Source organism: Lynx rufus, unplaced genomic scaffold (assembly GCF_022079265.1).
Source record: "Lynx rufus isolate CCGP_SWC_20201006 ecotype Redwood Valley unplaced genomic scaffold, mLynRuf1.p SCAF_5, whole genome shotgun sequence".
Lineage (NCBI taxonomy): Eukaryota > Metazoa > Chordata > Mammalia > Carnivora > Felidae > Lynx > Lynx rufus.
Genome location: NW_025814867.1, coordinates 99,730,194 through 99,802,282, shown reverse-complemented (window position 1 = coordinate 99,802,282; position 72,089 = coordinate 99,730,194). Strand labels below are relative to the sequence as shown.

General features: G+C 40.0%; 1 long non-coding RNA gene and 1 pseudogene across 1 annotated transcript; one reads left to right on the top strand and one right to left on the bottom strand.

The window, feature by feature from the left end:
• Window positions 1–19,250: 19,250 nt before the first annotated feature.
• LOC124526604 (histone H3.3A-like) lies at window positions 19,251–19,656 on the bottom strand (annotated as a pseudogene).
• Window positions 19,657–30,810: 11,154 nt separating this feature from the next.
• Window positions 30,811–52,027, top strand: LOC124526793 (uncharacterized). The gene is made up of 2 exons (XR_006965741.1): window positions 30,811–31,606; window positions 49,933–52,027. It is a non-coding gene; the product is annotated as an uncharacterized LOC124526793 (long non-coding RNA).
• Window positions 52,028–72,089: the final 20,062 nt, after the last annotated feature.

The window sequence follows — 72,089 nt, the reverse complement described above, 5'->3', positions numbered from 1 at the left end:
CTAAGAGACCTTCCAACTCATTTCAAAGAACTCTTCTCTCCAAAGTTTTACACAGATATTCATTGTTCAAAACAAATGAACAAACAAATATCCAGGTGACAGGAACAATGTGATCTAGTTCCTGACACCCCCAAGCCCCTTAGTAACCCCTGAAACATTTTCTGTCTCCTGGGGTTCCGTAGGGCTCAGTGTGAAAAGCCCTGTCTTCCTAATAGTGGGCAATGTAAACACTTGGCACTAACAACAGGTTCAACCAAAATGACCAGAACTGACAAAAATTTAGTAAGTTGGAAAAAAATAAAAGGCAAGCATACAGACTTTTAGAAGGATAACTACCTCTCCAGAAAATCTCTAAGTAATGATGGCCGAAGGTTGTTACATTTACCTTTGAAAGTCCAACCTGTAGTGAGTTATCCATAACCTTCCTTTTTTTTTTTTTTTTTTTGTCTTTTACCCAATTAAGCTTTTTGCATGCTGTGAAAAAAATGCAGAATTTCCTGTTAGGTACTGTGGTTTTAGTTGGTTGGTTGGTTTTATGATAATCCAAGGTCAGCTTTCCTCAAGTTCAAAGACAGCAAAACACAAGAGACCAATGAAGAAGTCATATATTTCTTGATAATCTTTTGACCCTTAAAAGGATCCAGTAGTTGGAAACGCTAATCTGACTAGTCGTAAGTAGTGTGCTTCTGGAGCGGTAGAATGAGACCTCTTCAGCAAAAATACTTGAAGGAAATGCTGTAACCTCAGGTCAGGTATAGGTGTCCATTCTCTCCCCCCACATCTGGAAGTAGAGTGTTCCTGGGAAAACTTGGCATCAGGGAAAGAAGCAATTCTCATTCCTTTATATGGAATTTTTTTTGAGCACTCCCAGATACAACAAGTAACCTTTCTTAGGCTTTTCTGATAGGTTAAGACAAAAGTTGCCAACAGAGGCACAAAATAAATCAGGATAAAGTGCAGATGCTCACAGACACAGTTCAAAGCTCTGGTGTCCTGATGTTGACATGTTGAGTTTAGTTCCCAGGATAGGAGTGTGGTGGGGTCACTGGCATGCTCAGGGTGTGCCCTGCCCCTATAGTGGCTCACTGTAACACAAACACTGAACGCGATTTTTGCTTTTCGTCTTCTTTTGTAAAAACGATAAACCTCTTTGGATTTCATTCGGTTAGCAAAACAGGTAATAGTGTAGGTCTTTCGTGAAAGCAAAGCGGCATAATGCAAATGTTTGAAAACTGGAGGATAACACATTGGAGCCTCCAGGAAATTTGCCTTGGTTAGGGTGCTTGGTACTGTGTGGGAAGCTTAGACAAATGAAGACCTTCAGGCAGAGTCCCAAGGGCCCATCCACAGTTGAAAATGGGTTCATATTTCCCTTGGGTCAGCTGTCAAGATGAGGAGCTCAGCATTAGCCTTGAGTTCGTGGAGAAGATGGGGGATGCAATTCACTCGTAAAAGTGCCAAAAGATTGAAAGGATGATGGCCTTTTGTTCTGACCTTTCTTGTCTAATTCTCTTCTCTATGTGGCAGACAGATGCCCCTTATGCCCTGGCAACCTTAGCACAGTTTGAATCCTTCCGCAGAGATTTCTCACTTTTTTTTTTTTTTAATTGGGGAAGCTTCAATATATAAGTGGGTGGATTTTTGTGTCACTGTAGACAATGTTTTTGGGTCCTGGAAGGAATGGAAAAGGTGGGTAAAAAGACACAGAATATCCTGAAGAATCTGGGAGGATACTTCTTCAATGTCTGAGACAACAGTTATGTTTGATTTCATTTTTCTCCTACTCCAAATGATCTTTTTTTCTCAAATCAGGTAAACTTGTACATCTTAGAGCAAAGCTATATAAAGTGACTTGTGAAGCAGTGACAGATAATACAGAAGTTCATGACTGCCACATGATTTCATCTAGAATGATCTCGGTGTGGTTTGCAAGATCTATATCAACTTCTAGCCATGAATTATAAATTAAACAGTCATACTTTTATGATAGCAGTTTAAAGGTAGATAACCTCAATATTTCACTTAGCTTTAAAATCATATGATTGAATATCAACTCTGACATTGATAAAGAAACCTGGAAAATGTGTCTTTAAATTGAAGCTATGAGATATTCCAGTAAGACTCTGGGACAGACAGGAGGCTTTACTTTTATTTCCCCTTTCTACATTTAGGCAAAATACAGGTCCAGAAATATTAAGTGCTATTGTAAATTCTATGACTAGATCCCAAATTTCCACGTTATTGACTCTTGACCTAGCCATTAAATCAAGTCTTCATTCTAGTGGGATTCTTTGCAGAAGAAACATTTTTCATAGTCTTTGATAGCATTCAATTTTCTGTGCCCACATAGAGAATAAAAAACCAAGTAAAATCTGACATAATCTGGGACGAAGAAAATTGAACCACCTTCCAGTATATTTGGGGATTTCCAAATCAAGTCTGTATTGTTAGCAAATTTTCTGCTACCCCCAATATTATTTTGAGGAGAAGAGATTTTAAAACATTAGCTGTTATTTTGGATTATTCTCCTTTCAATCAGAAGACCTAAAAACTTCTGGGAAAGGTGACATAGGGTGAGATAGAGAGGTATGAGATCATGATCAAATGTTCATTTTCATATGGACATCATGAAGAGTGAGAGTGGAAGTCATGAATTGCTTGATGGAACATCTCCTGTGGAAATAGAGTGCCTGTTGGGCAGTTGGTAACCTGAGAGGAAGTACACCAGGTGGAGTACAGAAGAAATCCATTGAGAGGGTGTGAAATTTGATTTCATTCTCCCAGAGCAGGGGAAAGGAGCGGGGAAGAAAAGAAGCAAGCTGAAGTTTCCTCCTCTAGAGTGAAGCAACTCAGTGATTATGCTACGAACTCTTGATATCATCATATAAAAGGGTTTATGTACCTCAGATGAAAAGTTAGCTTGGGATCAAAGACAGGTGAAAGTTTCAGGATTCTTATTGAACTTTATGCTCCCTACCTTTCATGCCGCAAAGATGGACTGGAGTCTCTAAAGCCAAGAAGATGCATTTTGCCGAAACTAACTCATCTTGGGCACGAAACCCCAAAATTATGATTTTTCTAACAGCTTTCCATAGCCATTATGAAAAATATGATAGTTACACGATGTAAGCCAAGCAGCTAGGGTTTATTCTGTTAAATTTCAATTTGTAATGCAAATAAATTTGATCAGGAGTCTTGTCATTAAATACAATATTCTTCCTATATGTTATTCAAATATCACCACTGTCTGTCTAGTTACTGCCCTGGCACAGGGTCCAGAATACTTAGGGAAAAGTCAAAAGTTTGATCAGAAGGTCAGCTGGCCTTTTTCTTCTTCTTTTTTTTTCAATGTTTATTTATTTTTGAGAGAGAGACTGAGTGCGAGTGGGAGAGGGGCAGAGAGAGAGGGAGACACAGAATCTGAAGCAGGCTTCAGGCTCTGAGCTGTCAGCACAGAGCCTGACACGGGGCTCGAACCCAGGAACCGTGAGATCATGACCTGAACCGAAGTTGGAAGCTTAACTCACTGAGCCACCCAGGCACCCCCAGCTGGCCTTTCTTTAAATTTTTTTTTTCAACGTTTTTATTTATTTTTGGGACAGAGAGAGACAGAGCATGAACGGGGGAGGGGCAGAGAGAGACGGAGACACAGAATCGGAAACAGGCTCCAGGCTCCGAGCCATCAGCCCAGAGCCTGACGCGGGGCTCGAACTCACGGACTGCGAGATCGTGACCTGGCTGAAGTCGAACGCTTAACCGACTGCGCCACCCAGGCGCCCCTGGCCTTTCTTAACTCAATGTCACAGTCAGGATGAATGAGAGCTGCTGCACCTAAAATGTTTGTAGTTTTTCCAGTCTTCTTATGGCTGCTAACTGCTACGGTCAGCATTCCCATAATCAATACCCACACTTCTAGATGGAGGTTTTGCTTATGGAGTCATTCAACAACTATCTATTGAGCAATATGCTAGGCACCGGGCCCAGTCCTGGGAATTAGGAGACAAATAAGAGAAAAGGGAACAAACATTTGAGAGCCTCACCTGCTCCACGTATTGTGCCAACCAACTTCCAGGCAAGGGGTCTTTTTATTCTAAATCAACCCTGCGATGTACACATCATTGTCCCCATATTTCCTTTAAAAATAAAAATCCAAGATTTTAAAAGTTAAAGTATTATGTGATCATTATAGAGAATATGGAAAATATGGAAAGGTACAAAGGAGAAAATTAAGAGCATTCCTAATAGCTGCCCCTGGAAATAAGTACTATTAACTTGGGGGGTCTTTTCCATATGTGTGTTAAGACCATTCTGTGCCTGAAAGACTGTAATGAGGAGAAGTGGTCTTTGCAGAGATATTGGTGGAGATTAGAAACTGGAGGCTTAGAGCTAACTTTGCTGTTGATAGGAGATTTTTGAGAGATTTGGTCTCCCCACTCCCATGCCCACCCTCTGCCCTTCAGCCATACTTTAAAACTCCTCATCTTCATTTAAACCTGAGGAAATATTCCCTCTGGCAACTCTTCTGTGACATTCCTGCCACACATTCACCCCCTAGTTAGGTCCCCTAATCTGTGCTCCTGGGGCCCTTGTGTTGCTCTATTCTAATTGTAACAAAATATTAGCTCCTACTGTCCTCATGTCCCTTTCTCCCACAGTATTGCAGGGAAGATTGAGCAGTGCCCTTCTCTTATTTATTGTTACATCTTCACTACTTACCAAAGTATCAGGCATAGAAAATGTTCTTTGGATTAACTGAATGAAAGGAAAGTTATGTTTAAAGACCCAAGATTCTATGGGAATTCTGTCAGGACCAGAGGCCATGAAAGTAGGCCAGGAGCTGTTGGTGCATGTGTTGATGGGGCAGAGGAGAGAGAGAAGGGCAGGCCACGATGAGGAGCAAGGTGACCCAGAAATTCAGTGTAGAACTTGGGGAAGAGGCTAAAGAGTGTACTGGTGGACTTAATTTACGCAATAGAGAAACTTCTGAAATGTCACTTTTTTGGGAAATGGATGCATTTTCCTGTTGGCATACACCATAAATTCCAAGTCGTGGATACACAGACACAAATCTACAATTAGCATTAAAAAAATCATATTTAAGAGGGCCCAAAGGCTTTAAAATAAAAGAATATCTGAAAATAACTCTATAATAGTCATAATCTCATACAATAGGTCAAATACATTATCAAATGTTCAGCAACAGAGAGAACCGAGAAACTTCCTGGAATCAGGAAATGTGGGAAAGGATAAATCTCTTTATTTCTGGAGAAACACTTAAGACTTTTTTTTTTTTTTTTTTTTTAAGGAATTCATTAAAAGGAGCACTCTTAGGCAAGTGTTTTCTTATGATATCATTTACTTCCTGGCTTCTTTCCAAACCAGATGAGAAGTATCAATTGAGAAGTCTAAAGTCTGCTGCTTGGAATTTTCTTGCATTCATACAGATGCAGTTGTTTTATGAGTTCTGTCCTCTCTACTGTTATTTGCTTTAGTATTCCCCAGGCTTTGTGGATTTAAGCAGCAGCAGGGCTGGCAGGGCATTAGCAATGACCTAATCCGGCTCCATCACTATGCAGTGGAGGGAAACAACAGGGCGAAGAGCCTTCCTAAGTACACACGCCAGTTGCAGGCAACTCCAGCCTAGGCCTCTGGATGCCCTGCCCTTCAGGGTCCTTAGCCTAGACCATACAGTCTAGAATGAACCGTGTTTGTATGTGTTTCGGGAAAGGAGGGTGAGGCAATGCTCAGGACTCCAGACGGACCTCTCACTTATGTGGCCATGGCCACCATCAGGCCGTGCGTCTTAAACAGTCAAAGGGAGTACAACATTGTAGCACTGTGGTGAGGGGGCTTGAAATGTTGCCCGCTATCTGCAAAAGAGCTTGTGACAGCTTGAAGGAACTCAAAATCTGGAATCACGATCCTAAGTGATTATCCTAAAAAGGAAGAAAGAAAAGTGACAGTGGAAGGGTTTAGAATAATATTAATTCCTGCTTTAAATTGAATTTACAGAACTGGATCTGCATCAGATCAGCATTTGGAACCATATATTTTCTACCTTCTTTAGAGTGCATTTTGAGAATATCAGTAATACCAGAAAAAGTTAACATCAGACGAAAAAAGGAAGACCTCCCTAAATCTCCCCACACAGGCACAACTCCCATTAAAAAAGAAAAAGATAAGATACTGAAGTCAGACTTGGAAAAAGAAACAGCTGGGTCATTGCACCACCTCGAGTCTGTCCTCTGGGATGTTGAGTCACATAATAGAACTTGTGAAGCATGCAAATGAATATAGGCCCAGCATATATGACCTACGAAGATGAGTATATGTGAAACCACCTACGGGGAGATAGCATGCGATGAACGGCAAAGAACTAAGCCAGCTCTTCCATGCTGAGTGAATTCAGAGAGCCAACTTTCATCCTTTTGTGAAGTCAAAATAGAGCTGGGACTGGGCCATGTGCCTGGCTAGCTCGCCCCTGGAGCTCGGCACCTCTGGGCTCTGGCTTCACAGAGAAAAGCAAGGAACAATATAGTCTTCATAGTCTTTTGGCCCCAGAGATCCTCAAACCCATTCCTAATCTGTCAGGGTGCTAATCTGTTTTGAACATTCAGTCTTTCTTTCCAGAAAGTCTTCCCAGAGTAGCCCAAACCTTCCACCAAACTGCCAGCGTGGCCTGACTTCTGGGTTCCTTCAGTTGGAATTCTACTGCACATACATCTGGCTGGCTGGTCTGTTTCCCCATTAATTTAGAAGCTGCTTGACAGAGATCTGACTCCTGATGTGTATATTGGTCACTGGTCTGCTGCACTTCGCTCCGTGAGTGTCCATAAAAAGATACGGCTTTATATATGATAAAAGAAGAAGCTTCCACAGCATTAGGGCTCTCTAAGCTCTCCTAAAACTACAGCTGCAATACAGACTTTGAGGTAGTGAGGACTGTGGGGAGCAAAGGGGCTACGAGGAGAAGATTATGATTTAAAGGACCCCGAGAAACTCATTTGCGTTATCTACTTTTAATCTCTTATATGATTGTCACCCATGTAAAATGAGACCTGTTTACTCTTGTTCTGAAGCCAGTTGCAGCCAAGGCATTTAAATCACATCACTCTGAGTCAAAAAGTTTTCAAAAATTCACCAGACCTTTGTTGAAATTTCCTTAAAATTCTAAAAATCCTCCGTAGACATCTTTTCTTCTTTCCAAGTTTCACAGAGACAAGGGCACCTTCTCTCAAATTTTGGCAAACAAAATCGCCCATCTACTTATATACTGAGGTATTGAAGAGCAGGTTAAACTTACAAAGGGGATTCATGTAAATTATCTCACTGTTTAGCTCAGTGAGCATGTAGTGAGCACCTGCTGTATACCAGTCACTGTTCTAAACTTTGTGAGTACACAACCCCTGCCTATCGATGATGAAAATAGCACAGCAGACAATTTAATTGTCTCATTTTATAGGAAAGAATCTACACGCAGAGATTAAGAAGGACATTTTGCTGGTAGCAGTGGTAACATCTGAACTAGTCCCAGGGCCATATAACTTTTGGATCATTACTCTCCAGGTGTCTATCCAAGAGTGTGTGTTTCACAGATTGAAAAACAGGCGCTATTAAAAAACAAAAACAACAAAATCCTTTCAGTTATACTTAATTAGAATTCCTAAACTGGCATAAAAATAATAGTTACAGCCAACTGATTTGAAGTGGTTTTCTGTATGGTATCTTTATTCCACTGAGCCTCGGACCCAGTGCTATCCAGTACAACTTTCCAAAAACATGGCAATATTCTGTGTTGTCTGCTAAGGTGGTCATTAGCCACGGGCAACCGTTGAGCCCTTGAAATCCAGCTAGTTGCTACTGAAGAAATGAGTTATTACACTGTATTATGTTGTAACGAATTTAAACTTAAATAGCCACATGAGGCTCTATAGTGTGCAAATTATGGCAACACTAAGGATAGCCAGAGAATTTTGTATCTTTCACAGGAGACTATTTCCTTTGACAGATAAAAGGGATATTCAACAGATAATTAACTTGTTTTATTATTTTGTGGGGTGAGGTAAAGTGCAGTAGAAAAAGAAACAGACAGGTAAAGACGCTGATAGGCGAAACCCAAAAGGATGCAGCCTTTCACAAGACAAAATAATTGAGTAAGATGGTGACTGCCATCTCACATGCCGATCACTGGTAGGAAAAAGATCTCTCTCTGCAAAGACAGTTCTACACTTACGGTCTTGGGAAAAAGAAGCTTGTGCTTACAGAAGCTTACAGAAGCCTATTTCTAAATGAATCGACATGGCTAATTTTATCCATTCAAGCCTACACATATTACTGAATATTAATAAACACTGTGGTCTAAAATGACTTGGTCGAATGTGCAAGGGAGAGAGTTCGTTCTTTTTTCCCCCTTAATAAGAGACACACAAACCTGAAAGTTTGAGTCTTTGACCTTACACAGAAGTGCGATTTCAGCCCTTAAAGACTCAGGTGTCTGCTCAACAGACGGCCAAACTATCTTTTTCTGTCACTGATCCTCATAATCCTCTGCCTTGCACATGTGGTAAACGAGGATTTTTCTAGTAAAAGTACACCTGCTTTTTCGTATTTATTTGGCATTTCCGCACCGTGAAGATATTCGAGCTGCTCAATGTGACCCACTTCCACGGTTAGCTCTGCTCCTGAGCTGAGGCTGCTCCAGAGACCGACCAATCCAAACATACACTTTTCTTTTACCCAGGAGAATAGTTACCATGTTACAGAATGTTTTACTCTCGCTTCAAAGAATTCTAGTTGGAGTCCAAATAAACATTTCCTTATAAAAAGAGAATGTCAGGAGAAGAAACAATGGAAAGATATATCTGAGCCTGAACACAGACTTTCAGTGAAAATTCTGTTTTTTCAATAAATTCTAAAAATTACCAGACACATTCAGAAACAGGATGCTAACACACAAAGATGACTAAAAATAAAAAGGAGAAGTATTTCAAGAAGTGACCATCGGCATGGTAAGGTCACTCCTACCCATAGCAGAACAAGAAAGTCCCTCCTATTCCAAAGTATTTTCCCCACCCATTAAGCTACCCACGGCCTTCCGTTTTCACATTTCTTTAATTTGTTATGTTTAGGGCTGCAAATTTAAACCATTATGTGGAAGGAATAGTATATTAACCATTTGTAAACATTTTTACTAGAGTGTATGTAACAATTACATAAAATAACTGATGTAATAACATTCAGGTCAGATAAGTTCCAGTGGGTAGGAGCTTGTCTTAAATTAGATTCCCCCAGAAGCATATGCTGAGACAAAGATTTACGTTATAGTAATTTATATGATATCAGATCAAAGGAATCACGGGTAGGAGAATGGGGAAGTGAAACAGGGAAAAGAGAAAAGCAATAGAGGGTGTAATAATGAGCAATTAATGACAGTAGCAACTGGGGCTTACCCCGTGGGGGACCTCCAGGATTACACAGCACATCTCAGACTTTTCTCAACCAAGGTATAAGGAGCTGGGGTATTTATTCACCAGCTGCTGTTCATCATTGCTTGAAGGATGCTCCAGGGCATGGTCTCCCCCAAGTACCTCTAATGTCCCACTTGTATGGAGCTGAATGACCTGAGTCTCAGGGGTTTGAAGAAGAAAGCTTTCAGCACATAAGAGATTGATGAGTGCTGAGGGGACATAGACTGGTTCCAGCAGTGCCTGCTGTAGCATCACTAGGATTCCCTTGGGATTTATGTTGGATTGACTCGGTCCTGTCATGAATCCTTCAAGGAAGTGATTCGTTAGAACTTCAAAAGAGAAAAGAAAAAAAAGGCAACGGGAAGGTTGATGGGGCGGGACACAGTCTCCATTGGTACAATTGGTTCCAAAGTCATGGTTGGTAATTATTACCTCCATCCTCTACCACTTGTTGATCAGTCCATCTGGTCTTAGCTGCTTGCTTGGTGTCCTAGCCTAGACCTTCAGCCTTGAGGGATCTGATCCCTAACTGCCATGCTCTTGTCAAACTAAGACTGCTTAAATTGTCTGCTCATGGTTATCACCATGTATGAAATCAATAAAAGTGCCCCAGTGAATTTCCTGGGTTCCAGGTATTTTCTTATTCACATCTTCACTATGAAATCAAAACAAACAAACAAACAAAATAACCAAATCAACAGGGGCCCCTGGGTGGCTCAGTTGGTTAAGCGCCCGGCTTATGATTTCTGCTCAGGTCATGATCTCATGGTTGAGAGACTGAGTCCTGCTTTGGGCTCTGTGGTGCTGAGCATGTAGCTGCTTGGGATTCTCTGTCTCCTTCTGTCTCTGCCTTTCCCCCACTCACACATGTTTGTGCTCTCTCTCTCTCTCTCTCTCTCAAAAATGAATACTAAAAAAATGCTTTTAATAAAACAAAGAAACAAAATAAACTAACAAACAAAAAACCATCTAAGCAAAGGGACTGGAAGAACTTCCGGATTGGTACACACATTAATGTGGTGGGAGGGTAGCATCCATGAGAGGGCACGGAAACTCCCTTTCTCCCCTCCACCCCAGCCCCAATACCTCCAACTTGCTGTTCCTGTGTTGTGTCTTTTATAACAAACCAGTAATAGTAAGTAAAGTGCTTTCCTGAGTTCTGTGAGGCATTGTAGCAAATTATTAAATGTGAGGAGGTTTATAGCCAGTTTCTCAGATATAGGTGGCAACCAGGAACTTGGGACAGGAGTCTGAAGCTAGGGTCATCTTGTGGGACTGAGCCCTTAAACCTGTGGTTTAACCCTGGGTTAGTGTCAGATACAAATTGTAGCACACACAGTTGGTATTCAAAGAGTTGGAGAACTGGTTGTTAGTGTGGAAAAAACCCACACATTTGGTGTCAGAGGTATTTACGAGTAAAAATAGCTCAGATTATATATTTTGGAAAGAAGTCCTTTAATAGAGCTGTGTGTTGCAAACATTCTATTCTATTTGGTAGCTTGCCTTTTTGCTTCCTTTTGAAGAACAAATGTTTTCAATTTTGATGATGTCCAATTTTATAAATTTTTTAAAAATGGTTTATGCTGTCTGCAGTCTATCTGAGAACTCTTTGCCCATGCCACAGTACCAAACCTTTTCTCCTACATTTCTTCCTGATGTTTTGTAATTTAAAAAATTTTTTTTTCAACGTTTATTTATTTTTGGGACAGAGAGAGACAGAGCATGAACGGGGGAGGGGCAGAGAGAGAGGGAGACACAGAATCGGAAACAGGCTCCAGGCTCTGAGCCATCAGCCCAGAGCCCGACGCGGGGCTCGAACTCACGGACCGCGAGATCGTGACCTGGCTGAAGTCAGACGCTTAACCGACTGCGCCACCCAGGCGCCCCTGTAATTTTAGATTTTATATTTAGACGTTTGGTCTATTTCAGATTTATTTTTGTATATGTTGTGAAGTCAGAATTGTTTATTAGCTTTTCTCATATAAGTATCCAACATCAACGTTTTGGACAGACTTTTTTTTTCTTATTAAGTCAACTCAGCATCTTTGTAATAAAGAATTGACTCTAGGGGAGCCTGGGTGGCTCAGTCGGTTCAGCGTCCGACTTAGGCTCAGGTCATGATCTCAGGGTTCGTGAACTTGAGCCCCGTGTCAGGCTCTGTGCTGACAGCTCGGAGCCTGGAGCCTATTTCAAATTCTGTCTGTCTTTCTGTCTCTCTCTCTCTCTCAAAAAGAAACATTAAAAAAAATGTTAAAAAACAATTGACCATATATGTGTGGGCCTATTTCTAGACTCTATTCTGATCTCTCTTTATCTATCATCTATCTATCATCTATCTATCTATCTATCTATCTATCTATCTATTTAGTACGTCTTGAAATCAAGTTAGATAAGTCCCACAACTTTATTCTTTTTTTATAAATTGCTTAAATTATTTTACTTCTTTTGCACTTCCACATATAATTTTGAATCAGTTCTCTAGTTTCTACAAAAACACTTTGCTGGAATTTTTATTGATATTTTATTGACAAACTTGGGGATATGAAATCTTAATGATATCAAGTCATCTACCCCATAATCATGGCATACTCTTCCAATGACTTAGGTCTTCTCAGATTTTTCTTAGTGACATACCATGTGTACTTGAAAATATATGTAGTATGGTTTTGTTTTTTTTTTTTTAATCTATTCTGCTCAGCTCTGCCTTTTAACTGGAACATTTAGACATCAGCATTATCCACTGTCTCCTATTAGTGCCCCAGGATTGTTCCCAGGGTCATTAACCCCCTGACTTTCTTGGTCTGTCCCTCCTGCCAGGCTGAGCATTTTTAGCTTTCAGTAAGAAGCTGTCAGTGTGTAGAGGAAGGATGAGGACCAAAGAGATGTAGGAAGGGCTTTGACAATGTCTCCTTCAGAGGAAATGAATTTTAAAAAAAAGGAAGTGTATTTTATTTCTTTGAAGCATGCAGTCATGTTAGTTATGGGAAATAAGTCTCGAGATATCAGAAATGTGTGTGTTGAAAGGCTGAGGACAATGAGCCTTTAGGAAGACACCAAAAAAAAAAAAAAAAAAAAAAAAAGGAAGAAGAAGAAGAAAGGGACACGGAAATCAGTCTTCTTTTTTTTAAAAGAGCTAACTTCTTCAACTATCTACCATGTTTTATGCCTTTACTTCCAGTGCGAAACCACTCATCTATATTATTGAATTTAATATTTACAACAATCCTATGTGTTTGTTATTAGTTTACAGGTGAGGAAACTTGAGACTTAGAAAAGTAACATCCCACAGTGAGTAAGGACAGAGCCAATATTCCAATGGGGCTATGAGATGCCAGATCCTGTGCTAGGAGGGACCATGTGGGATAAGCTTTGCCTGCTTCACAGACGTCTGTGTATCTGCCATGGGTGCTCTGTGGAATTCGTAGCCTTCAGAAACCTGAATTCTGTTAATAGACTCTGGATAAACTGGGTGATCAAGAAAGGGTTGCTCAATTCATGTTACAACTCCCCGGCACCCAGACAAGAGCCAGAATGGGGATCTCAAGAGAACTCAGAGTTGTCTTCTGCTGTGGGCCCTCAAGGGAAGGCCCCGCACCTGTCCTGGGTGCTTCTGTGCCCCGTCCTTTAACATGAGCAGGGGGGAACCTCTGCAGAATCCCTATCATTTCAACAGTGGCTGCTTGGGTCCAAGCTAGCTGTACAACATCTAGGATGGGTCAGTTCATGGGGCCGAAGTGGAAGCTCTAAGCTTCCATGTGAAAGCTTAAGGCCCCAGGTGGTCTCTCTTGGGACTGCTGTTCCTTCGGATAGACCAATTTTCTGGCTTACAATATTCTTGGTTACAATTTATACTGACTCAGCTATAGGCACTCTAGCTGACACAGATGTGTTATCAGCTGAAGACTGTTAATTCCTCCTATAAATATAATGCATCAGCTTTGGTCTGGGTCTGACTGGAAAATAAGTGAGCAAGTTCCCCCTCTCCAAAATTATGTAGGAGTCACCAACCCACTGGTAGGAGGCCACCATATAATCTAAACATCACATACTGTTCACTGCTTTACTAGCCAAGCTTCAAATTGTGCCACCCAAGTTATTTTCTGTCTCCTTCTACCAACTCATACCCCTCCACTTTGCCTCAGAAATTTCTGTGACATATGTAGCATGCGGCAAGAGCATCTCCGTTTTGTAACAAAAAAATTGAAGTCCAGGAAGAAAGAGTATCTTGTCCAAGGTAAAGCTGGATCAGAACTCTGAAGCAGGAAGTCCTTATTGAGTGAAATTCACAGTAGAGTACAGTGCCTGGGGTGAACACTGTGGCCTGCCCATGTTTGGGCTGTCTACCTATCCATACAATGGAATGAGAATTGTCAGTTCCACAGCGATGGTCTGACATCACTTTGAAAAAAGTTCTGCTTTCTCTGGACTTTCCATAGATCCTGTAACAGTGTCCTGTGGCTGCCATAAAAAATTTATCACGAACAGGGTGGCTTAAAGTAACGAAAATGTATTCTCTCACAATTCTGGAGGCCAGAAGCCCATCGTCAAAGTGTTAGCAGCCTTGGTTCTTTCTGGAGGTTCTGAGGGAGAACCATTCCATGGCTCCCTGTTAGCTTCTGGGGGCCTTCCAGCAATTACTAGTGCTCCTTGACTTCATTCCAGCTTCTGCCTCTATCTTCACCTCTCCCTCCCCTCTGTGTGTGTCTGTCCTCTGTGTGTCTCTTATAGGACAACTACTATTTGGTTTGGGCCCCATCTGGATAATCTAGGATGATATCATCTCAAGATCTTTAACTTAATTACATCTGCAAAGACCTTTCTTCCAAGTAAAGTCACATTCACAGTTTCCAAGGATTAAGACATGGACATATGTTTTTGAGGGGCCACCATTCACCCCACTATAGACCCTCTGTGTCCTATTCCTTAGGTTCATTTGCATCGTCTTGAGCTTGGTATATGCTGGAGCTGAGTTAAATATCAGAGGCCATCATTAATTTAAGTAAGAGAATGTTTAAGGAGTTTCCACTAGGTGAAAAGAATTGACCTAGGAGTTGGGGACATAAAAATAAATGGTATCCCGCTGCCCACCTAACTGTAATCTACTAACAGGTGCACAAATAACTGACCCAGGACACTGGTGAAATTCAAGTACAGCAGCAGACATTATGCCATCATCATTTGGGAGATGTACTTATCATATATGAGCATTTTTAACAGCAACCACCACAAAAATCTCTCCTAAAATCCCACTCACAGTTAAAGGAAATGCCATCATTTCCTTTGCCTTTGGTGTGAACTCACAATACGGGAGATTACAGGAAGTTAGCAAACTTAAGACGTGTCAAACTTGACTCTTTGAAAACACTTTTTTGTTGTATAGATTAGAACTTCAGCCAATTTCATCTCTCTTTGATTCCTGCAGCCAGACACTCTTAAAGTAAATGTGGGGTTCAAAAAAAAATCTGCCACTATATCAAGTAATCAACATCCTAAATAATTCCCAAAGGGCAATAAAGAATCCAAAGATGGGATGCAATAAATAAGCCCTATAAAAAAATTGCCACTCTTCGTTTTTTTTCCTATGAAGCTGACAAAGAAGTCCCTAGAAACAAGTACCAGTTTCCCCAGGGCTCCACATTTTCTGTTTTTAAGAGACTATCCCATCTCACCAACATTTTCTGTCAATATGAATTTCAAGAGTAATTCCACCCAAACAAGACCCTAAACTACCAGAATTTATAGGAATCACGGTCACTCAATGAATTGCATGTAAAAATGAAGAAGTATCAAATGCTTTTAATCCAACTCCATATTCCATTCTATTACCCAAGATATAGCATTTGGTGTATTCCTTCTATTATTCTGAACTCTCAGCTCAGCAAAGAGTGCGCCATTTTATAAGCAGAGTCTGTTCATTTTTTTCTTAACGTAATAACTTCTAAAAGATAGTGTTTGTGTGACCAGCAAAGGAGAAATAACAGTTTACACCTTTATGTATGCATATTTCTCAACTTCACAAGAAACATTAGAAAAGGTTTAACCCTCTATAATTCTCGCAGAATAAAGCTTAAGAGCAAGACCTGAGCAAAGTAGTGTGTTCTACCACCATTCTATTGGCATGGGCTACAACTGAGATCAAAGCCCAAGACATCTTAGATTGGGCTTCCCAAAAGGAGAGAGAGAGAGAATGGGGGGGTGGGGTAGGAAGGGGGAGAGAGGGAAGGGGGAAAGGGACAAAGAATACTTTTTGAATTGGGTAAATGTCCTAATCAAAGGCCTCACTTGCCAAAGCTGCTGGCAAGGGCAGTGTTTCAGAGAAAGGAATCAGGATGGAAGCACCCCTAATAAGGGACTTGATTCAGATTCCAACTTAAAATTGCATTCCCAGACCCAAGAGAAGGATGATCTCCTGGTTGATTCTCTCTGCTGTTGTCATGACCGGAATTCTTCTGGTTCACATCCATGCTTAATTGGTTGGTTGCATTTGATCTGAGACCATGAATCCCACTAAATGATTATTTCCTTTAAGAAAGGCTCCCTGCGAGAACGCCACTCTGGCATTACTCCAGATAGGAAGCTGCCTTGTGGCTTTTGCTTCTTTTACAGTAATGCATTTCTTCCCCCCGAAGTAAGTCTCCATATGTCCTTCTTCTTTGGCCTTCTGTCATATTGCAGAAAACTTCTAAGTTGTCATCTGGAGATTTCTTTACTCAGAATTGTTTATCCCCAAGATCACAAGAGCATGGGAGGTTTACCCAGACCCTGACCACTTTTCTCTTCTAGGGTGCTCTCTAGGCACCTTCATTATAGCTGCAGCTACAGCAGCATTTCTTCTGTATGTGGCCTTGAATCTTTGATATTTGTTTAATGAAATGGCCATACATGTTCCCAGATGCTTAGCTTTCCTGGGACACTTTCAAAGTGCTTTGTGCCCTCAGATTTAGTTTATTCAGTCTGTAAAAAGTTGTGCTCCTTAGACCTCCCTGGGCCACTGCTACCAGTCTCTATCATCTGTGGGGAAATCAGCAAAGCCCTGGGTCACAAGGACTATTCTCATTTGCCCATCGCTTCATGATTCCAAATATCAGCCAGTGAAAGACTGGAAGGCCATAATACTTCTCTCTCCATTGTGCCTTGAGGGCTGAGCTAGCACATACAGAATAGGACTGGTTTTGTTTGTTTGTTTGCTTGTTTGTTTGTTTGTTTGTTTTTAAGCAAGTATAATGTACAGACACTATTGGTGGAAGACTAGAGAGGGGCAGAGATAGTGGCTTCCTTTGACCGAATGGTCACGCTCATATGTGTGGTTCAGGCATATTTGTTTTTTGTTTCTTCTGTGCGTTCTTTTTAGTGAGTTTGTCTCAGAGTGCAAGATTTAAACGGTCCAGGCACACAGTGTCTTCTTGGAGGACCTGTGGATCCCAACAGCATGAAGTCATGATTGCTCAATTCACATGCGAAGATGAATGTAATGAGAAGAATCTCCCAGAGCCGAGGCTAGTTAAAAAAGAAAAGTTGTGAAGACGGCAAGTTTTGAGGTCAAGCCTGGCTTCTCTGTTTCTGTAGCCCTCTTCTTGAATTTACTTTAGGTCTGCTTTATTGTAGTGCTTTTTTATGACAAAGAGAAAGCTTCTCTATGGACACAGACTTTCAAAGATCAGAACTCTTCAGTCACTGCTATTAACTACTCTATAACCTCAATAATTAAGCCTTTTACTCTGGTCACTTTCTTTCACTAGGGAATTTATGTCAATCCAAGAAAAACAAAAGAGCTAGAAATTTCATCTGTGTTTCATCTAATGGGGAGAAAAAGGAAAATGGAATTGAGCCTAAAAAGATGGCTCCAGGGCACCTGGGTGGATCAGTTGGCTAAACATCTGACTCTTGGTTTCAGCTCAGGTCATGATGTGACAGTTCATAAGATCGAGCCCTGCATCAGGCTCTATGCTGACAGTGAGGAGCCTGCTTGGGATTCTCTCTCTCCCTCTCTCTCTCTCTCTCTGCCTCTCCCATGTCTCTCTCTCTCTCAAAATAAATAAACAAGCTTAAAAAAAAAAAAACAACATGGTTCCAAATGAAGGTATGTGTTAGAGTAAGGCACTCCTCAAATATACAATACATTCTAACCTGAAGAAATATTTAGACATAAAATAAACCAGCATGAGCAAAAGTTTGAGATAGTTGAAATGTTGTTTCCTTCTGAGACTGGAAATAATTCCCTGGTGGGTACTTTTATTTAAAAATAGAGTATACTGGGGCGCCTGGGTGACTCAGTCGGTTAAGCATCCGACTTCAGCTCAGGTCATGATCTTACAGTCTGTGAGTTCAAGCCCCACGTCAGGCTCTGTGCTGACAGCTCAGAGCCTGGAGCTTGCTTCAGATTCTGTGTCTCCCTCTCTCTCTCTGCCCCTCCCTGCTCATGCTCTGTCTCTCTCTGTCTCAAAAATAAATAAAAACTTAAAATAAATAAATAAATAAATAAAAATAAAAATAGAGTATACTGAGTTTGCTTTTCATGATAAAACCAGTTCATGATCACTAGAAAAAATTGAAAAATATAAAAAAGAAGGGAGGAAAAAAAAACTACTTACAGTCCCCACTAGATTGGAAATCATTTAGGGCATAGATGGGATTTTGTAAAAAAAAAAAAAAAAAAAAAAAAAAAAAAAGACACAGCCTTTGGGATCAGAAAGATCTGGATTTAATTCCAGTTCTAAGTTGCATGACCTTAGGCAAATTCCTTCAATTTGAGCAGATGCTTGATAAATGCAAGATGAGCCAAAAAAAAAAAAAAAAAGAAAGAAAGAAAGGAAAAAAAGCCTGATAATTTTTACATACCAGAGTCATTAGAGAGGAATACTCTCTTTTCTTTTTCATATGTGGCACTGGTTTAGGATCCGTGTTTAACAATCTTTAATGTTCTTGTTTGGGCTTCTTTGTTCTTTATTGTTGTGAGCTGAACTCTGCATTCCTGGCTTTCTCAATTGGCAATCCCATAACAGCCTTATTTTAGCTGTTTTATGGGTTTTTTTTTTTTGTTTGTTGTTTTTTAAGTAATCTCTACACCCAATGCAGGGCTTGAACTCACAACCCCAAGATGAAAAGTCGGGCGCTCTACTGACTGATTCAATCAGATGCCCCTATTTTATCCCACAACTTTTCTCACTGTAGCTCTTGCCTTTCTCCCCCAGTGCCTCCTTTACCTCTTGGAAACAACTTCAGTCTTGACCTACCAGGCTCAACCGTGCCAGTGATGTCTCACTCTCTAACTAGAAAGAGGACGGGCAACCTTTGAACTTGAGCCTGCAAGTCCTTTTTCATTCTTGAAGTAAATGAAAGCTGAAACAGAAATGGCTGATGGGCACCTGGCTGGCTCAGTTGGTTAAGCCTCCAACTTCGACTCAGGTTATGATCTCATGGCTGCTGATTTCAAGTCCCACATCGGGCTCTGTGCTGACAGCTCACAGCCTGGAGCCTGCTTCGGATTCTGTGTCTCCCTCTGTCTGCCCCTCCGCTGTTTGCACTCTGTCTCTCACATTGTCTCAAAAGTAAATAAACGTTAAAAAAAAATTCACACACAAATGAAAATGGAAAAACTGCCAATACCTGATTTCTGTCCCCTATTTTTCCACTTGCAAGCATATACTTTGGTACCTTTTGTCCCCATGGAAAAAAAAATATCTAAGGTTCAGACCTACCAATAACAGGAAGAAAAGAAAAAAAAAAAAAAGCGTTTTTGTTTTTTTTTTCAAGAATGAAATGTTTTTCCATCAGAGTGGATTCTTAAGCACGTTCTCCACGTATGCGGCCTGCTAGCTGGATGTCTTTTGGCATAATTGTTACACATTTGGCATGGATAGCACACAGATTGGTGTCTTCAAAGCGGCCCGCCAGATAGGCCTCGCTTGCCCCCTGAAAAGCACCGATAGCCGCGCTCTGGAAGCACAGATCTGCTTTGAAGTCCAGAGCAATTTCTCGCACCAGACACTGGAAAGGAAGTTTGCGGATCAGAAGTTCAGTGGACTTCTGATGACGTCACCGAGGGCCAAGGTACCAGGCCTGTAACGATGAGGTTTCTTCACCCCTCCAGTAGAGGGCGCAGTCCTGTGAGCCTGGCTTTTATAGCCAGTTGCTTCCTCAGTACTTTACCACCGGTCGATGTGTGGGCAGTCTGCTTTGTACAAGTCATGGTACTGAGACCTCCTTGCTGACCCCCTTTCTCCTTCGGCTGGAGCTCAGTGAGCTAGAGGTCGTACTGGCGTTAGCCAGCGACGGCCACTTGACAATAAATTATTTAAAAAATAAATAAGAGATGGCAGAGAAGGAATAAATTCTAGGGATAGCAAAAATTGTGATAAAAATTTAAAAAAATAATATTTTTTTCTCTGTTGAAAAAAAAAAAAAGAACAACTGGAGACCCGTTTCTTTCCTGGATTGAGTGTAATGAAGGGGTGAGCAATTCATTTGGTTTTGTTGTTGTTGCTGCTGTTTTTACATAGCTGCCTATTTTAGAGTTTCTGTTTTTGAGTACATACTTTTTTAAGATTAATCTCTACACCCAGCATGGTGCTTGAACCTGCAACCCCGAGACCAAGAGCCACATGCTCCACCCACTGAACCAGCCAGGTGCCCCGCTTTTGAATATTTCAATTAATCCTAGCATAAATACATAGAGCCCCCAGTGTTAGGTTAGATGACAAGCAGCTATAATTCAAACATGAAAAAATCTTATGTTTTATGTTCTTAGTCACCTGTAATCGCTTGATCTACAGATGCTGCAAGCTTCTTTCCTGAGGAAGTGTCCAGTTAAACCACATGCTGAATTGTGCAAGGAGAGCATGTGTGGTTCATTTGCCTTTTTGATCTCTGGCAGTATCTTCAGAAGAATACAGTCCAAGCTGCTGAGCTGAAGCCATGGGTCTCTTTAACTCCCTTCATGTGGGGACACTTGACGTTTTCTCACCTTTCTTGCAAACATGTAAACCTCACAAAGAAAGTTTGAGGAGGAGGTTGAGACTGTTGGGGCAAAAGGAAACGAGAGGCACTCAGAAGCTCCCTGGGTCTCCTCAGCTGCTGGGGCTCCCCGGCCCCAGTGCGAGTGGGGTGTGGAATTCTCAGCCCTTCCAGCCCCCTTCCTCCTCCTATGGGGCTGAGAGGCAGCCTCCTCCCTGTTCTCTGAGCTTCTCTCCTGCCATCACTCCCACCCCATGACACCTTCCTGCGTTTAAATGTTAGTCACCCTTGCTATAGAAGTAGCAAGATCCAGTGGAAAAACACTGGACTAGAAATATGGAGTCTTGAATTCCACTTCTTGGCCTGATGTCATTGACTTGAACTAATATAGGCAAGTTATCAGCCTCCCTAGAGGTCAGCTTGTACAACCGTAAAATGGACCACCTGCACCTACCTTCTTGACCACACAAGGATCCCTCTAGGATTTGGATGAGGTGATGGCACAAAGGTACCTAAGAGTAAGAAATGCAGGACAAATGTGAGCTCAGTTTTCTCAGGAGCCTCCTGCTTATATTCATGTTTCTTAGTCTGGCTTGGATTGCAGGAAGCCAGGGAAGGGACTTTGCATCTGTCTTCACACCGTAGCAATAGCAATGCTTTTATATTCTGAGGAATTAAATTAGAATTTTTTTTCTATTTTTAGCTGTTTTATTTATTTATTTTTTATTATTTATATTTTAATTAGCTAACGTCCAGTGCAATATTGGTTTCAGAAGTAGAACTTAGTGATTCATCACTTACGTACAACACCCAGTGATCATCCCGACAAGTGCCCTCAATACCTATCACCCATCTAGCCCATCCCCCACTTCCCTCCCTGCATCAACCCTCAGTTTGTTCTTTATCGTTAAGATTAAGAGTCTCTTGTGGTTTGTTTCTCTCTCTTATAAAGAATTATTTCAAAAGAATGTCCCTGCATCCTCCAACCTGGCTGTCTAAGTCACCTCAAAGAGCTTCCCCTTGTTTTTGCTGAGTTCCCGTTCACAATTTTTTGAAAGTTTTGACTCATGAGGACCCCTTCTGTCTTTCTACCTGGTGCCACACACTAGACTGGCTGGCTGGCTGCCTGCCCTGCCCTGCAGGGTGCAGAAAGCTCTAGCTGGGCAGGAGGCGGCTGCGGTGGACCTAACAAGTAGAAGGTGATGGGGCAGGAGAGAGGAAAATGGGGTGCATTAGAGGGAGGAGGAGCATGCAAAGAGAGGGGCTGGCTCACCTCCATCTTGGGCTGAAGTGAAAAGGAAAGATCCCCCTTGGACTGAAGGCTATTGAACTTCTGCTCAGAAGTTGACTTGTCAGTCAAAAGCAGTTGTAAATGGCCTTTCTATCCTGGATAGAAGATGTGGGGCTAAAGGCTAAACAGCTAATCTAAGGGCTGGGGGGGCAGCATGATGTGAAGGCTCTGGGCACCAACTTTAAGGTCAGGTGAACCTCAGTTTGAATCTTGGCTCCATAGCTTTCTAGTTAGAAACCTTGATCTTCCTAAACCTTTTTTTTTTTTTCATCTGAAAATGTGCTAGTAGGTATCTGATGAGGAGTTTTTCAAGAGATTAAATGAGGAAATACATGGAAAGCACTTAGCACATAGTAAACTCTCAGTAACTAATAGAAATTCTTGTTACTGTTAAATACAAAGGAGACCAGTCTTAGAGTTTAAAATAGAACACAAAGGTAACCCTGGAGCGGGGTGTGTGGGTGGAGATGGGAAGGACAAATAGGGAAAGAAAGACCACAGAGCAAGCATTTGAATCTGGGTATGGGGTTTGGGGAAGTGGAGAAAGAGGGAATTGAATCAAGGCACACAACTTACGCCATTTAGAATGATAACACAAGTGGTCTGGTTTTGTCAGATGGTTTCCAGAATTGTTACCATGGCAAATTCTTGTTAACTTTTAGTCACCAGCACTGTGGTATGGTTTGGTGGCATTTCCTAACTTTAAACTGGCTATGTCAATTAGGCAAAGGTATCTTAAACTGATTACAAAAATAACTAACTCTTACAGGAAAAGATTGATCAGACTCATTAAATTTAAGAACTGCTCATAAAAAGACCATTAAGAGCATGAAAAGACAAGCTACAGACCGGGAAAAGATATTTGCAACCCAGGTGTAACCCAAATAGAATGTCAAGGGGGAAAGGCAGGTGGCCAAAGACTTGAACTACACAAAGAAGATATCCAAATGGCCAATAAGCATATGAAAAGGAGCACAGATATCAGGGATATGCAAATTAAAACCACTCCATGTACTCTAAATGGGAGGGGGGCAGGAATGTTGGTGAAAATATGGAGTAGTTGGAACTCTTGTACATTGCTGTTGGGAGTGGAAATTGGTATAAAAACTTTGGAAATGGATTTAGGAGTATCTATTGCAGCCATACACATGCATTTACTATAATCCCGAATTCCAATCCTTAGTGCATGGAATAGTCAAAGCAGTGTTGTTCACAATAGTCCCAAACTGAAAATAGTCTAAATGTCCATTGACAATAGAATGAAGGAGCAAACTGTGATACATTTATACAAATGAAATATTATTCAGCGATGCAAATGGATAACCACTCCAGTAAAAACGTGGATGAGTCTCACAAACATAATGTTGAGTAAAGGAAGTACAACAGAAGAGTACCATTTCGTGTACATAAAGTTGAAATGTCAAAAATATTCTATGATGATCAACAGCAAGATCATGGTCATCTTTAGGGAAGGGGAGGTGACTGAGAGGGACAATAAGGGGACTGCTGGAAAGATTTTCATGATCCTTTCTTGATTTTATGAAAGTTGCAAAAATTTTATAAACTCATTGATTTGTCCACATATGAATTTTGTATTTTTCCAAATGTATTATATATAGCTCAATGAAAGATAAGTTTACTTATACACCAAGGAGAACCTTCTTCTCTCCCATGTAACCCCCAGAAGAGCACTGTAACACAGTGAGCTGTGAGATGCGGTGCTGTGCATTTCTTTGCTAGATGACCATAGCACTCTGCAGCCTTTGTGGGAGGGGAGACATCATCACCTCCGTGATGCCTGGGCATTGGCAGAAAGGTCAGGGAGGCAATGAGGAGGTAATTAGGCACAACTCCATGAGAAATTTTGTGAATTCAGGAAAAGACTTACACATCTTAAAACCAAGTATGCTCAGTGCCTGCAGATAGCCAGGGCCCTGTGACCTGCCAGAAGGAAGTTTCATGAAGCAGGATGGAGGGGACAGCCTCAAGGAGGCAGCAGAGACTGCATCTGAGCCTTGCACTTTCCCAAGAGGCAGGTACACATGTGAAAGAGAAGAGAACTAAGGCATGGAGGGATTAAGTACCCAGGTCCAGGCACCTGCTGTGAAGTGGCAAGATCTGAACCCAGGCAATGGGAGCCACGTAGGTGGTTTTAAGTTTTCTAGTAGCCACACTGGAAAAAGAAAGAAGAAAGTGGTGAGCTAATTATTTAAATTGATATATCCAAAAAATTATTCTTTCCACCTGTAGTAAATATAAAAATAAGTCTTGATGAGATCATTTTTCCAACACTAAGTCTTTGAAACCCTGTGTGTATTTCATACCAACAGTACAGCTGCACTTCGAGTGCACACATGGCTAGTGACCCTGTTTGGGACAGCACAGGTCTAGAGCGCTGGAGAGGAAAGAGGAGGACCATCCAGGTGAGTGGGATGGTTTGTGCAAAGGCTCACTGATGGGAGTGCTCTGTGCATTCTAGAAATGTGAATTCCAGTGTTTCCGAGCAAGTTAAATCTATGCTTAGCTTCCTAAGCATCTTCCCATGAACTGCCTGAGTCTGTGCATCCTGATGGCTGCCCCCCCTGGAAAATTTCCTCTGCTACCTGGCACCCCTCTCTGCCTCCAGTGATTAAAGAGAGCTAAAAGCACACATCCAGGAACTCAGGCTTTCAGACCCACAGGGAGCATAAGCCAGCATGAGCCACACGTGCAGCATCAGTCCCGTGCATGTGCAGCAGAAGCCCGGCCCCTCACCTCCTGACTTATCCCTGACTCCCCTTCAAAGTTCATTCTCCACCGTCCTCACCTCTCCCACCCACCTCACTCTCTTCCTCACTTCTGACTTTACAACTCAGGGGCTTCTACTCTGCCTTCTTGACCCTCTTCCTCTCTGCCCCTCTCATCTGCACTCACCTTTTCCTTAGGACATGATGCAGGCTTTTCATGTAATTTATGAAGAGCTCTGCTCTAACCAGCAACCACTGTTCGAGCTGCACAGTCCTGTCGGTGTGTGTCCACATACCTTTGTCTTGTCAGTTTCACGGCCAATTTGTCCCCCAATCAGAGCTGTGTCTTCTGTCACTGTCAGATGGACAGCAGGCAACTTATAAATAAGTGTTGTGGGAATAAAACATTCAAGGGTTGAAAGAAGTGGTATTCCCATGCCAACGTGACTCTCAAAACAGGACGGCTGAGTAACTGTACTCTATGGTCATTGTACATTTGCCAAATATTGGCCTGTTGAATCATTCCCTGAAGTCTGTCCAATTACAACATTAACTATGAATTAATTCTCCATCCGGATAGGAAATAATGATATGCGGTAATGCGAGCTAAGCATAGATTTAACTTGCTCAGAAACACTGGAATTCACATTTCTAGATGCTCCGGCCAGAACAGACTGAGACGTTCATTCACAGAGACGCATGCCCTGGCGGTGGGCATGTCCTAGATAATGCCAAGTGTTAGGGTCAGTCACTTTCAGAGATACGTGAAAGGTCAATGAATAATTTTCTCAAAAGATTTGCAATAATGCTCTATTCCCATGTCACCCTAGGAAAATTTAATTAAAATAATTTTATTTTCATCCCTGAATGTATTTGTCTTTGCTTTGAGGTCTTCACCAAACAATGCTAGGGAAATTCCTCTGAAATTCTTCTGATTCATGGAATCGATGACTGTTCTACAGAGGAAACTGGTAGGTGCTAGGACCACTACAGTGGGTGTGTTATAAACCACAGGACCGCACCTCCACACTTAGGGACCTGGGTCAAGTGCCAGTCCATTGATAATTTGCAGGGTCACTACCTCTCTGAACAGCTTTTCTTTTCAACTGCAAAATGGAAGGAAGTAGACTTGCGTTTTTAGGTGAAATAAAAACCCGGTAGAAAGCACACATATTGCCAGAGGAAGCCCTGAGGAAGAAAATGAGGAAGAGCGTCTTCTCTGACCCTCCCTAAAGGTGCATCTATTTTCATGAAGGGAGTTAATGGGGAGGAAATAGGAACCCCAGGAGGAGAGAACAGAGCTCTCAACAGAGTTGAGCACCTCCTCACCTCATGGCACCCAATCATTACCATCTAGGCAAGGCCTTTTCTTGTTCTATTTAGTTTTGCTTGTATGTTTCCTCTTCATCCCTGGCTTCATCCCTGGCTCCCACTTGCCCTCATCCCAGATACTCACTAACATGTACTTGGATGTGTGTGTGTATTGATACACTTGAAATTCTGTGATGTTATATTGTCTTTTTTTTTAATTTTTAATGTTTATTTACTTTTGAGAGAGAGAGACAGTGCAAGAGAGGGAGGGGCAGAGACAGAGGGAGACACAGAATCCAAAGCGGGCTCCAGGCTCTGAGCTGTCAGCACAGAGCCCGACGTGGGGCTCGAACTCACAGACTGTGAGATCGTGACCTGAGCTGAAGTCAGAAGCTCAACTGACTGAGCCACCCAGGCACCCCTTTGTACACATTTTAAATATGTACGTACATATATGTGTATATAAATATATGGAGAGAGAAAGGGAGAGAGAGAGAGGGAGCAAGCAGTGGATAGGGAACTCATTATTTTTTTTACTTCTTTTTTTCATTCAGCTCTATGTTTTTAGGAGTTCCGTGTCCCTGGTTAACAGTATCTTACATTCACTCATTTATTCCTCAACGATGGACACAGAGATAGACTATAAAACTCAAAGGTTAGGGATGCTCTGGAGCCAGACTGACTGGTATCATTCCCATTTACCAACAGTGGGAACTGAGCCCATTCACTCAACCTCCCAGACTTCAGCTTCTCAATTCTAAAACAGAGATAGTAGTAGTATCTACCATGAAGAGGGCTGAGAACAAACAAAGCGCTGGGCCCACATAAGCTCCCAACAAGTATTACAAGTGTTAGCTGTCATTATCATCACCGTCATGATTATTATTCCTGCACCCAGTGCTGCATGGAGCACCCTTGTACACATTCCTTATTGGACCCGGGCCTGAGTTTCTCTGGGGTGTAGACTCCAGAGAGGGATGGCTGGGTCATAGGGCGTAGGCGCACTCAATTTCACCAAGTACTGCCAAATTGCTGTCCAGAATGACGGCTCCAGTCTACATTCCCACCATCGGTTCCTGAGGGTTCCGGGAAAAGTTTTCTCCGCCAGTGAGAGCACAGATTTTAACAAGCCTTCTCTCCAGTTGCACTGACATCATCTGTCTGGGAGACTTCTGTCCAAATTGGGTGGACACGTGGCTGATTTAGGAGTCTGTGTTCTTCCACACTCCAGAGCCCTAAGTCCTGTAGTGATTATCAAATGGGCTCACACCTTGGGGGGCATAAGAATAACCCTGGGAGGAGGTTCAAATGCTTTCTTTTGGGATTCTGACCCACACATCCTAGGAGAAAATGCACGGCTCTCTCCTTACTCCCAAGTAAGAGTCCCTGCCTCCAGGAGCCACCGTTGCTGATGGACAGGTGTTTTCAGCGCGAAACAAAAGGTGGAGAATCACAGCGGGGAGACTAAGCCTGCAGTGGCTCCAGGATAGAGCCTGCAATGCAACCCGATGGAGTGGGAAGATCCCCTTATCCAGAAAACTCTCCTATTGTCAAAGATCTTTGTACAGCCTGGATAAAACGGGAAATGTCACTACTTAATTCAATCTTTTAAATTCAGCCTGTAATTTCTCTGGAAGATCATGCACTATCAACATGTTACCTGGGTTCTCCATTACCTGGGCTCCCTTGCCTGTGGCCCAATACCTGTCAGAAGGTATAAGCATGTAAGCAGGAGTCCCTGAGGCACTTGGATGTTCAGTAGGCAAAGTGTGATAAATGTTTGATAAATTTAGGAGATGTGTCTCCGGTCCACAGGGGTAGTCAGTACAGCTCCAGAGGAGATTCTGAGGCTCACTTAAGAGTGTCATTTAAATGCAGCCTGGCACCTACACCATCATAAAGATGCTAAACCATAAACAATTAATAGCTAACTGCCAGTAATCCAGGATCTAGGTCTGGAACCCAGTAACTTCCAAAATATCCCTTTTTATGAGAGGCAAGTCAGTAAAATTTTGTTCCTTCTGTGTCTACCTCACAAGAGTTCATCAAACTTCAAAAACAGAAACCAGGTAATTCACCCATTGCCTTGCTCACTGGTGAGCTATTACTTTTCCGTGGTTCCTTTCTTCCTCTGAAAAGAAACCACAAGCCTCCAATTTCACTGAATCTGTTGGAAAGTAAAGTTGGCATTTGGATGTGGATGCGTGTAGCCCTCAGGGACGAGAGAAAGAAAGAAGGCGGCTCTGTGCCAGGTGACGGGCAGACAGTTTCCTGCGTTATGAGGTAATGGTTAGTGATGCTGTTTGGCTGGAGGCTCGCACACTGGTCTCTTCAGTGTGTGCCAGGGTGTGTGGATGGTGAAGCACATTTTGGGATGCTGGGGAAGATAGAGTAATATTTAAAGTGGCATAGTAATAGGTAACTAATTTTTAAATATCGTTCATATCTTTCTTATTACTTTGACCCTCCCTTCCAACATAATCTCTTGACCCTGTAAGGCATATATTGGACCAGCTGAAGGCTGATCCAGTCCCAGCTAAAGAACTAGCAGGAGGCATGGCCGGATGGGAATCTGAGGGACCTGAAAAGCAAATAATCAGCTGGCTTAAGAGGGAAAGAGACCAAGGCCCTGTGGACCACTGTGAGGTCCACTGTTAGAAAATGGATCGGCCTGAGGAATGATGGTGTTTACAATGACCTCTTAGAAGGCAAGGACTGGGGCACCTGGGTGGCTCAGTCAGTTAAGCGTCCAACTTCAGCTCAGGTCATGATCTCACAGTTCCTGAGTTTGAGCCCCACATGAGGCTCTCTGCTGTCATCTTAGAGCCTACTTCAGATCCTCTGTCTCCCTTTCTCTGCCTCTCCCACGTGTGCACAGGCTCTCTCTCTCTCTCAAAAATAAATAAACATTAAAAAAATTATATAAGAAAAGAAGGCAAAGACTAATGTTGCAAAGGCAAGGATGTATTAAACAGGAAGCATTTGTTGGAAGAGCCAGATTAGAAGCCGATATTAGGGGTGGGGTTTCGGCACAGGAGGCAAAGACAGGTATCAGGTGTGCAAGGTTAGGAGAGGTTGGAATGAGTAAAATAACAAAGTAAAAAAGAGGTTGAATCTTGAGGACTGGACCTAGAGGCCAGAGAGGGAGGTTCTGTTAGTTTCCTCTTGTCCGTGTTTTCCTTCTCATAACATATTGTCTCTACCCCATCCCCTACTTCCACATGCAGAGAGCGGGGGATGCCTCTTCTGAGGGTTCATCTTCCCAATTTGGTGCCAAGTTGGTATCAGTGAGTGTCTCTGTCTCTGTTTTCAGGTGCTGCTGGGCCCCAGCTTCCATGGCCCTTCAAGTGAGGCTCTGCAATCCCCATCCAAAGGTTTGCCCTGACCCAAGAGAGACAAGCCCAGAAAGAGAACTTTAAGCTAACCTTGCCCAACCATTGGAGTTCTAGCCCCAGTTACTGTGGCCTCTCAACTCTCCCTAACTTTGACCCTCAATTCTGAAAAATGGGCCTCAGCCTTAGCTCACAAACATTTATTGAACCCCTGCAATGAAGCAGGCACTCTGGTCTTTACTGGAAATACAGTTACAAATAAGGTACTGGCCTAGCTTCCTGGTGACTACAGGCCAATGAGAGACAGGCTCGAGTAGACAGGAAGTTGCAGTAAGCTGCACTGAGTACTGGGAAGGGGAAATAGAAGCAAGTAGGAGGGCAGCTAACCCCAGCTGGGGGAGGAAGGGTGGGGCAGGAACTCCTAGGGGAAGTGATAACCAAGCCCTCATACAAAGACAAGTAGAAGGGAATCCAGCAAAGTAGAGGGTTGTGGGTGTGGACAGTGACGTTGGGGAAAGGAACAGTAAGTTCAATGGCCTGTAGATTAGATAAAGGTCTCAGGATCTGAACACAATTCAATATGGCTGAAGCCACAGAGGACCATGGAGGAAGGGCAAAAGATGTGACTCTAGTAGTAAGAGCCAGATTATGACCAGGTTACAAGTAGGGTGACCACATATATTTATTGTCCAAATCGAGGATTCAGCCATTGTAAACTGGGACCGCTCTGGCAAACCAATTCAGATCGTCATTTCACTTGTAAAGCAAGTAAGGATTTGACTGTAAGTGAATCTGGGTCCCTCTCTCTGTCTTACTATACCCAACTTCACCTCAGTGGCCTGCCTGAAATCTAAGTCCCTTCTGTACAGAGAGGCCCTGACTTGCCCTTGCTGAACGTCTCCTGTGTATGCCTTACACATGTGGATGGAAATAATTTCTTGCTCTGCTTCTCTAGTCAATCTTCTCCCAGGGTGGTCAACCAGGGGGTTCCAGAAGAGACGCTATCTAGAATCTGCAAAAAGCATCTTGTTTGCATCATATACCTCCAAATAAAACAAGTCAATATTTCTCACTAATGATGGGGTTTTGGAGTGCTGGGGATTCAGAGCTGATGGCCAAGAAAGAATTCTTAAACACATCTTTGGTGCAAAAAAGATTTAATTAAAGCACAGGGACAGGACTCGTGGGCAGAAAAAATTGCACTGGGGTTGTGAAAAGTGACTGGTTATATACTATGGAGTTGGGGGAGATAAAGGCAAAAGGGAGACTTCCAGAAGGACTTTGATATGCTAAAGAGGCCTGAGACCTTGCTATTGTCAAGCTAAGTAGTTTATCCTCTAGTAAGGCATTAACATCAGGATGGTAGGGGGTTCCTAGAGAAATGTTACATTCTGTATTTTTCTCGAGTATTTGTCAATGGGCTGCAGGTTATAAGGAAATTTTACCTGCCATTTCCTTCTTGCCTTTGTTCCCCACATCACTGTGGAGGGGAGGGTGATATTAGGGGTTCTAGGAAACTGTCTATAGGTTTCTAGAGATTAGGCTATTGATAAGATTGCCTTTTTCTTGTAACTTTCTAAGATATTTGTAAACTGATGAAGACTCATGTCCTGCATGACTGTGATCTCTATCAGTTAACCATTTGTTTTCTTTCCTTTGTTCTTGGGCAGCCAGGCTTGCCTGAGGAATATCACACATATCCCACCTGGGGGGTGGGGGTGGGGGGTTGTTGTTAGCTTGTGTTTTGCCCTCAGTTTGCCTTACGTTCCCTCATCACTAAGATTGTTTCATTTTTTACCAACACCTACATGTGCACTGAGTTAGTATCAGAGGTTATAGTTCACAACCAGGCTGCCCACTTACTAGGTCTGTGAACTCAAGCTACCTGACTTCTGTGAGACCCATTCTCCCATTTGCAAAGTAAAGAAAATAGAACCAGCTTCCCAGAGTTGTTAGGGGTAAATGAGGGAACACAGGTGATAGAACCTAACTTACTGTCTGATTTGGGGGAGATGCTCTATGAGAAATAAGAGAGATGATTCATTTTCAGAAATACCAAATAAAAGCTGTGCTGTCTAGATAACAGTATGTTTACAACTGTCTCCTATTGGAAATATATAGGAACTCTTCCCCTCCCATAATGGAGTCCCAAACCCTTGGACACTTCACTTACTGGTTCTTCTTCCTCTCTTGGTTTTCTGAGCTTATTTTCATGGGCTTTGCAATGAGCATGCACCAAAAAACAAAGGAAGGACTGAAAGTCACTGAGTCACATCAGGAAATGTACATTTGTTCCAATCAGATGACTTTTTGCCTTACTTGGGTACAGGCGACCTCAAGGTAAGACTATAACCTCTGTAGTACTCAACCAATGAGGAATCAGGCAAGAGACTTGCATGCTGGGAGATAAATTGTCTGCTGTAACCACCCCAAGTGTTCCTGTCCGTCAGACATCCGCTCTTGCAAGAACGTTGATTAAACCTATCTTCACTGTGCTTGGAGTCTCTGCATCCCTCCTTTGATTGGGTAGGTGGCCTTTTATTTCTCACACTCAATATAACTTTATTTTTTTTTTTTAAAGAATCTAAACTTAGCAGCAGCCATGAACAAGTACTATAGAGGAAAGAGCCTTAAAAGATTAACTGCAGTTTTTTAGGTTCGAAGGTACAATAGCAGTTATCCACATTTTTCAGACTCAACCATGCTTACTCTGATTCTGTGCCCTATAGATACATGTGGGAACCTCATCTATGTATTTCTTGTGGGTACCAACTGAGGATGCTTCCACTAGGTGGGGCTGTGGTAGGTACATAGAACATCTTTTCTTGATAGTTTGACAGGGTTCGTGTCCAAAGCCTATTTAACCAAGCTGAGCCCTAGAATGCTGGCTCCCTGGGGATGCCAGGTACATAGAGGTGAAAAGCATATTGCTGGTAGCCTGATCCCCTCCCATCTATTGGCTGATATTCTATTCCACTGACACAGATACTTTCAATTCTTCCTCTGACCACATTTCTGTGAGCCACTGGGCTCTACTTGTCCCCTCAGCTAATCTAGCCCCCTGGGTGCAGAACCCAGGATTATAACCTGTTTCCCTTTGCTTCAGATTGTCTTTGTCATGGCTGTTCATCGCTGCCTTTATTGTTGATTTGGAAGTACCATATTTGGGAAAGTTCACTTCCATTGAACCTTGGCCTCTCTACTATACTTCACAATAGAAAAGCAATCCACATTACAATGACCTTGCTTTCTCTCCCCTAGAGCCTGATAACCTTTAAATCTCAGTCCAAAAGGTGCTGCTTCACACTTTGGAGCCAACTTTGTTCCTGGGCGGTACTGTGGTGGTGAGGATTGTGGTTTATAATGAACATTAACTGCACATCTGATCAGTCTTTCTGATGGTCCTGTTCTTACCTTGGGGTTCCCAGGATTACAGTAGAAGGAATGATCTTGAAGGGGAGTTAATAAAAAGAGAACTATACTGATATGTGGGTATAAAGTTTGAATGGTTCCAATGAGTCACTTATACCATCCAAGGAATTCTATATCCTACGTACAGTGTTTCATCCCTTTCCTTCCTGTCCCAGGGAACCAAATTCACCACATTGACTAAAGGAAGTGTCAGTGACCACGAAACACCTTCCTCACAGGGAGTACATACCAGTCCTTTACATTACCCGGTCTTCTCTCCATCTTCACAGAATATGGGATGACTTTTCACCTATGCGAGACCTTTGATTTGGTCCTAATATTATCTCTTAAGGGCCAGGAGTGTATACTTTACTTACTTCCACGCTATTTACCTTTAAAATGTCAGGAAACTGAAAACCCTGCCTCAGGAGATGCTACTTTTGCTGGTTCTTAAGCCTGCTGGTCACTTTTGGTCATCTGAGACAGCTGTCCTTTGTACCTCCTATTTCACACATATGAATCTAGGAATATATGAACCTATGTACATCCTCGTGCATAATGCTTTTGGTTGATCTTTTCCAAATTTCACAATACACTTGCTTCCAGGGAGCTGAACCACAGGTAACTGGATTTTTATCTTGTGCTCCAGGAAAACTCCTGCCACTTCCGAGTTGCCTACCTAAGAACTCCTTGTCACATGGCTGAGTCATTGTATCCGAGGCCTCACTCTCTATCTGCCTACCTGCCTAGGAAACTTCCTTTCTGTCTCACTGAGGCTCAGAGTGACCTTGGACCTCACGACAATAATAATTGTGGCCTGAAGCTCCTGTCTTCAGACTCAAGAATTTGTAGGTGTATCCTTCTAAAGGCTTGGTCTTGTCTTGAAGTTCCAATACCCAGTCTTTGAGACATCCTAAAGTATAAACTGATCCACTATTCTTCCCTGATCCCATCAGCCTGAAGTCACAGTCATGATGGCCAAAGCCAGCTTCTCTTTGAGGCTGTGGGACCTGGCACCTGGCACAATGAGGTAGCGGCAGTGGTGGGCACATAGCTCAAACCTGCTGCAGCAGATCTCCTGATAGCAGTGTTCCCAGGATAGACCGGTTCCTAAAATTCACAGAATGAAGTTTCCAGGACAGAGTTCTAGAGGTAAGGAGCAGGATGCTAATTCAGACAGGTACAAAACATCAGGGCCACCTAGCGGGAAACTCCTCCACCTTATTCACTGGTGTTTCCCAATATCTAGCCCAGGGTTTGGAACTTAGTGCTTGTTCTGTAATTCTTGCATGCATGAATAAAACAAATATCTAACAGGCTTACAGTTTGAAAAATAAAATCTAAAAAGCTAAATAGAACTCAGGGTGCCTGGATGGCTTAATCAGTTAAGTGTCCAACTCTTGATTTTGGTTCAGGTCGTAATCTCATGGGTCCGTGAGACTGAGCCCCATGTCAGTCTCCATGGTGCTTGGGATTCTCTCTCTCCCTCTCTGCCCACCCCACCCCTACTCATGTATGCATGCACCTTGGCACGCACTATCTTTCAAAATAAATTTTAAAAATTAAAAAAAATATTTAAAAATAAATAAATAAATAAAATAGCAAAGAGAGTTCATTTCTTCTGTTTCAAGAAGAGAAAAAAACATAAGAAGAATTTACTATTAAAACGGTGGTTGGGCTTAATCAGAGATGAAATATAAGAGGCAGTATTAGATGGTATAAACATTTGATTCTGACGTCCTAGGTTCAGATGGTGACTTTGATGTTTACCAGGCATATCAATGTGGCAAGTGAGTTAGTTTCTCTAAGACTCAATTTTCTTATCTGTAAAAATGGGAATAATAATAATAATAGCTGCCAGTTGGAACTGTCGTAGAAACGACATGAGATAATACATGGGCATAGCGTAGCACCCGGCTGCAGAGTCAGTCCCCATCATTATTAAGCTCTCATTTGTAATGACATAGTATTAGTATTACCTCACATGCAAACACCAGTAGTTTGGTGACAGCTTCCTGGAGGGCTGTGTGAAACAGTATGTCCGCTGAGCATCTAGTCTTGGAAGGAAAAAAGTTTCATATCTGCCCTGGATATTACATGAAGGAGTAGTGTGTTCCTGTATCACGTATGCAATTCCTGGCCTGGACTGCAAGGCTCTCAAAATAGGGACTGTGCTTATTCATATCCGTATCCCCAGCCCCTGGCATGGTGTTTGACACAAAATCATTCTGTCAATAAACCTTGCACAAATGTTCAACCTTTTCATTGGCTGGCTAATTGCTTTTCTCTGCTATCAATCCATATGTTGGAGTATTGCATGATAATAGTATAGTCTCACACTAAATATTGAAGGAAACTCTAGTCTCAGGCAGGTCGTGGTGGCATATGTGGAATGAATACTCAGGCTCCAACAAAATTGTTCCACATTCCATAAATTCAGCACATTCCAAGAAGGATTAATGGTATACCAGGATTCCCCCACATGGCATATGAACACTGTTGATTTATGTGTGTCTCTCTTTAGAAGTCTGTTTTTAACAACCCCACTTGAAATCTTATATAAAAATTCTTTGAGAGTATTGTGGTCTTGTAGCAATAATATGGCAATGAATCACCTATATTTCACAATTAAATACTGTAAAAAGCAACACCCAAAGCTTGCCAATGAATTCCTCAACTATCTTCTCTATGACCTATTGAAATAGCAACGGTTTTTTCTATTATCACCACATAGATGATTGAAGACTCAGAGGGCAGTCCAATATTTTTTAAATTACCCAGCACCAGAATAATAGACCAGAACTTGAATTACGTTGGTTCTTATCTCTACACACAAATTCCAGATTACTTCAAAACATACAAGTATTCCTAACTTTCCACAAAGGTTATAGAAGGAAGAATATTCCTAATAAGAAGTCCTAGGAAAGAGAGGGAGTGTTTTTATTTTTTTATTTTTATTTTTTTAACGTTTATTCATTTTTGAGACAGAGAGAGACAGAGCATGAATGGGGGAAGGTCAGAGAGAGAGGGAGACACAGAATCTGAAACAGGCTCCAGGCTCTGAGCTGTCAGCACAGAGCCCGACATGGGGCTCAAACTCACGGACCACGAGATCATGACCTGAGCCAAAGTCAGACACCCAACTGACTGAGCCACCCAGGCACCCCAAGAGGGAGTGTTTTTAGAAATGAGATGGTATTTAGTAAATAGAGGAGGAAGCCAGTTGGGGTAACACTATGGCTTTGGATTTATATGAAAATGGCCCTTGATGTTCTCAGAAAAAAAAAAAAATGCATTACCTACAAGCCTGGGCCACTCTGCTTCAGCAGGAGCATCTGGTTACTTATTCAGGGTAGAACAGGTAGGAACAGGAACAGGGTAGAACAGCTAGGAACCTAGCTCTGGATGCAGCTGTGTGACTACTGGGTTGGAGAGGAACAGGATGCCAGGTGAGGGCTGGCCCAGTCAGAGTCGATGAAAGGAAGTGGAATATAATAGGTAAGGGATGGACATCCACATAAAAACTCAGTCTTGCAACTGAGTAATCATCTCTATACTACCTTCTTGGGAAAACAATTATACTCAGAAGACCAAAATTCCAGATCAGAAAAATAATGTGGTTAAGCATAAAATTAGGATGATGTCCATCATTGGAAATGCTCAAGGTATATCTCTATTTCACTCTAGCATATCTATTTTAAAAAACTATTTAATTCAGAAATGTTTTGATGAGGGATATGTTGATAGAAACTAATTGAACTCTAAAACTGCTGGTGGAAGATTTATTTTTACAATCTTGAATGATTTAGCTGTTTAACATGCTATCTTCAGCAATTTAGAACAAAATAACACATAAATTCTAGCTTCAGAGAACAGAGAATTATTACTTTTTGAAAGTTAGAGAAACTCTGAATCAAAAACACTCTGGTGGCTTTTACCTAGATCCAGGGGAAGTGAGAAGATCCCAAAGAATGAGAAAGGTCAGCTTTTTCTTTTCTTTTCTTTTTTTTTTTTTTAAAGAACAAATAGAACCATGCCAGTAAAGTCAGATGAGGCATGAGATGAGGCATGAGAGTCCTACCCAGGACATCCTACTTAAAATTGCAAATACCCCTGCCTTGGAACTTCCAATCCCTTCACTTCACTCTGGGTGTTTGTTTGCTTTTCCCATAGCACTTACCTACTTCTAACTAACTGTTTACTTTTTATTGTTTGCCTCTCCTCGAGAGAATGTAAGCTCTATGAGGCTTAAGGATGTTTGCCAGTTTTGTTCACTGAGGTATTTCAACTTCCTAGAACAGTGCCTGGTACAGGGTAGATGTAGAATAAATATGCGTTGGATGGTTACTCAGTGAGTTCTATGTAAACAGAACTAGAAGACAGCACCCCAGGTAGGGAAGGTCAGTGTGTTAAGTGTAAGTATTAGTGATTGAAACTAAGTTATGAGCAAACAGTGAAATATCTGACAGAGATGGGCTGAGGGTTCGAATTCAGCGAGCCCCAAGATTACAAGCTGCTCTGAAGCTGTGAAGCCAGAAGCAAGACAAGTAGGAATCCAGAAGACCTTTGACTCTGGCAGACTGGTAGCCGCCTACCCACTTTCCATTTCCCACTCCTAATTATCATCTGAAACCTTGTCTTGTTTATACGGACATTACACATGGCTTCAGAGGGGAACCATAGTTGGCCGAAGCCATTTATGACCATCCTTTTCCCCGTTTCTCAGCCTTTAAGTCTGATTAGTGAGAACTTACGCTAGTCAACCATGCATTTTATGGAAAATGAAAATTAATTTTCATTCCTGCCCTTTGTCCTTCTAGAGCTGTTTCTGACTCTCCAGAATTGCAAAGAGAGCCACTTGCAGCTGGCAGATCATGTTATCAAGGTTATTAAAGTTTTCACAAAAGGCAGAGTCAAACCCCTGATATCAACAGGAATATCTTGATCCGATGAGCTTAGGTTAGATTGTCTTCCCCTAAAATGAATGTTCATCCCGGAAGGTATGCTTGCTTCCAGGGCAAATCAATAAGAAAATAAACCAGGATTCTAGGTGATAGGTAGAACAAAATCAAATGGAGCCCCACTTTTGCTTTCTCTCACTGACTAGCTAGAATCCAAACCCTCACCCAACCATTGTCAACTCTTCACCTGATTTGTAGAGTCTCCGTCAGCAACCAGTCCAGACTGAGGCACCTAGAATGTGCAGGAAAGTGGTAGGAAGGAGGAAGATAAAGTCTCTCATTTTGGAATGGAATCTCTCATTTTGAAGAGTGGAATTGTCCGAGGAGAGAGAAAAAGAGAAACAGAGACAGAAATGAGGGGTAGCAAGAGAGGTCATGTCTTCATGGGACTCCTTCCTTTTGAAGGTTTCAGTATGTCAGACTCAGCAGCTACACCTGAAAAAAAAATCCCCCCCCCTTTTTTTAGCACTAACACTCCAGGATTCTAAGATCTATAGCAAAATGGGGGGGGGAGCCCCAAATTCATTAGTTGGATTATATAACAGTTGATAAGACTCAATTTTTCTTAAGGAAGATGTGCTATGTTGTAATTAGTGCTCACAAAGAAACACATAGTGCATTCTAATTTTCAAAAGCAGTTGTAAAATTTAATGTATTATACTCCTGAAGAAAAATCCAAGTTCAGTCAACACTACACTGGTCTTTATAATCAAATCAAAATTCCTTCTAAAAATAAAAAGTAGTTTCTGCATTAAACTGAAGTGAGATCTTTAAATTATTCTAACAATATTAATTTCTATTATCTGGTTTAATCTTCACATCTGCCCTATGAGGTAAATACTAATTTTTTTAAGTTTTGTGGGGTTTTTTTAATGTTTATTTATTCTGAGAGAGAGAGAGAGAGAGAGAGGGAGGGAGAGAGAGAGAATGAGTCAGTGAGGGGCAGAGGAAGAGAGAGAGAATTCCAAGCAGGCTCCATATGGACAGTGCAGAGCCCAACACAGGGCTCTAACCCACAAGGCATGAGATCTGACATGAGGTGAAATCAAGAGTCAGATGCTTAGCCAAGTGAGACACCCAGGTGCCCTGAGGTAAATACTATTTTAAATCCTATTTACAGGTGTGGAGTTTGGGACTTGGAAAAGCTGCATAACCTGTTCAAGGTCACCTGGCCAGTAAGTGACAGAATCAGGATTAGAACTTTCAAATTCTGTAGCTATTTAGTTCACTAGCCTGTAGTGCATCAGATTGACTAGAGGATGTTACAGTAACAAAGGACTGAGAAAAATCTTAAACTCTGCTTGTTTTAATAATCATCCCTAAGAAATTTCAAACAAAAACGCTTTGTGCCTTTTTTCTTAATGAATGTATATTGCCCTCTTTTATAAAATTCATACTTGTGATATATATACCAATCCATTTTCATCAATTTATTGGAATCATTTTGCACAAGAAACTGTTTTCCTAAACAAACAATACTAATATTAATTTAAACAAACCGTTGCAAAGCTAAACACAACTCAAGAAATTATTTCCCCAGGCAGATGTCATACTCCATATTTAATCAGAACAGCACATGCCTCAACCATGTATGAAAACATTTATGTGTGTGTGTTTTCCAAGGACCACAGTTTTATGCCTTTGACACTATCATGGGGAGAAGAACAGAGTAGAATCCTTCTCCAGGCTTCTGAGGAGAGGTAAGCATCTTAGCAACTGCTTCCACTTGAAACTCTGCCTCACCTGCTTAGCCTAGGATTTTCAGCCTGTGTGGCATATAAACTTTTTGGATCTTGGGTTGTTTACTCTTTCTCCCTCTGTAAATGAGAAAGTTGACTTCCCGGGTGAAATGGATGTAAGGATAATGAATGTGTTCCAGGACCTACTGCAAAGGCACTTGAAGACCCAAGTTCTGCCCATTATCCAGCTTATCAGAGGCCAGCCTCAAGGAGCTAGTCTGAGAGGGCACCGAAGAACTTCCAACTCTATTATTTATTTATTTATTTATTTATTTATTTATTTATTTATTTATTTTTGAGAGAGAGAGAGAGAGAGAGAGAGAACGAGCAGGGGAGGGGCAGAGAGAGGGAGACAGAATCTGAAGCAGACTCCGGGCTCCGAGCTGTCAGCACAGAGCCCGACATGGAGCTTGAACTCATAAACCACGAGATCATGACCTGAGCAAGTTGGTACTGAGCCACCCAGGCACCCCCGAGCTTCCAAATCTAAAGGCCCTTGTTCTCCGAGCTTTTTATCTCTGATTTAGGAGATAAGTTGTAATAAAACTATGTATATCACTTTCTACAGAATCCTTGTTCCCTGGGGCGCCTGGGTGGCTCAGTCGGTTAAGCGGCCACATTTGGCTCAGGTCGTGATCTTGCGGTCCGTGAGTTCGAGCCCCCCCTCGGGCTCTGTGCTGACAGCTCGGAACCTGGAGCCTGCTTCTGTTTCTGTGTCTCCCTCTCTCTCTGCCCCTCCCCCATCCACGCTCTGTCTCTCTCTGCCTTTCAAAAATGAATAATTGTTAAAAAATGAAAAAAAAAAAGAATCCTTGTTCCCTTTCTTTATATCCCTTCATCCAGTTTCAAAAAGGAAATGCAATGGACCTTATCACCCTCACTCAGTGGCCCCTTCACAGTGAGTCTTTACAGCTCAAAGCATGATTGCCCTTGATTGATTATTGGAACAGACCCACTTTCCACATCTTTGTGAATACAGCTGCTGACTGCCTTATCAGAGGGGCATAGAATAGTCAGAGCAGCCCACAAGTTTATTTTTCTTAGCTAAAAATAAGAGCATAGCCAGACAGCAATCTGGGGCTGAGTGGTGAATGGAAGGATATAGAACACCATTATAGAAAGGCAGGAGAGAGAATGGCAACACTCCGCTCTATGGGGACTTTTTTGTTATTTTCTAACGTCTGTGAACTGAAAGTTATTGATGGGGTTTGTGAGTTCAGCTGATGCCAGCTGTATTGAATTTACAACGAAGTTCAGCCCTATCTTAAGTTCCCAAACTCCTACCCGTAGTACATTAGCCCAGATCTTATTGGGGCCTTCCAACAAAGTCCACATGCCATAGGTTAGGAGATCAAGAGTGGTGATTCTCCAACATTGAATGTAGCACTTGAGAACAGTGTTCTCAGCTTGAGTTACATATTGGAACCTCTTGACAGCTTGAAAAACTACTGATGCCTGGGCCCCGGCCCCCAGCATTTCTGATTTAATTGAATTAGGTAACCTAGGCATCAGGATCTTAAAACTCCTTCTAGGTTTTTCTTGCTGTAGATAGAACTGGGGCCCTCTGCTGTGGAATGCCGCATCTGAGGTCCAGACTCCCTATCTGCACACCAAAGGATTCCCAGGGGTGGGGAGAAAAGATTCTACAGAGTACCAGTGAATGTGGTCTTGGCCATGTGGGGCTGCCTGTGGCTCTACAAATCACTTCTTTAAGTGCTGATACAGCTCGAGGATGGGAGTCCTCCCTAGCACACCCACGTGCTGTATTTTCCAGTTACATAAAACCTCACAGATTTGAGTCAAAACTACAAAGACTGATCGAAGCCTCTCCATTTTCCTACCAACCAATAGGTAGGATTAGTGGGCCAAGAATGAATCCCTCTAATCTGCTATTTGCTCCCTGGACATGATTTTCAGTCCACCTGAACTTAAACTCAACTACATCATGAGGGTGCATCTTTGCCATGTAATTCAGGTTGGCCTGGAAGATACACTACCTCTTCCCTTATTGATGTGCCAACCGCATGCATTTGTCTCTCAGAGGAGTAGGAAGAGGGCAAGGTCTTCAGATTTCTTAGAATTAGAGGTACATCCAATTCGACTTTGAAGGTTTGCTGAAATCATGCATTTAGCAAAGGCCCTATCATCTCTCCCTCTGGTGCTCTTCTGAATATGTGAGTAATACATTTATTACCCATGTTACATGAAAGTCCTGTGTGGACTTTTCCAGAGTCTCACATCTAATCATGGTTAAGCCAACAAAGGGATTACAGCCTTATCGGGAGTTTATTTTGCAAAACTGCCACATAACTTTGCCAGAGACAGTATCCTGTTTTTCCCACTAGGCTAAGCTCAAAGATCCCATTAAATAAAGTTGAACTCTTCAGTTATGCAGAAATATAAACAGACTGCTCAATGTGATTTGGAGTTATATTTTCATTTAGGAAAAAAATAGTGTTCAAATACTAAACAGTGTTGACCTCCATAACTCAGAAATCTGGGTATGATAGAAGAGGAAATTCTAAAATTTCCCCACTGGAAAAAAAGGCATTACATATGCAGTGATCGCACACACATGCACACACACACACACACACACACACACAAATTTTGCCATTTTCTGTATTCTAACCATGGAGTCTACTTGATGATTAATAATGCCTGAAGAGTTATTCAATGGATTAACCAGTGAGAACTATACATACTCTTTTGTAGCATGGGACAAACTGGGGAGAAAAGCTTTGTAAAATCAAGTCTAAACCATTCTTCTGATAGACAATTAGTTTAGCTTAATCTGAGCATGTGGTCTTTTGTGGGCTTGCTCACAGGGTAGCTTGAGAAAAATACTAAAGGTAGGGTGGATGGCTGTATTGTGCAGATTTCCATAGACTCCCTAGTATTAGTATTAATGATCTAATACTGCCTTGGTCCTGGGTGGGCCAAACTAGCGGAATACAAGGTCCATGCCCAGATAGGGTTGGATCTAATCAATCGCTTTAACTAAAACAAAATAACTCTCATTTCTCTGTAAAATTACCAACTTAAATTGCAAGGAAGAAAACTATTGTATATCCTTAGATGCCTATACACTTTCTACTGACAGAACTCAAATCATGTCTCCTCAGACATGCATTTCTGACAGTGCATGAGTGATTTAGTACAAGATGGCAGCAATGAAAGAGGGTTGTGGAATTAACTCTTCTGAAAGGATATTGATAACTCCATTCCACACTGCATTTTTATGCACTCACATTGTGTCTGTAAAAGCAGCATGGTTGAACTGTGACTCTCATGTAACAAGAGAGTATGAACTTTCCAAAATGGCTGCAACAATATCCCCCCCCCCCCCCCTTCCTGCTCTTCTAGTCTCTCCCCCATCAAGAAGGGAGTCTAAATCCTCTTGGTCTGAATCTGGGCAGGGCTTGTGGCTGCTTCTACTAGTAAAGTATGGGAGAAGTGATACTGTATGATTTTCAAGACTGGGTCATTAAAGGCAAAGTAGCTTTCTCTTGTTCACTAGAATACTTAAACATAGAGCCTGGAACTGCCATGTAAGATTTCCAGCTACCATGAGGACACCATGCTGTCAGGAAGCCAAACCATATGGAAAAGCCACAAGAAGGTGCTATATCCAATAGTCCCAGTGACACTCCCAGCAAACAGTCAATACCATCTGCCTACCCTATGAGTTAGTTATCTTGAACATCCAGCCCCATCTAGCCTTCAGATGATAGCAGCCCCAATAACATCTGATTCCAACTGCTTGAGAGACCTCAAGCCAGAATCATCTAGCCAACCTCTTCCCAAATTCCTGACTCAAAATAATAATAATAATAATAATGAGCAAAATAAAATTGCTGCTTTAAGCCACTAAGTTTTGGGGTAATTCATTATGCAACAATAGTAACCAGAACAGAATTATTTCAGAATTACTTTTACTTCCTGCTATTTAGACTGTTTCAGAATCTAAGAAAATTAAAAGTTTCTGGCAACCTTCAGGAAAGGAGCATCTGTTCTGAGACACTTGACCCTGGTGTTCCTAGAATTTTCTGACAGCTAATGGCCCTGACAGGAAGTCATAATATGTAATCAGGTAGAGAAAACTATATCACAACTCTTCTAAGAGATATTGCTCTATAAATCTGGGAAAATACACTTTGATCCTTGCATTGTGCGAATGAGATGAGAGTAGGGCAGAGTGAGACATTCAAGTTGATGTTTAAGTAGTAATAAATAGTTGCTAAACTGCCTTCTATGGGGAAGGAGTCCTATTCACTGTAGACTTTTTTGCTTTGTTAAGCACCTAGTTGAGGAAAGATCTCAAATTTAGGAGAACTGAATTGCTCTGCAAAACAGAAACTGGACCATGTTTGGGAAAAAAAAGAAAAAAAGAAAAAAGAAAAGGAGAACACCCTGCTTACTGAGTAGCCAAAATGAGAACTTTGGGGAACAGAGATATTTAACAATGCTTTAAAGGAGTTTGCTGTTGAGTGTATAAGGAAAACCTTATCGTCCTTCATCCTTACCAGAATTTTGGTAAATAAAATGTTGCAAAATAATTCTCTTGTTGCTAGTAGTTTAGGGAAATATATAGACATTCAGGTTAGCAAGGGAATGAGAAACAGATTCCATACAGCACCATCAGGTATCTACGGTACCCACATATTAGTAAAGATGTAGCAAGAACAAACAAGTTTTTTGAAAAGGGAAAGAAAACTGCCAAAAACCAATTTACCCTAGCTATCACCCAGTCATAGAAGGCCCATTTTATTTTATTTTACTATTTTTTTTATCTTTTGAGTTTTATTTTTTATTTTATGTATTTATTTTTATTTTTTGTATTGTGGACATGTTAATATGATATGAATGGAAATTACACAGAAATATCACAGCCTGTTCCTACTAGTAATATCGAGGGCAGTTAATTCGCATGCAGCAGGGACTACACGTCATGCGATCGGAAATGTATCTCAGTACAAATGCCTAGGGGCTCAGGGCATTTTACACATTTAAATAAGAAAAAAAAAAAAGACGTAGTGTGTGTTCAATATGGATCACTAGAATTACAATGTAGCTTATGGATGCTGCGCATTTCAGAAAGGGGTTCCCCGAAGCTAATGACTTTAGTGCCATTGTGTATGATTCTAGCTATGGTTTAAACATTTATCCTCAAAACATTCATAGGCGCACAATACATTTTCAGCATTTACTCTGGGTCATGCTCCCCGAGACAAGTGTGGTGTGGGAACGCACGTCTGAGCCCCCTCCGTCCACACCGCCTTCATTTCCTCTCCTCGGCGTCAGCAGCAGCCAGGACCCATTCTGCCCGCAAGTCGTGTCCGTCAGTGGTGACAACACGGATGTGCAGATATTATTTCCTTATGTAATGTTGCAGATCGTAAGGCACATACACATTTTGAAAATGTGATGCTGCTTCTCAAAGCCTATTAAGAGACAGGCTTCACACCTAGGTTTTTCACAGGCTAAAAGATGGGTGCTTTGGGAGCAGGAAATGCTCTGCTTAGCACGCCCTCCCAGAGAGCCAATGCACAGACAGTGGAAGAAATGCCATCTCTCCCCAACACTGAGGCTGTCCTCGTCGTTCAAATACATACAGTTTATTTGGCACAGTTTACTCTCTGAGTCTGTTTCTCTGTAAAACAGCAGATTAATATTCACCAAGGCTGATTAATATTCATCTGGCACCAGATGCTACTTCCTTACCCATTGGCCGTTCTGGTTCATTGATATCCATATGGCTGTTAAATATGTGGAATATCCTGTCTTGTACGATCGCTCAGACTGAAGGAAACCATCATACCATTATTTGCTGAATGAAACATGTTCAATAAATTGGAGGGCTCATAAAATAAGCCCTTAAATGATATAATCACATCCAGTTTCCTCAGCTTTAGAGATGAGGAGATGGACCCAGGTGTCCTCACCTGGGGGAGGTGTGGATGCCTCTGCCAACTATCACTCATGCTCTTACTGTTGTGTCCTGTGGTCCCCAGCTTTGGGGTCTCCATCTTAAAGGAAGAGTTTTACACATGCTATTGTTCCCTAAAGATTGAGAAAAAGGACAAGCACACATAAGAATTCCTAAGCATTGATCAGGGTTTGTTTCTTTTTGTTTTGTTTTCCCCAATGCTAACAGTTGCTTAGCTTTGAAGAAGAAACTCGTGAGACAAGTTGAGCTGTGGATGTACGGGAAGGGTCATTTACCAGAGTCCCATAAAAATGGCTCAATGCTCTTACCAACTGCTGGCAGTGAGCTTTGTCTCTTGCTATCCATTTCAACTTTTCAAAATTTTCCTCTCATCTGTCCCACTTTTAGAGAACAAGTTCTAATGTTCTATTCTGATGAACAAATCTTCACTGAATTGTTGATAACTGGTTATAAGTGAGTGTATTTTATATAATTTAGTTCCCTGGGTCATTGGCATTTGTAACCTGTATGAACTTTATGCCACAAACTTGGGCATGAGGAAAGGGTGGGTGCCATTTCTTTACTGTCTTCAAATTAAATCCAAGTTTGAGCCTCTTCTCTTCTGCAATTATAGAAAAATTCTACTTCTGTCATTATTGTTATTAGTAGAGAGAAATCTTTTCCTTCTTAGGCTCCAGTTATAATCTAGGAGCTTGATGTGGTTCCTCGAAATAGAGGGAAAAGTATGGTCAGTCCCTCCTGACCTGCTGATATACACTGTTCAGGTTGTGTTGCTCTCTGCAATCTTGTGGCTCATAGTTTCCTCTGCTGTGTCAGGAAATGGTAGCCGAGGCAGTCCTGTGCTAGGGTCCAGCCTCCTCTGGTGCCGCATTCCTGAGTCCTGCCTCCAGCCTGTGTCTGTTTTATGAGGCAAGATTCTCCACAGAGTTTCATTCTCCCCACTCTTGGGGAGTCTCCGTTCCCAAAGGACACTCGCTTCCCTCCCCCTCCCTAGCACCATCCTCTCAAGGACATCAGTCCCTGGAGAAGTGAAAGCCAGGAAGCTCTTCTGATACTTTCCATAAGTCATTTTTGCTTCCTGCATCCATAACACAAACTTCTCGGAGGCAAGGCAGGAGCGCAGAGGGTAAAGCTACCTTTCTTGGAGAGGGATAGGAAAACATACTACAAAAAGAAAATACAAATTAATGTTTCAACAAAGCACTCCAACATGTATTTAACAAGACACTGCAGAAACAGTAATATTTTTAACTCAAAGGAAGGGAACTTTTTAAATGGGTCCTCTAGGACTCCTCAGGTCTGAGCAGTGGTCTCTCTCCAGACAGGGTCCACTCAAGTTCACAGCACAATGCATTTGGGAAAATCCTGAGTTCAGGGATGTTGTTCTTGTGGTCACTCCCTGGAAGAGGAGACGTGCCTGTGAGGACACAGTCCTCAGGAAGATATTTTCCTGCCCCAGCCCCTGCCCTCCAGGAGAACGTCAGCAGTAATTCTGGATTAGTTAGCCAAAGGCAGGCTCTGCCCTACCTGACTGCTGCCAGGAGCAGCTGCCTTTGAAAATAGCTTTCTGTGTCAGGAAGAAGCAATAAGACCCTGGCACTGAGCAGACCTTGTACTTCCCTCATGCCACTTGTTTACAGACAGCACAGAGTAGGGAAAATGAGGTGAAGTTGCCGTTTCCCTCTTTTACTGGGCCCCGGTGACATGGCAGATGATCCTCAGAAGCAGATACCTTGAGGCCCTGCCTTGGCACCCATGAGACTGTTAAGCCCTTGCATGTGACTTTGGAGCAGTTCTACTGAAACCCCTTGTTATTCTTCAGAGAATGGCAAATTTAGAAGTTTAAAAGGATATAGATCTTCATATACAAACTAAGAGAGGTATTCTAGAAAATCACGGGTTATGTTTTTCAGAGAACATTTTTTTGCCTTTGACTTTGATTGGGTAACCATCAGTCCAAGCCCTTACTCTCCAGTTTATTTCTGTCAGCGGCCTCACTTTATAGATCAGGTAAACTGAGGGTCAGAGGGATTAAATGACTCATTTCAGGTCCCCTAGCTAGTAAATTATATAGTCCAGGACTGCAAGCTAGGATTTCCAGTTATCTTTACCCATTTGTAGCCTTTTGGGGTGACTATTTCGCCAAAACATTTTTAGCTTTATTTGTTCTTTTAAGATAGGTGCTTGAAGAAGACTGAAACTTCCTAACATGAAGAGAGGCTGAATCCTTCTTAGGACAACCAGACAAGTACTTCTGAAATTCTAAGTAAATTGTCTGTCTCTGGCAGAGATTGGCAAGGGAAGTCTAAACAAGTCTGTCAATTATTTTACAAAAAGTTGCTTTCTGTTTATGAACGGTCACTCAATTTAAGCATTAGTGTGTATATTGTGTGTGTGTGTGTGTGTGTGTGTGTGTGTGTTACAAGTATCCATGGGGTAGACAAATAAGCTTAAATATAGAGCTGGGTAAAGCCAAAGAATGAGTGCATTGTATACAACAGAACAACTAGAGTGTTCTGTAGCTCTGAAAAACATTGTGGCCAAACAAAATGTTCTGCCAGGGGCAACATGGTTAGCTTTCTATCATCTCAATATGAACAGGTTATATTTTCAGGTTATATTGACCTTGAAGGTCCAGCCTAATAAACTCTGTTCTTGGGTTGTTCAATAAGACCAACAGTTCCATTTGGGAAGCTGAGAAAGGCGAGCTAATGTTCAGTTCCCTTCATAGGAATTGTACCTTTCCAGAAGGATTCTTAGTCCTCAAAGTGCCCTCTAAAGGGGGGGTGGGGGGAGGTATGTTTCCTTTGAGAAATTATAGCATTTTTAAAGCATTTTTTTCAATGGAATGAGGGTTTCATTAGGACCATGTAATAGTAACCACCATTAATTGAATGTTTACTAAGCACAAGTACCATACAGACATGAACTCATTTAATCTCCAAGAAGGCTCGGAACAACAGTAGCATTCGTCACACTTTCAGACACAGGAACTGGGGTTCAGAGATTTTAAATATTTTACTTACAAAGGCACTGTAGAAAGTGATGAAGCTTTCTGATCTCAGTTCAAGTCTTTCTGACCCCAAAGTCTTAACCACTAAGCACACTGCCTCCCAATTTGATATGGGGGAAATGATACCCACATGGGAGACGTAGGTGTAGGTACTAGATAACAAGGAACCAACCTATGAGCAGCTGTCCTTCTAAGTTAGAGGACACCTGTAATCTTGATCTTTGCTTTGAGGGGAATTCTTACCCGTAAGCACAGTCTGTATTTTTCCAGTTTTCAGCTCGGTCCACTGGGGGGAAAATAAAGGTACTAAAATTAATTGCCTTGCATGAAACACTACTTTTTTCATCTCCTGGGACATTAAAAAAAAAAAAACAGCCACATAAAGTTAGATCAAAATGATTCACGGGGCACCTGGGTGGCTCAGTCAATTGAGTGTCTAACTCTTGATTTCAGCTCAGGTCATGATCTCACCGTTCATGAGATTGAGCCCACATAGGGGTCTGCATTGCCAGTGTGGAGACTGTTTGGGATTCCCTCTCTCTCTCTCTCTCTGCCCCTCCCCAAAACGCCCCCTTCAAAATAAATAAATAAACATTATAAAAAATGATTCACATCCACAAATTTCTGAGCTAATCACATAAAGATTATTTTGTCCTAAAAGAGAATTACATGGACGTTCAAATGTGTCTAAAAGCAAGATCTCTATAGAAAATTTTGCTACAAGTACCAGTAATGTTGATGGCTTTAAATCACAGTAGTCTGCATAATAGAGCTCATTTGAATGTCCTTGGAAAGTGAAAGTGGTAGCACCAAAAAGTGTGAAATTGTGATTGTTTTTGTCTGCTTGGTATTACCAGTGCTAAGGTCAAGTAGATAAATCACAGATAAGTTATTTGCAATACATACACAAACAAAAAAAATGTACATCCATAATATACAGAAAACACCTATAAATCAATAGGAAAAAAAGTAACAAGTAGGGAAACAAATGGCTTATGAACAGAGAAAAAGCCTTTTAACCTCACTAATAAAGATATGCATTTTAAAGTCATGAGGTATTTCTTCAAACATTCAGATTAGCAAAAGGTGAAAAGCAACAATTGCAAGTATTAGAGATAATGTAGAAAAATAAAACTATTGGTGTGTATATGGGCACAACCAATTAGAACAATTGCTTGTATTTGCTAAAAGTAGATAATGTAAACCTATTGCCTAACAATTTCCTTTTGAGGATTATCCCCAGAAGAACTCTCCACATACACATAATGAGACAGACACATGGAAGAAATTGCTGCATTATTTGTCACAGTCAAAATGAGGGGAAATACATCAATTATAAAATGTCTAAATAATTGTGATATACTCATACGATGGAATATTATTTAGCAGTGAAAATGAATGAACTAGAGCTAAACGCATTAACATGGATGAACATTGTGGATGTAATGAGAAGTAAAGCACAGAAATTTCATGAGAATACATAAATATGAGTCCATTTATATAACATTTAAAATATGTAAAAGTAAATCATATATTTTAGAAGGATACAAACATATGTGAAAGCTATAGAGAATTTCATGACAACGATGCACCCCAAAGTCAGAACAGTGGTTATCTCTGAAGGGGAAGGAAGGAAATGAAATCAGGGTGGGTTATGTAAAGAGTTTTAAGTGGGTTTATTTGTCAGGTTTTATTTCATAAGCTGGGAGATGGCTGAGATGTTTCTTTTATGCTATTTACATCTTCTGGTTTTTTGAAACATTCCATACTTTTTTCAGTGATCAACATTCCCCTCCCAATGAGCAAAGCAAGGGCCTGCTCATCACCTTTGGAACACACTGCCTTTGTTTGATCATGGCTGTGACTGAGTTCCTGAGAACTTACATCTCATATGAAACAATGAAGATAACTCAGAAGACCCCATTCTGGAAGAATGTGATTCCATGCTCTTGTCCTCTGCCTAGAGCTGGTGTAGAAGGGACATTGACTTTCAGAGATTTGGGTTTGAATTCTAGCCTTGCCACTTCCTAGCCTTAGTTTCCTCACCTGTAAAATGGAACTAATAACCTACCTCAATGGACTTTTTATAAGGATATAATTAGTTACCACATGCAAAGTGCCTGGTGTGCAATAAACACTCATAAGTAATGTCATCATGATTTATACAAATCACCAGGCTAGGAAAATCTGTTCTGGTTCTCTTGCTGTCACTTTCTCCCAGATGTCTGCCATTTTGAAATTTGCCCTGTAATTAAATATTTTCAGTCAAATCACTTCCTTGAGGTTTATGGTAACATGCATTCTAATTCATTGTTGGGATAGTTAATTTTCTAGGTATTTCTGAACTTAAAAAAAAATAGAAATGCTCTATTTATTCACATTTATTTCTTCCTTAAAAGCACTGGTTGAGATCATGAGACCATTACCTCAGAGAGCTCAGACATTATTAAAACAAATTACTCTAGGCCAGTGTAAGGAGAGCCCTAACACTCACTCTCACAGAGGAGGCTGGGAGGCCCCTTGAGAAGGAGTGAAAGAATGGATCTCTTGTTGGCTCACACACATTATTTAGAAATAGCTTATTTTGTTAATATCACCAGATGGTTCCAAGCCATACATAAAAACATTCTACCCCACACTGATTTGCTTGACAAGTGTCCCACAACAAAGGGAGTTAACTAGACTGAAAGGCATGTGTCTATTTAGGGGCAAGCCTGGTTCAAGGTTCATGTGGTCTGTTGATGAGAGCTCTTTCTTGGGAATACTAAAATCCTAATGTTGATGAGAAAAGTACTTTCTTGAGCCAGAAATTATGCACTGCAAATTTTATTCTACCACTTCCTGGTGATGTGGCAAGAGTCAAATGTTTTATCTCTAGGCCACCATTTCTTCGTTTGTAAAGCAGAGATAGTAATAGGTGTCTCACAGAGTCCTAGTAAGATTTAAGTGATTATTACGGAAGAATCTGGAACAGAAACAGATCCACAGCAAGCACCCAACAAATGTTGGGTGAAATATTAGTTGACCCAGTAGATCAATCTGAATACATGTCTTCATATTTCAGAATCTAATTTCAAGAAGGCAGGGATGATAATGGCGTGGAAAGTTTTCAACTTTGAGTCAAGAAAAAAAAGCTAAACTGTTCTTACTACTTGCTGTGTTGCTTTGGGCAAATTGCTCAACTTTTCTGAATCTTATATTTTAATGTGCAGAATGGGGCATAATAATAGTATCTCTTCTCTGTAGTTTCTAGGATTACTGAGGGAGCAAAATTTGTCTCTGTGTATCCCCAGCCTTCAGATTCTTCATTCATTCTCTTCCTAAAAGTAACAACATTGTTGAATGTGTACTTGAGTTTTCTCAAATTACTAACTTCTAATGGAACAGATAGCCTTAAAAACATCCAGTGGCAGAATCAGTTAACTTCTGGAATTTTCTGAGGGAGTATTTCATATGCAAAGGCAAATTAGCAATACTAATAGAACATTAGTAAGAGCAGTGGTTAAGATAATTATCCATCTCTGGGGAAATGCCACCACCTTCTGTGATCTTATGCTTTCAAATGCAGTAAGATGCAATAATTTCATGATAATTTCAGTTTCAGAACTACCTTAACTAAGTGTCTGAATATTCATTTCTGAATACTCTACAAGCCGAATATTACAGCCAGTTGGCTGCAGTGTTGGATAAATCAAAGGATAAGGCTAATGAAATCTTGAGCTTGTCAAGGATTCAGACCCAGTGAATTGGTTGGTATTCTAGAAAATGGGGTATGCATGGAAGTAAAACATTGCCAAGAGGATAATAACTTGGGTTTGATTTAGTTGAACAGAAAATGCTTAAGCTAATTTATCCTCTTTCATTGTCAGAGGGGAAAAAAACCCAAACAAACCTGTCTTTAATTTCTAAATAATACATGAATGTATTCTTACTTGAAAAAAATTTAAACCTTTTAAAGTTTACATCCCTCTCCTCACCACTTCCCTTCTCAAAGGTGACTATGTTATCAGTTCATTGTGTATCTTTTTCTAAGTCTTTTCCCTGCCTTTTCTTTAATATGTAATGTATTTATAGAAACCCAGTTTCATTAGTGCGTATTTGTGTGTAAATAATGCAAACTGTCCTGTAACTACCTTTTACTCTACAATGTGTATTAAAGGTAGTCCCATGTCAGTATGCAGATATCTGGTTCATTCTTTTTAACTGTTATGTAGAACTCCACAGTACGAATGTGTTATCATTTGCTTAACCATTTACCTATTGGCTTACAGGTGAGTCATTTCAAATGTGTTGCTCTTACAGATATTGCTGCAATAAATATATTCGACCAATTCTTAGGCGTATGAATAAATATAAAAAAGTAATTACCGATCATAAGATGTACACATTTAAAATTATAATAACACTGTCAACGTATCTTTCAAGATGTCCATAACGATTTACACTCTGTCTAGCATTGTTTTGTGGTAACCACTTCCCCATATTTTCACCAACATTTGATAAAAATATTTCAATATCTTACTTAATGACAGGAAGATGGTATCTTACTGCTGTCTTTATTTGTATTTAGTAGTAATATTGAGCATTTTTTCTACATATATTGGTTATATTTTCTCTTAAACTCCTGCTAATGCATGCATCGGCTCTTTCTGTATTTTATTCTTTTAATCTACTTGCACTTTCCTACAAAGATGGCACATGCATTTAATCTAGCTTTTTAATATGTTTTAAACCTTTAGGGAGGAGCTCCTCTTATACAGACCTTTGTACCTGAAAATTTCTTAGGCAAGGTAATATCTAATCAGGCGTCACACCTGGGATCAACTGATGGCTATTATTCTTTATTTTTAGAGATGAAGAAATAAAACTACAGAGTGTACAAAGTCAGATCTAGACTCCAGATTTTGGGTTCCAGTGCCTTTCCTTCTAAACTAAAATCCTGCAATTATACCTAGGTGCCACAGAAACCTAGGATGTTAGAGGGGAATTAGGTTAAGTAAAAAATTATCTATCTAAATTCCTTATTTTACACATGAGCAAAATGAAGTATGGGAAAGCTAAATACATATGACCTGATACTAGAACACAGGTCTACAGGCTCTCAGTTGGGATTCTTTGCACTAAACCAGGTAGATTTATGTAATAGCAGCATTTCATAAGCAGATTCTAGTGTTTTATCCCTACTTGTCACCTAGAAGCAGAAAAAAATTGAGAAACCACTGCCAGACTTATAATTTGTTTTCCATTCTCTTAACTCACAAAATAAAGGGAATTGAAATCGTTAAAGTTGATACTAAACATATGAAAGTTAAAGCTCAACAGTCATATATATATATATATATATATATACACTGACTCTATGAAAAAGACAAAAAGAGTAGAAAAATTCTCAGTTATAACAATATATTATACTTATATACTGTCCACCTACTGAGTGTCTCAAGTATTTCATGAATAGTGTTGCATCTATAAGCAATGATAGGCAAACATGTTTGGAATGAACAGTCATGGCTATCACAAGGACTCCCCTGGAACAGGTGATTCAAACTTTTCCCTTGACTGGGATCTTTTACAACCTGGTTTTTAATATTCTCAGCTGGGAAATGCATGAACACTGGATTTCAACACCTCTCTGTTTTCACCTGATAGCACTTTTGTTTGGTTGAGCAATGGACAAGAACAGATTCACCTGTGTCACAAACTTCAAATTTTTTTTAACTACTCTGCAAAAACAGGCATTTAAGACTGCCCTTAAATAGACAGAAATGCAATAATACTAGAGGACTTGAATAATCCACTTTAAGGGCACCAAGGTGGCTCAGAGTTGGTTCAGCGTCTGACTCTTTGTTTCGGCTCAGGTCATAATCTCACAGTTCGTGGGTTCGAACACCTCAATGAGCTCTGTGCTGACAGTGCGGAGCCTGCTCAGGAATCTCTCCCTCTCCCTTTTTCTCTGTCCCTCTCCTGCTCTAGCTCTCGCTCTCTCTCTCTCTCTCTCTCAAAATAAATAAATTAATAATAAAAAAAAATAACGCACTTTCAACATTGGATCGATTATCCAGATGGAAAATCAATAAAGAAAGGTTGAAACTAAACTACACATTAGATTACATGGACCTAATAGGCATTTATAGAACATCCCATCTAATAGCAGCAAAATACACATTCTTCTCAAGCCCACATGGAACGTTCTCCATATGTTAAGCTACAAACCAAGTCTTAATAAATTTAAGAGCATTGAAATCTTATCAATTATCTTTTCTGACCACAGTGGTATGAAACTGGAAATCAGTTAAAAGAAAAAAACTAGGAAATTCACAAGTATGTGGAAATTAAACAACATGCTCCTGAATAACCAATGGGTCAAAGATAAAAATAAAAATTAAAAAAATATCTTGAGAAAAATGAAAATTGAAACACAACATATCAAAACATCAGATTCAGCTAAAGTGCTTGTAAGAGGGAAGTTTACAATGATAAATGTCTATAGTAAGAAAAAAGAGAAATCACAAATGGACAATTTTACACATCAAAGAAATAGAAAAAGAAAAACAAATGAAGCCCAATATTAGTAGAAGAATGAAAAACTACAAAGATCAGAAAATAAATAAATGAAATAGAGACCAACAAAACAATAGAAAAGGACAGTGAAACTAAGAGCTGGTTCTCTGAAAAGATAAACAAGATAGATAAGCCTTTAGCTAGACTTACCAAGAAAAAAAGAGAGAAGACTCAAGTAAATAAAATTATAAGTAAATGAGGAGGTATTACAACTGATACCACCAAAATACAAAGGATCACAAGAAACTACAATGAACAATTTATGCCAATGTATTGGACAACCTACAAGAAATCAATAAATTCCTAGACACATACCACTTGCCACGACTGAATTATGAACAAATAGATAAAGTGAACAGACCAATTACTAGTCAGGAGACTGAATCAGTAATCAAAAACACCACAATAAAGTCCGGGACCAGATGGCTTCACTAGTGAATTCTACTAACCATTTAAAGAATAATTAATACCAATTATTCCCAAATTTTTCAAATAATTAGAAGAGAACACTTTCAAACTCATTTAATGAGACCAGCATTACTCTGATACCAAAGCCAGAGAAAGACACTACAAGAAAATAAAATTACAGTCCAATAACCCTGATAAACATAGATGCAAAAATTCTCAACATAATATTACCAAGAATTCAACAATATATTTTAAAAAATCATACATCATCACCAACTAAGTTTATTTCAGGGATACAAGGATGGTTCAACATCTGCAAATCAATCAATATAATACACCATGTTAATAAATAAAGAATAAAAATTACATGATCATCTCAATTGGTACAGAAAAAGCATTTGACAAAATTTGACACCCTTTCTTAATAAAAACTATCAATGAAATGGATATAGAGGGAACATAGGTCAACATGATAAAAGCCATCTATCGTAAGCCCACAGCCATCATACTCACTGGTGAAAAGCTGAATACTTTCCCTCTAAGATCAAGAACAAGACAAAGATGCCTTATTCTTGCATATTTATTCAACATAGCACTGGAAGTCCAGCCAGAGAAACTGTGAAAGAAATAAAAATGAAAGACTTCCAAATTAGACAGGTCTCTGTTTTCAGATGACATGATATTGTATACAGAAAACCCTAAAGATTTCACAAAAAAACCTGTTAGAATAAATGAATTCAGTAAAGTTGCAGTATACAAAATTAATATACACAAATCACTTGCATTTCTGTACACTAACAATGAATTATCAGAAAGAGAAATTAAGAAACCAATCCCATTTACAGTAGCATGCAAAAGAATAAAATACTTAGGAATAATGTCAAGTAAGTGAAAGATTTATACATTGAAAATGGTAAGACATTGATAAAGAAACTGAAAAGAGACAAATAAATGGAAAAATATGACATGCGCATGGATTTGAAAAGTTAATATATTAAAATGTTCATGCTACCCAAAGCAATCTACAGGTCCAATGCAATCCCTATCAAAATTCCAATGGTATTTTTCACGAAAATAGAAAAAACAATCCTAAAATTCGTATGGAGCCACAAAATACTCTGAATGGCTAAAGCAATCCTGAGAAAGACAAGCAAAGCTGGATGCATCACAATTCTTGATTTCAAACTATATTACAAATCTACAACAATTTAAACAGTATCGTATTCACGTAAAAACAGACACACTGATCAATGAAACAAAATAGACAGCTCAGAAATAAGCCCAGGCCCAATTAATTTATGACAAAGGAGCCAAGACTATACAAAGGAGAAAGGATAGTCTTTTCACTAAATGTTACTGAGAAAACTGGATAGCCACATGCAGAAGGATGTAACTGGACTCTAATTTTACACTGTACACAAAAATCTACTCAAAATGGGTTAAAGATTTAAGCATAATTCCTGAAACTGTGAAACCATTAGAATAAAACATACAGGATAGTCTCCTTGACACTGGTCTTGGTAATGATTTTTTGGATTTGATACCAAAAGCAAAAGCAACAAAAGTAAAAATAAACAAGTGGGACTACATCAAATTAAAAACCTTCTGCTCAGCAAAGGAAACTGTAAACAAAATAAAAAAGAAACTTTTGAGATGGGAGAAAATATTTCAAACCACATTTCCAGTAAGGGATTAATATCCAAAATTTACAAGAAACTCATACAACTCAATAGCAAAAACATAACCCAATTAAAAATGGGCAAAGAACCTCAATAGACCTTTTTCCAAAGAGGATATACAAATGGCCAACTGACACATGAAAAGGTGCTGAACATCACTAATCATTAGGAAATGAAAATCAAAACAACAATAAGATATCACCTCACACCTGTTAGGATGATTATTATCAAAAAGACAAGAGATAGATAAAAAATGCTGGCAATGATGTGGAGAAAAGGAAACCCTTGTACGCTATTGTTGGGAATATAAATTGGTAGTCACCATGGAAAATAGTATAGAGATTCCTCAAGAAATTAAAAACAGAAATACCATATGACCCAGCAATTCCACTTCTGGACATAAAAACAGGAACAAAATCATTATCTAAGACAAAATGTACTCCCATGTTCGTTGCAGCATTATTCACAACTCAAAGAATGGAAATAACCATTATTCATTATTCAAAGTATGGAGATAAGCTAAGTGTTCGTCACTGGATAAATGCATCAAGAAAATGTGGTCTATACATGCAATGGAGTATGATTCAGCCTTTAAAAACTATTCTTTTTAAAATTTTTTTATTATTATTTTTTTATTTAGTTTTGAGACAGAGAGAGACAGAGCATGACAGGGGAGGGGCAGAGAGAGAGACACACACACACAGAATCAGAAGCAGGCTCCAGGCTCGGAGCTGTCAGCACAGAGCCTGACGCGGGGCTCAAACCCACGGACCATGAGATCATGACCTGAGCTGAAGTTGGACACTCAACCAACTGAGCCACCCAGGTGCCCCAAAACTATTCTTATCACTTGTGACAACATAGATGAAACTGAAGGGCATTTTGCTAAATAAGCCAGATAGAGTAAGACAAAGACTGTGCAGTGTCACTTCTATGTGGAAAGGAAGGAAGGAAGGAAGGAAGGAAGGAAGGAAGGAAGGAAGAAAGAGGGAAGGAAGGAAGGAAGGAAGGAAGGAAGGAAGGAAGGAAGGAAAAGAAATAAAGAACAGAGAAGGGAAGGGAAGGGAAGGGAAGGGAAGAGAAGAGAAGAGAAGAGAAGAGAAGAGAAGTTGAACTCATAGAAACAGTAGAAAAGTGGTTTCCAGAGGCTAAGTGATGGAGGAAATACAAAGACGTAGGTAAATGGATATAGATTTTCAACTATAAGATAGATAAGCTCTTAGGATCTAACGTACAACATGGTAACTATAGGTGATAACACTGTATCATATAATTGCTAAGAGAGTAGAACTTAAATGCTCTCTCTCTCTCTCTCTCTCTCTCACACACACACACACACACACATACACACACACACACAAATACACACACACAAAACTTAACATGTGAGGTGATGTATGTGTTAATTAACTTGGGAGGAAGCCTTTCATAATGTATATGTATATCTAACCATCACATCGTACACTTTAAGTATGTCACAATTTTATTTGCCAATTTTACCTCAATAGTTCCTGGCAGAGGGGAGTGAGAACAAAGTTTGCCCTTTCCTCAATATCTTCTGGATTTTGAGCCAGAATGAAAACAACAACAACAACAAAACACACAAAAATACAATGCTAGAGGTTTTAACAAAGTTTGGGCTAAAGGTTTCAGATACTCTGCAGGGTGAGTTACACAGCAGGATGGGAAAAGTCCATTACAAGGTCATGAGCCACATAGCTTGAATGAATAATTCTTGCTTATTCCTGGGTCCCCAGATTTCCATCTCACAGCCTGCATGTGTTTGTAGTCCTCAGGCAAATTCTTTAAACCTTCTGGTTGCATTTTCCATTTCAGCTTGTTATAAATAATAAGTCGGAACACATGTCTTGAATAGCTTCAGATCTAAAACATATGTTTGTTCAGTGAGACCACAGAGGTAGAACTACAGAACCTGAAGCCAATTTTGTTTTCAGCAAAGACTTCAGATGTCTGTTCAACACATTTATTGAAAAGTATTTTTCCCCCAGTGTGCCATGCTGTCAAGAGACATATCAAAGAAGAGAAACTTCCTGTCCTCCAGAAGCATATAATCTTTTTTGAAGAGCAACAAGTCTCACTCCGCAGTGCCCTTCTTTATGCACAGAGAATACCAGTTTAAGGAACTAGAGGTTCAAAAAAGATCATCAGAGTAAAGTTAAGTTGAAGGACATGCGCTTTCCCCCTTGAGGTCAGTTCCAAGCCAAAGACATATCCTTACCTTTGGACCGTTCAGTAAGGGCTATAGACCTGTCGACTGTGTATGATGGCTCAGGTCTGATTTATAAAAATGCTCCTTTGGCTTCTACAAGAATGCAGTTCTCCTATTCATGCACATAGTTTCCTGGCTGTACAGCAGAAGGTTATATGCAAAGCCCATTTCACAGGTCGGCCTATCTCCTTTCAGTGAGGAAGGTTTTGTCTGCTCAGATATTCATCCCTTAAACTTCTTGTCATTCTTCATGAACTTGGAGATACCTTCATGCCCCTGGAAGATTTCTCGCCCTTAAACCATTAGATCTCCCTTTTCCTGTTCACAATTTGCTAAAGGAAGGTCTGGGAGGTAATAGTATCGTGGGAAAACCCTGAGTTAGAACTTTGGTTCTCCACCACTTAATAATTGGAGCCTCAATGTTCTTGACTGTAAAATACATAAAACCAGTAATAACTGCCTTCTTGGGCAGATTGATGAAATGATTATGGCACATAAAGCAAGTGTCCTTATCAGTATTGGCTTCTGTCTCCTTTTCCTAATACAACCTTAAGTTCTCCCTCCTGGCTGTAGACCATCCCAAGCTGATCTGCAGTCACCCTTACTTTTTAAAAGCCTCCGTGGTTCTAGATCCTCAATACGTCCCTGAACCAATTCTCTCTGTCCTGTGAGCATTGCCTTCACTTGAACCAACCAGCTTTATTTCCAGAAAAACACTCTGCTTTTTAATCACCATCACCACCACTACCACCTACTGTTGTAAACTAAATCATAGTACCACCTTTTCTGAAGGACCCCATTGTAAACCTCCTACAGGTCCCAGGAAACCGGTGAATTAGTTTTCTAGCCTGCCATAACAAAAATATCACAGACTAGGTGGGTTAAACAACAGAAATTTATTTGCTCATAGTTCTGGAAGCTGGAGTTCTAAGATCAAGATCAGCAGATTTGACTTCTGAGACCTCTCTCCCTGTCTTTCAATGTCCACTTTTCACTGTGTCCTCACATGGTCTTTCCTCTGTGCAATTGGATTAGAGCCCACCATAATGGCCTCATTTTAACCTAACTGCCTCTTTAAAGACCCTATCTCCAAATACAATCATATTCTGAGGTATTAGGTGTTAAGGTCTCAAGATACGAATTTTGGGGAGAAACAATTCAGCCCATAACAACTGGTTCTTTGGCAAAGTGCAGGGGAGTGAAGAGAGAGCATGGAGTTGTATGATGTAAGCATTCCCACCAGCTACCAATAGTTTAACAATCAGTTCACAAATTTCCTGAACATTTGGTATTTGATCTTACGAGTTAGAAAGTGCTGGCTCCAGCACATGGCTGGCACAGATTCTAGCCAAATGTTGCTTCTTTTTTGGGGGTGAGGGGGTATCACCCTGTATTCTGTAAACACTATCAAATTTCGTAGGACCTTCTATGATGTCCTCTTCCAGCTGAGGGATGCCTTCGGTTTTTAGCCCATTTGCAATGCTAAAGTGGTTGGCATACCCTTGAGCTGAGTAAATTCCCCAGCCCTTCCAGGATTCGAATATGAATTCACTCACCTCCTGAGGATGGTAACACATTCTCTCTACCCTTGAGAAGCTGGTTATTGGGAATATTGGGAAGTTACTTTTTTCTTTTTTCTTTCCTTTTCCTTTTCTTTCTTTCTTTCTTTCTTTCTTTCTTTCTTTCTTTCTCTCTCTTCTTTCTTCTGTTTACCATCTTAAGTACAGTGATATGTATGTAAACCCAAAGGGACATGTATACAAATAATTTCACTTAGGGCCAAAAAAGGAAAACTTGTTAAAATTTTCTCCATTTCTCAACTGATCTTGTAGGAGCACTAGGGTAAGAAAGGAATAAGTCAAGCTTGTGAGAGTTAAACAAGAAAATGTCTTGAACATGTCCTAGCATGGAAAATAATGACCTTTATCTTTTACCATCCATGTCCAAAACTGCACGACTGTTCATAATTCTAGGTAAAAAGAATCTAATGTTTTTAAACAATTTAAGAAGCTTCCAATAAGGTAGCATTCCAGCCAAACAATGCACCAAGGAGAACAAATCCCCTTAATTTTCTAGTTTCTTATTTATTCTGACAGTTTTGGAATAGTAACAGGAAGTATCTTTTGATGAAGAAATTCCAAATTGGCTTCAATGGAAAAAAATTCTATAATTTATTTTGTGAGACACTTTTAATTTCTGGCTTTCATTAAATCATAACTTAATAGATTCAGGAAAGTTTATGGCTTTCAAGTCAAATAATTATGATAACCTCACTCCAAGTTTGTGTCTACATATCTCAGAGTCAAAGGGATAGTGAGTCTATTTGACTTTCCATTTTGATTATGAAATTAACTCAAGAGTTTTCAAGTTTCTATTTTGTTTAGTGTGATGTCCAGCCTCCAGTGATCCTCTCCTCCTCATTTACATGCCCCCAGTGTAGTTTTTTCCTATACTGAATAGCACTAACCTGTATAAGCAGAATATTTTGCAGAAATATCATAGAAAACATTACAGCTTGGGCTTTGCTCTCTCCTGGCTTACTAACAGCTTCCAAGTCATGAAAGCACTCAAACCCTGTAGAAGGTTTATATGGGGAGAAACAGAGCTCTTCTGCCAACCCCTGGTATCAACTGTCAGCCTGTGAGTAAGCCCTTTTTAAGGTGAATCCTCCAGCCCCAGTCAAGCCTTCTGAAGACTGCGGTTCTAGCTGACATCTTGACTCCAACCTTATGAGAGATTCCCAAGCCAGAACTTCCCAGTTCAGTTGCCTCTAAGTTTCTGACCCACACAAACTGTGTGAAATTAATACGTGCTTCTTTTTGTTTTAAACCGCTACGTTTTTTTTAATGTTTATTTATTTTTGAGAGAGAGAGAGAGAGAGAGAGAGAGAGAGAGAGAGAACAAGGAGGGAAGGGGCAGAGAGAGAGGGAGACACAGAATCTGAAGCAAGCTCCAGGCTTTGAGCTGTCAGAGCTAGACGTGAAACTCAAACTCAAAAACTGTGAGATCATAACCTGAACTGAAGTCAGATGCTTAACCAAATGAGCCACCTAGGCACCCCTAAACCACTAAGTTTTGGTGTAATTTGTTTTGTAGCAAAGGAAAGCTAATACACTTAATTAGGCATTTAATACCCAATATTTAGAGATCCGGTGTTTATAAATTTCTCAGGGTCAGGAAATGAAAAAAGGCTCCACTTAATCCCTGTGATACACATTTATGACTTTTTGCAATTCCGTTGCCTTTGAACTCCCTTCTTGTGTTTGTGAGTTTTCTACCTTCTGAGTTTAGGAGAGATGTAGAGGCTTCCTTCCATTCCAGACCCAGAAAATGCAGAATACTTACTTTGCCAGCCCATCTGGCAGTTGTTGGACCAGTGCCCCAGGCATGATTTGTCAGGTGCACTTGTTCACAGTAATGGTATTGTAAGCTATGGCACCAATTGTGGTCCAGCAACAGTGTTCCCCTTCATTAGACTGCCCATTTCACAGTGCTGGTTTTCCAGCTTACAGAGATTCTGTGAGCTATGCATATTCCTTACTAAATTTCTTTTGTGCTTAAATCATCATTTACTTTATGCCTGCTGCATCATGGCAATGCAGTGGAAATCACAAGACCATCAGATATATCACGAGGTCGATAGGAGCTGCCTGAGCGAGAGGATGACTTCATCCTTGAATCAGTCTTGAAAGGAACAATTTAATTGGCAGGAACAAGTTGACAATCATGATATGGAAAGAAAAAGGATCATGATATGGAAAAAAAAAAAGGGTTAACAGACGCAGTGTCTTTAAGATAAATCATTATGGGTAGGCATCAGTGCACCTGGAGTTTGGGACCCTCAAACACTAGTGATTTTTAAACGAAATGTTTTTCAAAGTCCACGTTTTTCTACTTCAGTTGTTTTATAATTACATGTTAGCTTACTAAAAATTATTTCAAACCAAGTCATTAACTTCAAGAAACAGAAGGCATCAAGAAATGAAAAACACAATTAATTTTAAAGCCATACTAGTTAAATAAAGCAAGGGCACGTAGAAAATGAAATTTAAGCTATACACAACTTAACATAATTGAAACCAGCTGTAAAAGCAGGAGACAGTCATAAATATCAGATTTTTATATTGTTTTCCCAAGTAATTAAAAAGGCATATCTATGACAGAACTTAGATTTAATGTTTCATCTTTTTCCTCATAAACCTTTGATTAATTCTTGAGTTACAAATTCTTATAAACTCTAGTATTTTTAGGCTGGTAGAAAAATATGTAGGGAGACCAGAGGAATTACCTACATGAAGAATCAGTAAAAGTGCAGAATCACATCTTCCTATAGGTCGAACTTAGCCAGCTCTAACCCTGGCTTATTGGGTTCCTCCTTGGAAGCCCATCAGCTCTAAACTCAGTTCCTCTGCACAGCCTTACTGAATCCAGTAACTGTTGCCCTACCTTTTGGCAAGAAGTCCATTGAGTTGTCTTTTTATATTTTATCTTTTGGAAATTCTTATTTTTAATTACACTGAGTATATGAACACATTGTTTAAAAAAATTTTTTTTAATGGTTATTTTTGAGAGACAGAGACACAGAGCGCAAGCAGGGGAAGGGGCAGAGAGAGAGGGAGACAGAATCTGAAGCAGGCTCTAGGCTCTGAGCTGTCAGCACAGAGCCCAACACAGGCTTGAACTCACAAACCATGTGATCAAAGTCAGCTGCTTAACCGACTAAGACACCCAGGCACCCTGAACACATTCTTGGTAAAAAGTCCAAACATTATAGATCAAGGTAAAGCTTCTCTTCACTACTAACCATAGTTCACATCCTCTGTTCATGGTTGCAAACTTCCAGATGTTTCTCTATGCACCTATTACACAGGTACAGCTGTAAAGCTCAGCCTCTACTCTATTCAGCCTCTACTCTGAATGTAGGAAAATCATTAATATTTAGAGGACTTATTCTGGTAGCATGAAAAACTTTGCTCCCGGTCCATCAGCCCCTTCCTTCCTCTCTTTTGACATGGCTGCATTTAAATTTGGTGGTGGTTATGGCTGTGTAACATTCCACTATATAGAGAGGCTACATCTTCCTTATCCATTCATTTATTGGTCAACTCTTAGATTGCTTCCATATCTTGACTATTGTAACTAATGCTGCAGTAAACATAGGGGTGCATATATTGAATTAGTGGGGTTTTTTTATTTGAGTAAATACCCAGGAGTAGAATTATCACATCAGAGAGTATGTACTTACTATACATAATATTTTGAGGAACCAGCATCCTGTTTTCCACAGTACCAATTTACATTCCCACCCAGGGTACACAAGTATTCCATTTGTGAAAACATGCATGGACCTAGAGAGTATTAGAGAGTATTACCCTGAGTGAAATTAGTCAGACTGAGGAAGACATTATTTCATCTTATGTAGAATCTAAAAAAAAAAAAAAAAGATAAACAAACAAACAAAAGTAGAATCAGACATGTAAACACAGAGAACAAACTGCCAGCTGCCAGACAGAGAGGTGTGAGGGAGACGGGAAAAATGGGTGAAGAGGAGTGGGAGATACAGGCTTCCAGGTATAGAATGAAGAAGTCACAGGAATAAAAGCCACCACATAAGGAATATAGTCAATGATATTATAATAGTGTCGTACAGTGAAAGATGGTAGCTACGCTTGTACGAAACATAGCATAATGTCTACATTTGTTGAATCACTATGTTGTGCACCTGAACTAATGCAACATTGTGTGTCAACTACACCCCATTTTTACAAATTAATTAAAATAAAATAAAATAAAATAAATAAAATAAAAATAAGGTACATTTAGTGGCAGTTAGAGAAGCATCTGGTCCTCTAAGTGATCTGCCCCACAGACATCTGTGGAGAACACCCTTGTTTCCCTCAGCCTGGCTCCTTAGAACTAGAGTCTGCCTTTGCCACATCAACATGGGAAGAGTAGGAATCAGTCTCCTGGTAGTGCCTATTAAAATAAGAGAATCCCTGCAATGCCATCCCAGTTCCCTTCGGCCCAAACCCCTCTGCTTTTCACCTCCTGAGCTCTGCCTGGGTGAGATAGTTCCCCCAAAGGAATCTATGTTCTCATCACTTGCCCCATTTTCCCTTCTCCTCTCAGCTCAAGGTGGGTTGTTGCTTTGTTTAGGTTGTGGAGAGGGTGGAGGGAGAAGACTCAGAATTCTCTTTCTTCCCCTAAGAGAATTTACACTGTTGAAAGCGAGAGTTAGGAAGAAACATATTTGTGACATTCCTACCTTCTGTCCAAATATACATTTCTGCTAAGATGATGAGCCTAAGATGGCCAAGCTTGAAATGAAAGGTGATGAGGACAGAGTGGAATTGTTAGAAAGGTATTTTTAAAAAGTTGGTTTTTTACCTACTGTACATAAACTATATTATCCTAGATGTATTATTCTATAACTTGCTTTTTCTTCTTTATTCGGTATGCCTTGAAAATATTTCCATGTTGTTACATATAGCTCCACATTATTCATTCAGTTTCCACTTACTGAGTCCCAATTATGTGCCAGGGGCTGCATATACAGCAATGGAGAAATAGACTAAGTCTCTATTCTTGTTATGCTTACATGTTAGAAAGGAAGAAAGACAATAGTCAAATATGCATGTGCGTGAGTAATATAACATGGAGTGATGGGTACAAAGAGAAAGAAAGTGGGATAAAGGAGTAGAAACAGAGGTGGTGTTTTAGACAGTCAGAGAGGTCTCCTCCACAGAGGCAACCTCATTCTTTTTAGCTCCTATGTAGCCTAGCATGAAATTGCCCTTCAGAAGGATAGCGAAGTTTGTTTCCCATTTTTTGATGTTGCAAACCATGTTGTAATATTACCTCCTTGTGCACATGAACAATAGTACTTTGAGTAGGTGCTGAAAAACAGAGATATTGGGTCATCCTTGCAAACTGCTGTCTGAAACAGCTGTACTGATCTTTACACCCATCAGAAACTGTTTGTTTCCCATACCTCTCTTAGTTAATACTATCAAAAATTATTGGTTTTACTGATCTGATGTACCCCCAAAAAATGGAGTCTTGGATTTTTGTTTTTTTTGGCAATTAGCTCTTCCCTTTACCACTTACGTTGAGTATGGTTTCACATGTTTATTAGACATTTATATTTCCTATCTCATAAAATGGCTATTCATATCTTTTACCCATATTTCTATGGGATTTCTTGCTTTTCTCTTGATTTGTTGAAGCTAATGTACTGAAACTAATATTTTGTCTTACATATGTTGCAAATGTTTCCTCTCATTCTTATTTATCCTTTTAATGATTATACCTTTATCCTTCTTTATTATGTTGAATTTTTTTTATTTTTTTAGTTTTTATTTAGTTTTTATTTTTTTATATTTACATCCAAGTTAGTTAGCATATAGTGAAGCAATGATTTCAGGAGTAGATTCCTTAATTCCCCTTACCCATTTAGCCCATGCCCCCTCCCACAACTCCCCCAGCAACCCTCAGTTTGTTCTCCATATTTATGAGTCTCTTCTGTTTTGTCCCCCTCCCTGTTTTTGTATTATTTTTGTTTCCCTTCCCTTATGTTCATCTGTTTTGTCTCTTAAAGTCCTCACATGAGGGAAATCATAGGATTTTTGTCTTTCTCTGACTGACTAATTTCACTTAGCATAATACCCTCCACTTCTATCCCCGTAGCTGCAAATGGCAAGATTTCATTCTTTTTGATTGCCAAGTAATACTCCATTATATACTTATATATATAGATATACTATATCTCCACATCTTCTTTATCCATTCATCCATTGATGAACATTTGGGCTCTTTCCATACTTTGGCTATTGTTGATAGTGCTGCTATAAACATGGGGGTACATGTGTCCCTTCAAAACAGCACACCGGTATCTCTTGGATAAATACCTAGTAGTGCAATTGCTGGGTTGTAGGGTAGTTCTATTTTTAGTTTTTTGAGGACCCTTCATATGGTTTTCCAGAGTGGCTGCACCAGCTTGCATTGCCACCAAAATGCAAAAGAGATCCTCTTTCTCCGCATTCTCGCCAACATACATTGTTGCCTGAGTTGTTAATGTTAGCCATTCTAATAGGTATAAGGTAGTATCTCATAGTGGTTTTGATTTGTATTTCCCTGATGATGAGTAATGTTGAGACATTTTTTCATGTGTCAGCTGGCCATCTGGATGTCTTCTTTGGAGAAGTGTCTATTCATGTCTTTTGCCCATTTCTTCACTGAATTATTTGTTTTTTGGGGTGTTAAGTTTGATAAGTTCTTTGTAGATTTTGGATACTAACCTTTATCTGATGTGTCATTTGCAAATATCTTCTCCCATCCTTTTGGTCACCTTTGAGTTTTGCTGATTGTTTTCTTCGTTGTGCAGAAGGTTTCTATTTTGAGGAGGTCCCAGTAGTTCATTTTTTGCTTTTGTTTCCCTTGCCTCCAGAGACGTGTTGAGTAAGAAGTTGCTGCAGCCAAGATCAAAGAGGTTTTTGCCTGCTTTCTCCTTGAGGACTTTGATGGCTTCCTGTCTTACATTGAGGTCTTTCATCCATTTTGAGTTTATTTTTGTGCATGGTGTAAGAAAGTAGTCCAGGTTCATTCTCCTGCATGTCACTGTTTTCCCAACACCACGTGCTGAGGAGACTGTCTTTATTCCACTGGATATTCTTTCCTGCTTTGTCAAAGATTAGATGGCCCTAAGTTTGTGGGTCCATTTCTGGGTTCTCTATTCTGTTCCATTGATCTGAGTGTCTGTTCTTGTGCCAGTACCATACTGTCTTGATGATTACAGCTTTGTAGTATAGCTTGAAGTCTGGGATTGTGATGCTTCCTGCTTTGGTTTTCTTTTTCAAGATCGCTTTGGCTATTCAGGGTCTTTTCTGGTTCCATACAAATTTTAGAATTATTTGTTCTAGCTCTGTGAAGAATGCTGGTGTTACTTTCATAGGGATTGCATTGAATATATAGATTGCTTTGGGTGGTATTGACATTTTAACAATATTTTTTCTTCTTATCCAGGAGCATGGAATCTTTTTCCATTTCTTTGTGTCTTCTTCAATTTCTTTCATAAGCTTTCTATAGTTTTCAGTGTATAGATTTTTCACCTCTTTGGTTAGATTTATTCCTAGGTATTTTATGGGTTTTGGTGCAAATGTAAATGGGATCGATTCCTTGATTTCTCTTTCTGTTGCTTCACTGTTGGTGTATAGGAATGCAACCTATTTCTGTGTGTTGATTTTATATCCTGCAAGTTTGCTGAATTCATGGATCAGTTCTAGCAGTTTTTGGTGGAATCTTTTGGGTTTTCCATATAGAGAATCATGTCATCTGTGAAGAGTGAAAGTTTGACCTCCTCCTGGCCAATTTGGATGCCTTTTATTTCTTTGTGTTGTGTGATTGCAGAGACTGATTTCCAATACTATGTTGAATAACAGTGGCGAGAGTGGACATCCCTGTCTTGTTCCTGACCTTGAGGGGGAAGCTCTCAGTTTTTCCCCATTGAGGATGATATTAGCGTTGGGTCATTCATATATGGCTTTTATGAGCTCGAGATATGCTCCTTCTATCCCTACTTTCTTGAGGGTTTTTATCAAGAAAGGATGCTGTATTTTGTCAAATGCTTTCTCTGGATCTATTGAGGGGATCATATAGTTCTTGTTCTTTCTTTTATTGATGTGATGAGTCACATTAATTGTTTTGTGGATATTGAACCAGCCCTACATCCCAGGTATAAATCCCACTTGGTCGTGGTGAATAATTTTTTTAATGTATTGTTGGATACGGTTGGCTAATATTTTGTTGAGGATTTTTGCATCCATGTTCATCAGGGAAATTGGTCTATAGTTCTCCTTTTTAGTGGGGTCTCTGTCTGGTTTTGGAATCAAGGTAATTCTGGTTTCATAGAAAGAGTTTGGAAGTTTTCCTTCCATTTCTATTTTTTGGAACAGTTTCAAGAGAATAGGTGTTAACTCTTCCTTAAATGTTTGGTAGAATTCCCCTTGGAAGCCATCTGGTCCTGGACTCTTGTTTTTTGGGAGATTTTTGATTACTAATTCCATTTCCTTACTGGTTATGGGTCTGTTCAAATGTTCTATTTCTTCCTGTTTCAGTTTTGGTAGTGTATATGTTTCTAGGAATTTGTCATTTCTTCCAGATTGCCCATTTTATTGGCATATAATTGCTCATAATATTCTCTTATTATTGTTTGTATTTCTGGTGTGTTGGTTGTGATCTCTCCTTTTTCATTCTTGATTTTACTTATTTGGGTCCTTTCCTTTTTCTTCTTGATCAAACTGGCTAGTGGTTTATCAATTTTGTTAATTCTTTCAAAGAACCAGCTTCTGGTTTCATTGATCTGTTCTACTGTTTTTCTTGGTTTTGATAGCATTAATTTCTGTTCTAATCTTTATTATTTCCTTTCTTCTTCTGTTTTTGGGTTTTATTTGCTGTTCTTTTTCCAGCTCCTTAAGGCGTAAGTTTAGGTTGTGTATCTGAGATCTTTCTTTCTTCTTTAGGAAGGCCTGGATTGCTATATACTTTCCTCTTATGACTGCCTTTGCTGCATCCCAGAGATTTTGGGTTGTGGTACTATCATTTTCATTGACTTCCGTATACTTTTTAATTTCCCCTTTAACTGCTTGGTTAGCCCATTCATTCTTTAGTAGGATGTTCTTTAGTCTCTAAGTATTTGTTACCTTTCCAAATTTTTTCTTGTGGTTGATTTCGAGTTCCATAGCATTGTGGTCTGAAAATATGCACGGTATGATCTCAATCTTTTTGTACTTACTTAGGGCTGATTTGTGTCCTAGTATATGGTCTATTATGAAGAACGTTCCATATACACTGCAGAAGAATGTATATTCTGTTGTTTTAGGATGAAATGTTCTGAATATATCTGTTAAGTACATCTGGTCCAATGTGTCATTCAAAGCCATTGTTTCCTTGTTGATTTTTTGATTAGATGATGTGTCCATTGCTGTGTGGGGTGTTGAAGTCTCCTACTATTATGGTATTACTATCAATGAGTTTCTTTATGTTTGTGATTAATTGATTTATATATTTGCATGCTCTCAAATTTGGTGCATAGATGTTTACAATTGTTAGGTCTTCTTGGTCTATCGACCCCTTGATTATGATATAATGCCATTCTGCATCTCTTGATACAGACTTTATTTTGAAGTCTAGATTGTTTGATATAAGTATGGCTACTCTGGCTTTCTTTTGTTGACCATTAGCATGATAGATGGTTCTCCATTCCTTTATTTTCAATCTGTAGGTGTCTTTAGGTCTAAAGTGGGTCTCTTGTAAACAGCATATAGATGGATCTTATTTCCTTTTCCATTCTGTTACCCTATGTCTTTTGATTGGAGCATTGAGTCCATTGATGTTTAGAGTAAGTACTGAAAGATATGAATTTATTCCCATTATGATGTTTGTAGAGATGGAGTTTCTGGTGGTGTTCTCTGGTCCTTTCCAATCTTTTGTTCCTTTTATATATATATATATATATATATATATATATATATATATATTTATATTTATTTTAATCTTTTCTCCCCTCAGAGTCCCCCTTAAAATTTCTTGCAGGGCTGGTTTAGTGGTCACAAACTCCTTAATTTTTGTTTGTCTGGGAAACTTTTTATCTCTCCTTCTATTTTGAATGACAACCTTGCTGGATAAAGAATTCTTGGCTGCATATTTTTCTGATTCAGCACACTGAATATATCCTGCCACTCCTTTCTGGCCTGCCAAGTTTCTGTGGATAGGTCTGCTGCAAACCTGATCTGTCTTCCTTTGTAGGTTAGGGAGTTTTTTTCCCTTGCTTCTTTCATGATTCTCTCCTTGCCTGAGAGCAATTTGACTATGATATGCTTTGTTGATGGTCAGTTTTTGTTGAATCTAATGGGAGTCCTCTGTGCTTCCTGGATTTTGTTGTCTGTGTCTTTCCCCAGGTTAGGAGTTTTCTGCTATGATTTGATCACATAACCCTCCTACCCCTATTTCTCTCTCTTCCTCCTCTGGGACCCCTATGATTTTGATGTTGTTCCTTTTTAATGGGTCACTGATTTCTCTAATTCTTAAATCGTGCTCTTTTGCCTTAATCTCCCTCTTTTTTTTCTACTTCATTATTCTCCATAAGTTTGTCCTCTATATCACTGATTATCTGCTTTGTCTTGTCCATCCTTGCCGCCGCTGCATCCATCCATTATTGCAGCTCAGTTATAACATTTTTAATTTCATTCTGGCTATTTTTTACTTCTTTTATCTCTGTGGAAGGGTGTTCTAATCTATTTTTGACTCGAGCTAGTATTCTTATTATCGCGATTCTAAATTCTGGTTCAGACGTCTTGTTTGTATCTGTGTTTGTTAAATCCCTGGCTGTCATTTCTTTGTGCTCTTTCTTTTGGGTAATTTCTTTCATTTTGTCATTTTGAAGGGAGAAAGGGCATTAATGAGGTAGAAAAATTGAAATTAAAAAAATTAAAATTAAAAAAATATTAAAATTAAAAATTAAACACACACACACACACAAATTGAATAGATGATGCTAGACCCTAGCTGTGTTTTGGTCTGGGTGTTGAAAGTGGCTTGTCAGATTAGAGAAATGAAAAAAAAAAGTGGAAGGGAGAAAAAAGAAAAAAAAAGGAAATCATTTTAGAAATTGAAAAAATGAATACATTACAGTAGACTAAAATGAGATGATGTGGGTAAAATAGAATTTGAAAAAATATACACAAAAGTAGAGAATATAGTAGAAAAAAATTAAAGAAAAATATTTTAATAAAAATTAAAAAGAAATATGATTTTTTAAATTTTCTGTATTTAAGAAAAAAGAAAAGAAACAAAAAAGAAAAAAGATAAAAAAAGAAAAGAAAAAAGAAATCGTTTGAAAATTTGAAAAAGTGGATACACTGTAGTAGACTGAAATAAAATGATGGGAGTAAGATAGACTTTGAAAAAATTGACATAAAAGCAAAAAATATAGTAATAAAAATTAAATAAAAATATTTTTAAAGAAACTGACAATAAAAATGAAGTTTTTCTCTTTCTGCAT